The sequence below is a fragment of the Cololabis saira genome, chromosome 19, assembly GCF_033807715.1.
Source record: "Cololabis saira isolate AMF1-May2022 chromosome 19, fColSai1.1, whole genome shotgun sequence".
Lineage (NCBI taxonomy): Eukaryota > Metazoa > Chordata > Actinopteri > Beloniformes > Belonidae > Cololabis > Cololabis saira.
The window spans coordinates 6,354,303-6,417,549 of NC_084605.1; the positions used below are offsets into that span (position 1 = coordinate 6,354,303).

Here is a 63,247-nt window from a genome sequence, read left to right on the forward strand (position 1 = left end):
ATAATGTTTGGTAGGCAGGGATCCAGCCGGCCAGCAAGGATCTTCAGCTTTATATCAGCATTACGCAAGCTGACAGACCTCCAACTGCTGCATACTTCCGGGTCTTTATTTTTCTTTGGGATGAGAGAGATTAAAGCTTGATTTAAAGACATTGGGAGAATGCCACACCCTAGAGAGTCATTAAACATGTCCAGCATCAAGGGCCTTACCATTTGCATTAATTTAAGACTTGCTGTAACCTCTTCTAAACGAAGTGAAGCATCCAAATTATTTTTAGTTGTTTCGTTAATTACAGGAAAACCTAAATCATCTAAAAATGTATCCATTACAGTGTTGTCAGATGGAGCTTCCGATTTATACAGATTGGAATAATATGAGGCAAAAACATTATTTATCTCGTTTGGATCTGTAATTAAGGTTTGAGGGTCTTTCCGAATTTGTGCGATTGATCTGGAGGCAGACTGATGCTTCAATTGCCTTGCTAACAGTCGGCTAGCCTTGTCGCCATACTCATAATAGGTTCCTTTTGTTCTCCTTAAAAGTAGTTCTGCCTTGTTTGTAGAAATTAAATCAAATTCAGTTTAAAGTTTAAGTCTTTCCATCTGAAGAGTGGGATTAAGAGGTGATGAATGTTGTCTATCAATATGCAAAATTGCTTCCATCAATTCTTGTTGTCTCTGTTTCCTCTGCTTATCTGCTCTGGCACTGTAAGATATAATCTCTCCTCTTATTATTGCTTTTAAAGTTTCCCATAGAAGCGAAGGAGAGATTAAATCAGATTTATTATATTGTATGAAAAATGAAATCTTTTCTGAAATAAATCTACAAAATTTATCAGACGATAATAAACCAGTATTAAATCTCCGATTTAAGCGCTTTTCACATTTTGGAAACAACTGCAGATCTAATAGAAGAGGAGCGTGGTCTGAAATTACTATTGCTGAGTATTCACATGATTTTACTGAGGATATAAGTATTTTGTCTAAAAAAAAAATCAATGCGGGAATATGTCTGATAAACATGCTGTCAGGGTTTGACACTTCCCCCCAGTTTGAGTTTCAGTTCTGTACCTCCTGTGTCCCATTGGCCCTGATTGTCTGCACCTGTGTCTCGTCGTGTCTCATTATCCCCTCAGTATATCTGGTCTTGTCATTCCCGTGTTCCTGGTTGGTCCGTATTGTTTCTACCTCCATGTCTCCTCGTAGTTTTTGTCCTTCACGATCCTGGTTTTTTGTTAATCCTGCCAAGCAGCGCTTTGTTTTTGCCTTTTTGTAAATAAACCTTTTTTGTTGTGAACTCCTGGCTCCTGCTCTCCTGCGTTTGGGTCCTTAACTAAACCGAATCATAACACATGCGAATAAAATGAAAACTCTTTTGTTGTAGGGTGATGAAAACGCCACACATCCACACTACCAATTTGATCCATAAGTATAGTAAGCGTCCTAGCCATATTGGAAGGGGTTAGATTTTTGGGGTTTGATTTATCAAGAATAGGATTAACAGTTAAATTAAGGTCTCCCCCAAAAATAAGATGATGCGAGTTCAGGCATGGGATTGATGAGAATAAGGAAGTCATAAAATTAGGACAGTCAAAGTTAGAGGCGTATGCACAAACCAGAATAACAGGAGTTTGGAATAATAGACCTACCACTATAATGTAACGCCCGTTTGGGTCTGATATAATTTGTACCACAGAGAATTGTAATCGTTTATGTAGTAGTATGGCGGTACCTCTCGAACGATTATTAAAATTAAGGTGAAAGTTTGTCCAACCCAGGGTTTTTTCAGCCTTGTATAATCACATTCGCATATGGGTTTCCTGCAGAAAAGCGATGTCTGTTTTTATATTCTTAAGATGTGAAAATACTCTCTCTCTTTTGATGGGCCCACCCAAACCCTTGACATTCCAGCTTACAAACCTGATGGCTCCTAGCACACCTACCTGAACCATATTAATCGTAAATTGTAAATCAGAATAACAGCCTTTGGAATAATATAATGCACCTGTGTATTAACCAGATTTTTATTGTTGTTGTTTTTTTTGTTAGTTGATGGTTCTATCTTTAATGTAGGTGCCATCAAGATTTATTTGGGGTGTCGCGTTAACCATCTGTTTCACACCTGTATGTAAATAAATTCTGATTGATTTTTAATGAGAAGTTGTATGTGTCGTTTTGCACAAATCCCGGTCACAATGGCTGTTTGACAGAGCTAGTGCCGATCTAATCGCCTTCAATTGTTATTCTGTAAGTGATAATAGTAAGGTTTGCTACTCTGCAGAATAATCCCTAATCTCTGAGACTGATTTCTGCTGTTAAAAGTTATAATTTTTCCTGGTTAAGGCCCAGGTGGTGCCCCTGCAAATTTAAATCATTTTGATAACTCAATTTGTCTACTTTATTAATTATTAATAATTGTTGAATAAATTATTAATAACCTTTTGATAACTGAACAGCTCGCTACCCTGTGGCACAACAAGACCATACCTGTCAAATTTTGGATTTAAAAAATACAGGAAATTCTCCACTGCTGTCCCACCAGCCCAACCAAGGTCTAGTAGCTTACATTTTAAGACAGATTTAGGAGAAATCTAAAATAACTACCTGTCAATCACTTACAGACCACAATAATGGCCGACCTTTGTTGACACTGAAATGCTGTGGACATTCTTATGTGTGAAATTCCTATAATAGAGCCAAAATGAAATCACAAAGGGTAATTAAAGCACACTTATTTTAAATATTTTCAGTTTATATACACATTGTCTTCAAGTGAAACATTTACATTTTCTTTTAATTTGTCATTTCCACTCATGAGGCTCTGGCCTTCACTGCTGACGGACATCGTTCCTTCTCCCGTGAGAGACACTAAAAACGCAGTTACAAATCTTTCAGAAGTCGTAACTGTTCCCCATCCTGTTCCTCTTTAGGAAAGTAAATTTGGTTTCCCATTTTTAGCAATATTTACACAAAGTCTTTGCTTTTTTGGCAGAAAAATCCTCTCTCTCGTTACATCCATCCATCTCTGATTTGTAGTTCCGAGTTTGTTCCTGTTGTCGCCACTAACCTCGTGGGAACTGCCCCCAAGGATACAGCAGGGGGCAGTTCTCGCGAGGTTAGTGGCAATTCGGTTTGCAGTTTATAAATTATTATATTATAAAACGGGAAATTTATGGGAAAATAGTAATCCGGGAGGGCGGAGGGAAAGAGGGTAAAATTCGGTAGTTTCCCGGCCAAAACGGGAGACTTGACAGGTATGTCTGTGGGTTTACCACGGCTGAAGCAGGAGCTCGAGTTTGACACTTGGACCACTAAAAGACAATGATTCATGTTCAGAATGAGGAAAAAACCCTCCAAACTCTGAGCAGAGAAGCCAGACACATAAACACAAGGAAACCACGTCAGCTGTTTGTTTCTCATTTATTGTCAAGATACAAATATTCACTTCAGACGTCCGCCGAGTGCTGAAACACTTCATTCAGATTACACGTGAGACACGCCTCTGGTTATGGCTCATGCTCAGTTAACAGGCCGGATCTTCATGCTGATGGTCTTCAGGGAGTACTCATGACCCTTCCAGGTTAACCAGTTCACTCCGACCGCAAAGAGGCTGTCATCGGCCCCCCAGTGGTAAATCCCGTTAGGGTTTGTACCGTGACACTTATCATACCAGAACGCCCCCAGGTATTCTCTGGCACAGTTTTTATACCAGTCGTCTTGGTCTTTGTCAAAGGTGGTGAACTTCATCCCATTGTGAAATATCAGGGAATCTCCTGCAAAAACATTTACACCATTCAACTCAAATAATGAGAATAAGATTAGACATGTCTTCAGACGGTGGCAGTCCTCGCCCTCATCAACATCTGTTACAGTAGTTACTCAACGACTCAGAGGTAGAAGAGGAGTTTAAATTCATCACAACCCCACATCAAGGTGAACCACCTCAGATGGTTCACCTCAATCTAGAGAAGCTGCTTCCTCTTGAGTTTCAAGAGGAAGACGGCTGAGCTCGAACACGAACTCCAAGAGAAAGACGGCTCTTCTTAAATACACACAAAAGCAGGGGTTCTGCTTTAACTCACCGGCGCCCCCATTGTGGAATCCAGACACGTTCAATTCGTAACCGTCACGCTCAGCATCCACGCTGAATGCAGAGTAACGAGCAAATGTTTTGTTTCCTTCGAAGTCCTCCATGTCCACCAGAAGCTCGTACTTTTTCTGACGTGTCAGCTGATGGATGTTCTCAAGACCTGCAGGCACCATGAGACAAAGGAAAAAAACACGTTCACTTCTTTTTCTGTCAAATCTGTTCAAACATTCCTGACTTTGAAGACACTGTGGAGGTGTGAAGGCTTTCAACTCCAAAGTCATTTCTGGACTGACTTGTGAGTTAGGCCTGTAAAAGGCTCCGGGGCTGGGTTTCCCTACACTCAAAGTTAACGTTGTTTCCTGAAAACTGTCGTTCCCTCTAAGTTTGAATTCTGTTGCTTTAAGTTGGAACGCTGATGGTTCCAGATGTTTGATCCACTAAAACTCTTAAATAACGTTCTGGTTAAAAATTACAGTTGCGATGGATGATAGGTTCACTTTTTAACCACCATCAACCACCACAACATATCAATAAAATCCATTCTTCCCCCAAGAAATTGATTGATATCAAACAAATACATCACATAAAAAATTACCTGAGAATAGCAGCTGTTAGTACGGAAGAGTATTAGGGCCAAGCAGGAGAAAAATAAAAATAATATTTTAGATGAGGGAGATTTTTTTTTCATTATGCACTTCGAGAAAAAAGTCGAAATATTAAGAAAAAAGTCGAAATGTTGAGAAAAAAGTCACAATTTTGTGAATAAAGTGGAAATGTTGAGAAAAAAGGCGAAACTTCGACTTCATTCTTGAAATTGTATTTCAACATTAATCTCGACATTTCAACTTTTTTCTCGACATTTCGACTTTTTTCTCAAAGTGCACAATAAAAAAAAATCGTCCCCTGTCAAATATTTTTTCTCCTGCATGGCCCTAATACTCTTCCTTACGTTAGCGTAGGAGTTTACACACAAAATACAAACAAGGTTTGGGTTCAGGTCTCACCAAGCCAGTACTCTCCAACAGCGTTCCCGAAGCCCAACTTGTACTGGTCCCAGCCTCTGTAGAAGTTCACAGAGCCGTCCATCCTGTTCTGGAACACCTGGAAACAAAACAGGATGCAGTTGATGATATTTAATCGGCTGCCTTTGAGACCACATCAGTTCCCAGAACATCTGTGAAGTTTTCAACAAGACCATGGACAACCATATCAAACCCAGTAAAATGTATAATAAATACCACCCAGAACTGTTCGTCAATTGAAATGATCAATGCCAGAATGCCTCTTCAGTGTTTTTGAGGAATGATGGCAACATCACAAAGAGGTAAAAGCTTTAAAATGTTGTAACTGTGGGTGAACATCTCACCGTCCAGCGTCCTTCCTCCGACTCCAAGTCACAGTACACCTGGAGACACACAGAGACACTAGTCAGTTAAGGAGATGTAGACTCTATGTGATGCTTATAAATTATTTTTAAGACCACTGAGGGCATCCCACCAGCCTCACAGGAATTTCCAGGATATAACTATAGTGAAGCATCTGCTCCTGTTCAGTCTCTTTGTGTTGTTTGGTTTTCTATTTATAAACTTTGAAGGAAAAAAAGTGTGACTTGATTCAGGTTTCTGGAGAGGTGTTTTAAAGCTAAATGATTTCTAGACTCCTGTTTGGATATCTTGGAGGACTGAAGGGAAAGACACAATTTTCTCACAAGGCTGATGAGACAAGGGTGGAAACAAGAGGCCAAGGTCACAATAAGACAAAGACAGACCTTCAAAGGAAAATAGGAAGTGAAGTTAGCAGAAACTGATGATGACAGAGGCAAGAACACAACACCAAAACACAAGAACACAAGACAAGATTGCAAAACACAAGACAAGACCCATGAACAAAAGACAAGACCCAAGAACAAAAGACAAGACCCATGAACATAATACCTACAAGACCCAAGAACACAAGACAAGACCCTAAAACACAAGGCAAGACCCAAGAACACAAGACAAGACGCAAGAGCACAACACAAGACCCAAGAACACAAGACAAGACTCAAGAACACAAGACAAGACCCAAGAACACAAGACAAAACCATAGAACACAAAACAAGACCCAAGAACACAATACAATATCCTAGAACACAAGACAAAACCCAAGAAAACAAAACAATACCCAAGAACACAAGACAAGAGCCAATAACACCAACATTAAACCCATTTCTAAGGACCGAGGTCTTTAGAAATGGGTTTAATGTTGGTATTATTGACTCTTGTCTTGTGTTTTTGGGTATTGTTTTGTGTTCTATTGCCCTAGTGGTCGGTAGACATACCATCACAGCAGACGTGGATCCATTAGGATAGATGGTGAACACTCCATTGGTCAGATTCTTGTCTTGGTGGTAGATGTCGCTGCAGTCGACCGGTAGGGAGGCTCCTTTGCAGGTCTTCATCCCAGAAGCTAGGAGGATGAGCATGAGGAGGACCCAAGGTGGCTGGAACACAGGACATAGATGGATCACCCTGTTGTTGAATTGTGCTATATGAATAAACTATCCTTACAGGCAAGTTTATTTATTTATTTATTTTGAGGACATCTGTCCGACGGATAAAGATGGTCTGAGGCTTTTAGCTTTAAGTTCTATGTTACTGCATTTGTCTCATAATAAGACCAATGAGATGATTTTATTACGTTTTAAAAGGGATCTGTACGTTTTAATTTAACTATATATTAACAAATTAAATGAAACTGATGGAAATTAAACAACAAGAAGTCCAGCAGCAGCATTGCACTTTAACTGAATCTAGTATTTAGATTTATTTTGTTCCATTGCAACAGAAGAGATTCAGGTGAATAAAGGTAGAAACTCACCATCTCCATCAGAGCGGTGCTGCGGTGCACGAAGAAGATCTGCGGTAAGTCTGGATCCCTGCTGAGGTTGTTGTACCTGCAGGTGATCTCGCATCATGGCAACCATCCAATCAGAAACCCTCAATCAAAATACTGCCTGGAAGTCCGCAGTTTCCTTGTTCCTTATTGTTAACAAACAACCTATCTTGGAAAGAGGCTGTATCTGATAACATACCATTCATACCAGCAACTGGCACGCTGCTAACGTCTGGTCATTCTGCGGCCAAATTGGTCTTAAATAGCAACACTAAAGACTGTTGAGGGACGAAGTAATGTTGTGCTTTTATAGTTTTTTCCTCTTTAAGTAAAAACATCCTCGGGTTCACAAAGTAAGTCCCTCCAGTTATGCACTTAAAAATGTTTATTAAGTTCTGAATTTATAAAATAGGGATGATGCAGTCACAGCTTCATGCAGCCAATAGAAGATTATACGCAACGATGAAGCATAATGAACAAATGTCGATCCATCCATCCATCCATCCTTAGCACAGGGATGCCCAGACTTCCTTCACCCCAGACAGGAGTCCGAGGCGTTCCCAGGCCAGCCGAGAGGCATAGTCTCTCCAGCATGTGCTGGGTCTTCCCCAGGTCTCCTCCCAGTGGGACATGCCTGGAACACCTCCCTAGGGAGGAGGGACATGCCTGGAACACCTCCCTAGGGAGGAGGGACATGCCTGGAACACCTCCCTAGGGAGACATCTATCCGATACAAATGCCCAAACCAACTCAATGTAAAGGAGCATCGACTCTGAGCTCCTCCCGGGTGACCGAACTCCTCACCCTATCTGTAAGGGAACGTCCAGCCACCCTGTGGAGGAAACTCATCTTGGCCGCTTGTATCCGCGATCTTATCCTTTCGGTCTCTACCCAAAGTTCATGACCATAGGTGAGGGTAGGCGCGTAAATTGGCCGGTAAATCGAGAGCTTCGCCTTTTGACTCAGCTCCTTCTTCACCATGAAGGTCCGGTACATCGACTGCATAACTGTGGACACTGCACCGATCCATCTGTCAATCTCACGCTCCATCTTTCCCTCACTCGTGAACAAGACCCCAAGACACTTGAACTTGTACACCTGAGGCAGGACTTCTCCACCCACCCGGAGAAAGCACGCCACCCTTTCCCGGTGGAGAACCATGGCCTCGGTTTTGGAAGTGCTGATACTCATCCCTGCTGCATTGCACTCGGCCTCAAACCGCCCCTGAAGGTCACGGTCCGATGAAGCCAACAGGACAACGTCATCTGCAAAAAGCAGAGATGAAATCCTGTGGTTCCCAAACCGGATCCCCTCCAGCCCCTGGCTATGCCTAGAAATCCTGTTCATAAAAATTATGAACAGAACCGGCGACAAGGGGCAGCCCTTCCGGAGTCCAACAGGCACCGGGAACAAGTCTGACTTACTGCCGGCAATGCGAACCAGACTCCTGCTCCGATCATACAGAGACCGGACAGCCCTTAGCAGAGGGCCCCGGACTCCATACTCACTGAGCTCCCCCCACAGAATGGCACGAGGGACACGGTCAAATGCCTTCTCCAGATCCACAAAGCACATGTGAACTGGGTGGCCAAATTCCCATGAACCCTCAAGCATCCTGTGGAGGGTATAGAGCTGGTCCAGTGTTCCACGACCGGGACCAAAACCAAAACCAAATGTGTTCATTGATAATGAAGCGTTTCTACAATATTTATTGAACCTTTAGCAGCAGCTATTAAACAAAATCAAAATATTAAAAGGTATACAATGCAAAATATTAGAGCACAAAATAAGTCTTTATGCAGATGACGTACTTCTCTTCCTCCAGAATTCACAAACTTCACTATCACAGACAATTGCACTTATACGTCGAGGGATTTTCATCTCTGTCTGACTATTCTATTAATTGGTCAAAATCCACAGTTTTGTGCTGATAAACTGCAATTTTAGGAATATTACAATCAGGGGACATTAGATATTTAGTCATAAACATCTCCCCTAGTCAGTGTTAATAAAATTAAATTATTTTCAGCTTTTAAAGAAAATAGAAGATGATCTTTCCAGATGGAACTCTCTTCCCATTTCACTCATGGGAAGAATTGCCATCATTAAAATGATGGTTTTACCAAAAGTAAAATTTTTTTTCTCAATGATACCATCCAAACCCCCTCTTTCCTGGTTTAAATCATTGGACTCATATGTATCAAAATTTCTGTGGAAGAATAAAACACCACGTATTAATTTAAAGACATTGCAAAAATCCAAAGAATGTGGAGGTTTAGAGTTACCTAACTTCCAGTATTACTTCATAGTCAATAAATTACAGTATATTGTAAAATGGTCGAAAAATCATCCTTTAGATAGTCAATGGCTGGACTCAGAGCAAGTGTTTTGCAATGAGCTAGAAATCTCAGAGTTACCATTTATTAGTCAAAGCATTAAACATCATAAATGATCCAGAAGCATTAATATTAGCACAACTCTGACAGCCTGGTGGGAATTTCTTAAAGTAGCTAAAATTTCACTTTTTCCATGTGACCGTACACCCATATGGAACAACCCAGACATCCTGAAAAAATTATAAAAAGATGGTAAACTTTGCTCAATGGAGGGATCAAGGAATACATATCTACAGCATGTAATCATAGGATTGGATGTCCAGAAATTTCCTGCTTCTAAATTCAGATAAAACAGAGGTTATCATTCTTGGTCCAGAGCATCTTAGGAAGGGATTAGATGGTGTTGCGATGGCTTCCAGTGCAACTGTGAGAAATCTTGGTGTTATTTTCGATCAGGATTTGTCGTTTAAACCATATGTCAATCAGGTTTGTAAAATAGCCTTTTTCCATCTCCGTAATATTGCAAAGATTAGGAAAATCCTCTCACAGAGTGATGCAGAAAAACTAGTTCATGCGTTTGTATCTTCTAGATTAGATTACTGTAATGTGTTGTTAGCAGGATGTCCAAGTAATTTGCTGAATAGGCTCCAGCTGATCCAAAATGCAGCAGCACGAGTACTGACAGGAATTAGCAGGAGAGACCACGTCTCTCCAGTGTTAGCGTCGCTCCATTGGTTACCCGTAAAATTCAGAATCCAATTTAAAATTTTATTACTTGCGTATAAAGCCCAAAACGGCTTAGCTCCGCATTATTTGCAAGACCTGATAGTGCCTTATGTTCCTGTCAGAGCTCTCCGTTCTCAGAGTGCAGGTTTACTCATAGTTCCTAGAGTATCTAAATGTAGATTTGGAGGGCGGGCGTTCTGCTATCAGGCACCACTACTATGGAACCAACTTCCAATCTGGGTTAAGGGGGCTGACACCACCTCCACCTTTAAAACTAAACTTAAAACATTTCTGTTTAGTAAAGCCTATAGTTAGTGTTTAGTAAACCTCTAGCTGGTGTTGGTAAATCTCTAGGTAGTGTAAACTTTAGTGTGTCAGAGTCGCTCCTGTGGTTTCTTGTGCTGGCCCCCCCTTCTCCTCCCTTTTCTCTCTTTTGTCCATGTTGCAGCATCCTTTGCCGGACACCGGAACCTGCAGGTGGTCGTGGGTGGCTTGTAGCTTGCATTACGGAGCACAAGTCTTTCCCCGACCCTGCACCCCAACCTGGGACTTGCTGATTGGGCCGGAGCTTCGGGAGCTGCGTGCTGGCCTGCGGTCCCCACCCCTGGTCATCCCGTTGCTGGCCCCCCCTTCTCCTCCCTTTTCTCTCTTTTGTCCTGCAGGTGGTCGTGGGTGGCTTGTAGCTTGCATTACGGAGCACAAGTCTTTTCCTGACCCTGCACCCCAACCTGGGACTTGCTGATTGGGCCGGAGCTTCGGGAGCTGCGTGCTGGCCTGCGGTCCCCACCCCCGGTCATCCCGTTGCTGCTTCCACCTGCCTGCTGTGCTGTTGCCGTCCCTGACCCACCAGTCTGGCCCTCGGCAGGAGGGTCCCCCCTGATGAGCCTGGTCCTGCTCAAGGTTTCTTCCCTCCTAAAGGGGAGTTTTTCCTTGCCACTGTTTGGCTTAAGGTTTTTCTCCCACTAGGGGAGTTTTTACCTGCCATTGTTTATGTAATAACTGCTCGGGGGTCATGTTCTGGGTATGGGTCTCTGTAAAGCGTCTAGAGACAACTCTGTTGTATTAGACGCTATATAAATAAAATTGAATTGAATTGAATTGAATCATAGGAGGACAGTTTGTACCTTTCAATACACTTATTGTTCAATATGGAATTAGCAATAATACATTTTTAGAATACCAACAACTTAAGGCCATAATAAATAAAACATATAAAATTAACCAATTAGACTTACAACTTCCCGCCAGGATAATAGAATTATTGAACCTAAGCACTTTAAAGTTGTTATCAAAACTTTATAGGTTAGTGTCTAAATTAGATAATTCAGTCTCTCTACCGATCTCAAACTGGGAGGCGGATCTCTCTCTTAACACCGACCAGATTTCTTGGTAACAAATATGTTTAAATACTTTTACTATGACTATGAACTCAAACTTACAACTTATACAGTACAAAGTTCTTCATAGAATACACTATACTGGACAAAGGATGTTCCAGATGGGCTTTGTCACCTCTAACATCTGTTCACAGTGCACAGAGAACACCCCGGATAATTATATGCATGCTTTATGGTTTTGTACACCGGTACAGAGGTTCTGGAAGGAGATTTGTGAGGATTTATCCACATGGATCAACTACAGAATTCCAGTGTGCCCCACGATATGTATATTAGGTCACCTGGGAGATATTCAAATGGAACCTAACTGGACACACCTGGCTCTCACTGCCTTATGTATCGCAAAGAAAACCATTCTAGTGAATTGGAAACAAATAGCTCTGGTGGCCCCTGTGGGGCAGTGGGTGGTGCCGTGGGGCCCTGTCCCTGGCAGGTGGGGGCCTTAGGGGCCTATGGGGGGGTTACCTCATGGCAGTGGGGGGGGGGGGTTGTGGCTGGCGGGGACTCGGGCGGGGGGCTGTGGCTAGGGCGTCTCCGGTTTTCCTGGGGGTGGCTGGGCTGTGGGCGTGGGGGTCCCGCTCGAAGGGCCCAGCCCTGCCTGGGTGGGGGGTGGCCGTCTGCGCTGGGGGGGGGGGGGGCATTGCTGCCTTGGTCCTCCGTCGCTGGGCGGGGCCGCGTGCCCCTGCGTCTGTGGGGACTCCGTGACCTTTGGGGTGTCCGCCGGGGTAGCCCCGGCAGGGGGTGGGGCCGGCTCCGGGGATCGGGCCTCCCCTGGCCGGGGGGTGCACGGGCGGGCGCGGCGGTGGGGTAGAGCCATTCTCAGGTGTCTATGTCTTATGTTATCAGTATGAATGGAGGAATGCTGGACCATTTCCCCCTCCGCCTGGGGGCTCCGGCGGCGACGGGGGGCGCCCGTGGAGGTACGGTGGGGCCCTGACTCGGCTCGGAGGGCCGGCCCCCGTCAACTGGATGGCCAGTGGGGGAGCGTGGGTGTCCTTCCAGGGCCGGCTCTGCTGGTCCTGCTTCTTGGCTTCGGCCTCCGCTCCCCCTCCTCCCCCCCCTTACACGACTCATACGCACATAGGCAGGGGCGGGGGGTCCGGGTCGTGGGGGTCATTGTTCTGTGTGGCCCGGTACTCCCCGCCTCACGGTTTTAATAACACTGTAGACACTGCACATTCAACATTTAATAAATACATTTAACAAGGATACTTAGTTCTGGAGGGGGGGATCATTGTCAGCATGACACCCTGACCTCCCCCTCCATGTTTTTATGGCACTAATCGCATGCACTCAACACCAGGGTCGGGAGGGGGGCCCACATCACCCGCGTTCCCTCGCCGGCCTGGGATAAGTGGGTCGGGGTGCCCATGCCTGGCGGGGCTCGCCGTGCAGCCTGGGGTGCCTTCTGGCAGTGCTGGATCCCCCCAGGGAGGGGGAAACGGTGCGTGATTGTGCGTCTTTGTCGGTGAGAATGTGGTATGAAAGGGTCCTGCCATGGAGGATTTGAGCCTCCATTGGCAGGACATCAAAACTTAATAATTTATCAATATTATATTATACAAAGATGGTTATTATTATTATTATTAGTAGTATTATTATTAGTAGTAGTAGTAGTATTATTATTATGTATAGTATATCATATTATTATTAGTAAAGGTATCGGATAGGTGAATGGATGAATGAATGGGATGCCTGGGTCTGGGGCCCTCCGTTGTCGGGCCTGCACGGGTGTCGCCTTGTTGGGGGGTTCCCTCTCTCCGGGCCCGTCTCCGGTCCCCCCCACTGCCTCTGCGGCGGGGCGCCCCTCTGGTCTTGGAGGGCCACTTTCGTGGGGGACGGGTGCGCCTGCCCGCGTCGGCGGCCGGGGCGGCTCTGTCTCTCCGGGCAGGCTGGCCCCCTGCCGGGTGGGGGTCGTTGGACTGAAGGGTGAGGGCCTCCTGGCCGCGTGTCCGGCCCGGACCGGGTGGCCGGGGATTGCCTGGGTCGCGGTCCGCCGCCGCGGGATCCCTGGCTGCTTCTTCCCGCGCCGTGGGGGCCCCGCCCGCGGGCCCCCTCGGCCGCCGCCGGGGGAGGGGGGGGCCTCGCTGGTGGTGGGTTGCCTCCCTCCTACTTCGCCCCTCTGTGGGGTTGCCGGTGGCCTGGGTTCCGGGCTCTTCCGTGTCGGCCTCTGGTCTTGCGGGTGGCGGGGTTGCTCCCCCCCCTCCCCCACTATAGATACACTTGAGGTGGAGCTTTGTTTGGTTTATTACACACACACACACACACACACACACACACACACACACACACACACACACACACACACACACACACACACACACACACACACACACACACACACACACACACACACATAGTCACTTAGTCACATGCACATGCATATATACACACACACACACACACACACACACACACACACACACACACACACACACACACACACACACACACACACACACACACACGCACGCATGATCATATACATACACACACACACACATAGACATACACACTGGCTTGTTCACCTGCAAAGCTGTTATTGTTTTGGTTGGCTCCGTGCCGGTTTCGTGCTTTGTTTTGTGGTTTTTTGTTGCAGATTTCTAGTGCTTGACGTGTGTCTCCGTGTGTTCCTGCTTCCTGGATTGGCAGTGGATGTCGTCACCCCTGGGTGACGACATCCAAAAAACACTGGGTTTGTATGTGTATATTTATGTATGTGTACGCATATGTGTGCGTATATATATGTATATATATTAAATATAGTAATAATGCACATATATTTACTTTTGGTTTCTACCGTCATGGTATCAATCATTAATATGTGTGCAGACAAGGTTAAAAAAAAAAAAAAAAAAAAAAAAAAAAGAAACACTTTTTTCTCCATGAAAACACGTGGTTTATTTATTATCACAAATAAAAAAATGAATGTGCCTCCTGTGGCAACCTTTTGCTGAATAATACTCGATTTAACATTCAAATAAAACCCAGCAACTGCATAAAATCCGTGTTTGACATCATTCAGTGCGTCCCGAGTGGATGGGAACCGTATGTGCCTGCCCATCCTGCGTAACAGAGCGTTGAGGACAGTGGACAGCACACCTGAAAAACTGCTTTGGGAGAGCCCAGCAGAAATGGCTACAGTGCGCTGGAATGACCCTGATGCGAGGAAATGAAGAGTTGAGAGCAGTTTCGGCAAGGCAGATATGACGTTACTCCTGCTTGTGTTCGGCTCCAAATCAGCCCTTAACTCATTCAACAGCTCCAAGATGGAATCGCTAGATAGTCGATATGTTTCAACTATCTGGTTTTCATTCATTCCAAACAAATTTACACGAGTCCGAAAGACTCTCTCTCTGCGTATTCTTTGATTTTTGGCGATGTCGCCTCCTTGCCACAATAACAGCAGCCATCGGTGTGTAATGCTGGGCAGATTAGCACCTTCCTTTCGAACGTATTAAATACAGACGTAATCACAATCCCCGCAATTACTTTCAGGTTTCGTAAATCTCATTGCGTGTGGTAAATGGACCTATTTGCATTTTTCCCTCCCAGTATTTAGCGCTTTCTGGCGGGTACGCCCCATATTGATTATTCATCAGGGCAAAAGTACTAAATGAACAGCGTTGGCTATTTTGCTCATTTGAGAGGCGCAGTCCTCTTTGCACGCTGTTAGTAGATCAGCTTGCACATTGGTTTGCGGGTGATGTCAAGTTTGCACACATTTTTACGCACGCAAACCTTTAGTAAATCAGGCCCATTGTCTTCAAGTGAAACATTTACATTTTCTTTTAATTTGTCATTTCCACTCATGAGGCTCTGGCCTTCACTGCTGACGGACATGGTTCCTTCCCCCGTGAGAGACACTAAAAACGCAGTTACAAATCTTTCAGAAGTCGTAACTGTTCCCCATCCTGTTCCTCTTTAGGAAAGTAAATTTGGTTTCCCATTTTTAGAAATATTTACACGAAGTCTTTGTTTTTTTGGCAGAAAAATCCTCTCTCTCGTTACATCCATCCATCTCTGATTTGTAGTTCCGAGTTTGTTCCCGTTGTTGCCACTAACCTCGTGAGAACTGCCCACAAGGATACAGCAGGGTGCAGTTCTCGCGATGGTTAGTGGCAATTCGGTTTGCAGTTTAAAAATTATTATATTATAAAACTGGAAATTTACAGGAGTTTCCCGGCCGAAACGGGAGACTTCACAGGTATGTTGGAGACGTCTGTCTGTGGGTTTACCACGGCAGAAGCAGGAGCTCAAGTCTGACACTTTGACCACTGAAAGACAATGATTCATGTTCAGAATGAGGAAAGAACCCTCCAAACCTCTGAGCAGAGAAGCCAGACACAAAAACACAAGGAGACCACGTCAGCTGTTTGTTTCTCATTTATTGTCAGGACACAAATATTCACTTCAAATCTCCACCCAGTGCTGAAACACTTCATTCAGATTACACGTGAGACACACCTCTGGTTATGGGTCATGCTCATGTAACAGGCCGGATCTTCATGATGATGGTCTTCAGGGAGTACTCATGACCCTTCCAGGTTAACCAGTTCACTCCAACCGCAAAGCGGCTGTCATCGGCCCCCCAGTGGTAAATCCCGTTAGGGTTTGTACCGTGACACTTATCATACCAGAACGCCCCCAAGAATACTCTGGCACAGTTTTTATACCAGTCGTCTTGGTCTTTGTCAAAGGTGGTGAACTTCCTCCCGTTGTGAAATATCAGGGAATCTCCTGCAAAAACATTTACACCATTCAACTCAATTAATGAGAATAAGATTAGATATGTCTTCAGACGGTGGCAGTCCTCGCCCTCATCAACATCTGTTACAGTAGTTACTTAACGACTCAGAGGTAGAAGAGGAGTTTAAATTCATCACCCCCACATCAAGGTGAACCACCTCAGCTGGTTCACCTTGATCTAGAGAAGCTGCTTCCTCTTGAGTTTCAAGAGGAAGACGGCTGAGCTCCAACACGAACTCCATGAGAAAGACGGCTCTTCTTAAATACACACAAAAGCAGGGGTTCTGCTTTAACTCACCGGCGCCCCCATTGTGGAATCCAGACACGTGCAATTCGTAACCGTCACGCTCATCATCCACGCTGAATGCAGAGTAACGAGCAAACGTTTTGTTTCCTTCGAAGTCCTCCATGTCCACCAGAAGCTCGTACTTTTTCTGACGTATCAGCTGATGGATGTTCTCAAGACCTGCAGGCACAATGAGACAAAGGAAAAAAACATGTTCACTTCTTTTTCTTTTTCGAGAAAAAAGTCGAAATGTCGAGAAAAAAGTTGAAATGTTGAGAAAAAAGTCTAAATTTCGTGAATAAAGTTGAAATGTTGAAGGAAAAAAGGCGAAATTTCAACGTTATTCTTGAAATTGTATTTCAACATTAATCTTGACATTTGGACTTTTTTCTCGACATTTCAACTTTTTTCTCAAAGTGCACAATAAAAAAAAATCTTCCCCTCTCAAATATTTTTTCTCCTGCATGGCCCTAATACTCTTCCATACGTTAGCGTAGGAGTTTACACACAAAATACAAACAAGGTTTGGGTTCAGGTCTCACCAAGCCAGTACTCTCCAAAAGCGTTCCCGAAGCCCAACTTGTACTGGTCCCAGCCTCTGTAGAAGTTCACAGAGCCGTCCATCCTCTTCTGGAACACCTGGAAACAAAACAGGATGCAGTTGATGATATTTAATCGGCTGCCTTTGAGACCACATCAGTTCCCAGAACATCTGTGAAGTTTTCAAAAAGACCATGGACAACCATATCAAACCCAGTAAAATGTATAATAAATACCACCCGGAACTGTTCGTCAATTGAGATGATCAATGCCAGAATGCCTCTTCAGTGTTTTTGAGGAATGATGGCAACATCACAAAGAGGTAAAAGCTTTAAAATGTTGTCACTGTGGGTGAACAACTCACCGTCCAGCGTCCTCCCTCCGACTCCAAGTCACAGTACACCTGGAGACACACAGAGAGACTCGTCAGTTAAGTAGATGTAGATCTATGTGATGCTTATAAATGATTTTTAAGACCACTGAGGGCATCCCACCAGCCTCACAGGAATTTCCAGGATATAACTATAGTGAAGCATCTGCTCCTGTTCAGTCTCTTTGTCTTGTTTGGTTTTCTATTTAGAAACTTTGAAGGAAAAAAAGTGTGATTTGATTCAGGTTTCTGGAGAGATGTTTTAAAGCTAAATGATTTCTAGACTCCTGTTTGGATATCTTGGAGGACTGAAGGGAAAGACAAAATTTTCTCACAAGGCTGATGAGACAAGGGTGGAATCAAGAGGCCAAGGTCACAATAAGACAAAGTCAGACCTTCAAAGTAAAATAGGAAGTGAAGTTAGCAGAAACCAATGAGGACAGAGGCAAGAACACAAGACAAGATTGTAAAACACAAGACAAGACCCAAGAACAAAAGACAAAGCCCTAAAACACAAGACAGGACCCAAGAACACAAGTCAAGACCCAAGAACAAAAGACAAGGCCCATGAACATAATACCTACAAGACCCAAGAACACAACACAAGACCCAAGAACACAAGACAAGACCCAAGAACACAACACAAGACCCAAGAACACAACACAAGACCCAAGAACACAAGACAAGACCCAAGAACACAACACAAGACCCTTAAACACAAGACAACCTCCTAAAACACAAGACGAGACCCAAGAACACAAGACAAGAACCAAGAACACAAGACAAAACCCAAGAACACAAGACAAGACCCAAGAACACAACACAAGACCCTTAAACACAAGACAACCTCCTAAAACACAAGACGAGACCCAAGAACACAAGACAAGAACCAAGAACACAAGACAAGACCCATGAACATAATACCTACAAGACCCCAGAACACAAGACAAGACCCTAAAACACAAGGCAAGACCTAAGAACACAAGACAAGCCCCGTGAACATAATACCTACAAGACCAAAGAACAATAGACAAAACCATAGAACACAAAACAAGACCCAAGAACACAAGACAATATCCTAGAACACAAGACAAGACCCAAGAACAATAGACAAAACCATAGAACACAAAACAAGACCCAAGAACACAAAACAATACCCAAGAACACAAGACAAGAGCCAATAACACCAACATTAAACCCATTTCTAAAGAGCCTAGTGGTCGGTAGAGGGGCTGCAGGTCTGGAACTTCTCCACGGGCAACCCTTCAGCTTTATGTGCCCTGTCGAGGATGACCAATGGTTACAGCCCACAGACCTGGATCCCTGGGGTGGTAGTGGTTTTCACTCGTGTTAGACCACTACCAACACCTCACCTCTTGAACACAGTCCCCAACAGGATGAGACGTACCTGCACAGCAGAAGTGGATCCAGCAGGATAGATGGTGAACACTCCATTGGACAGATTATTGTCTTGGTGGTGGATGTCACTGCAGTCGACCGGTAGGGAGGCTCCTTTGCAGGTCTTCATCCCAGAAGCTAGGAGGATGAGCATGAGGAGGACCCAAGGTGGCTGGAACATAGGACATACAGTAGATGGATCACCTTGTTGTTGAATTGTGCTATATGAATAAACTAGCCTTACAGGCAAGTTTATTTATTTATGTATTTATTTATTTATTTTGAAGACATCTGTCCGACGGATAAAGACGGTCCGAGGCTTTTAGCTTTAAGTTCTATGTTACTGCATTTGTCTCATAATAAGACCAATGAGATTATTTTATTACATTTTAAATGGGATCTGTACATTTTAATTCAACTATATATTAACAAATTAAATGAAACTGGTGGAAATTAAACAACAAGAAGTCCAGCAGCAGCATTGCACTTTAACTGAATCTAGTATTAAGTCTTTTATGTTTTAAAGGGGATATTTTTGTTCCATTGCAACAGAAGAGATTCAGGTGAATAAAGGTAGAAACTCACCATCTCCATCAGAGCGGTTCTGCGGTGCACGAAGAAGAACTGAGGTCAGTCTGGATCCCTACTGAGGTTATTGTACCTGCAGGTGGTCTCGCATCATGGCAACCATCCAATCAGAAACCCTCAATCAAAATACTGCCTGGAAGGTCCACAGTTTCCTTGTTCCTTATTGTTAACAAACAACCTATCTTGGAAAGAGGCTGTATCTGATAACATACCATTCATACCAGCGACTGGCACGCTGATAACGGCTGGTCATTCTGCGGCCAAATTGGTCTTAAACAGCAACACTAAAGACTGTTGAGGGGCGAAGTAATGTTGTGCTTTTATAGTTTTTTCCTCTTCAAGTAAAAACATCCTCGGGTTCACAAAGTAAGTCCCCCCAGTTATGCACTTAAAAATGTTTATGAAGTTCTGAATTTATAAAATAGGGATGATGCAGTCACAGCTTCATGCAGCCAATAGAAGATTATACGTAACGATGAAGCATAATGAACAAATCGATCCATCCATCCATACATACATACATACATCCTTAGCAGGGATGCCCAGACTTCCTTCACCCCAGACACTTCCTCCAGCTCTTCCAGGGGAGACCGAGGCTTTCCCAGGCCAGCCAAGAGACATAGGGCCCGATTTACTAAGATCCTAAATAAAGAGTACTAAATTGCGTGTGCACTGAAAAAGTTTGCGCCTGCTGTTGTTGTGTGTTTTGCGGGTGATCAACTAAGATTGCGTGCGCAATTGATAACAGGTGCAAACAGCAGTATTTAAATGAGGTGTTGCGCGTCTTACGGTTTGCGGCGCAAACTTTGCGCCATGGAGAGTTTGGTTGGAAAGCAGGATATAGTCGCAAGCGCAAAATGAAATTTGACGAGTTGGAGTTAGAGATATTAGTGGAAGAGGCAAATTGTTGTGCCGTATTCAGCACCCCTGCCGTGAAAAGCACCCCCTCGTATATTCAATGATAAGTAGACCAAGAAAAAAAACAACACACTGACACTTCAATATATTTATATATACACACTCACACAAACACATACTTAGGAGTTTATATTATATATATTTACAAACATTATGGAAGACAACACAGTAAGCAGGCTATTAATTAATGACGTCAATAACCATTTACCCGATTTTTGTTATCTGTGACTGTGATTGTGGGAAAGTATGACTATTGTGGAATCCATGAGCGCATTTAAACATGAATCATTAACACAAAACTGGACGCTAAACAGAACATGACACGGAATGAGAATATCATTTTTGTCAGACGAGGGGGTGCTTTTCACGGCAGGGGTGCTGAATACGGCACAACACCGGGGTATGACAACTGCAGAACAGGCACACAATAAGAAACACTTTTTTCTCCATGAAAACACGTGATTTATTTATTATCACAAATAAAAAAATGAATGTGCCTCCTGTGGCAACCTTTTGCTGAATAATACTCGATTTAACATTCAAATAAAATATTTCTCCTTTTGAATGTGGAAATTAGCACCTTCCTTTCGAACATATTAAATACAGACGCAATCACAATCCCCGCAATTACTTTCTGGCTTGGTAAATCTCATTGCGCGTGGTAAATGGACCAATTTGCATTTTCCCCTCCCAGTATTTAGCGATTTCTGGCGGGTACGCCCCATATTGATTATTCATCAGGGCAAAAGTACTAAATGAATTGTGTGTGCTATTTTGCGCATTTGAGAGGCGCAGTCCTCTTTGCACGCTGTTAGTAGATCAGCTGGCACTTTGGTTTGCGGGTGCTGTCAAGATTGCACACGTTTTTACACACGCAAACCTTTAGTAAATCAGGCCCATAGTCTCTCCAGCATGTCCTGGGTCTTCCCCGGGTCTCCTCCCAGTTGGACATGCCTGGAACACCTCCCTAGGGAGACATCTATCCGAAACGGATGCCCAAACCAACTCAATGTAAAGGAGCATTCTCCCGGGTGACCGAACTCCTCACCCTATCTCTAAGGGAGCGTCCAGCCACCCTGTGGAGGAAACTCATCTCGGCCGCTTGTATCCGCGATCTTGTCCTTTCGGTCACTACCCAAAGTTCATGACCATAGGTGAGGGTAGGTGCGTAGATTGACCGGTAAATCGGGAGCTTCGCCTTTCGACTCAGCTCCTTCACCATGACGGTCCGGTACATCGACTGCATAACTGCGGACGCTGCACCGATCCATCTGTCAATCTCACGCTCCATCTTTCCCTCACTCGTGAACAAGACCCCAAGATACGTGAACTTGTACACCTGAGGCAGGACTTCTCCACCCACCCGGAGAAGGCACGCCACCCTTTCCCGGTGGAGAACCATGGCCTCGGTTTTGGAAGTGCTGATTCTCATCCCCACTGCGTTGCACTCGGCCTCAAACCGCCCCTGAAGGTCACAGTCCGATGAAGCCAACAGGACAAGGTCATCTGCAAAAAGCAGAGATGAAATCCTGTGGTTCCCAAACCGGATCCCCTCCAGCCCCTGGCTATGCCTAGAAATCCTGTTCATAAAAATTATGAACAGAACCGGCGACAAGGGGCAGCCCTTCCGGAGTCCAACAGGCACCGGGAACAAGTCTGACTTACTGCCGGCAATGCGAACCAGACTCTTGCTCCGATCATACAGAGACCGGACAGCCCTTAGCAGAGGGCCCCGGACTCCATACTCACTGAGCTCCCCCCACAGAATGGCACGAGGGACACGGTCAAATGCCTTCTCCAGATCCACAAAGCACATGTGGACTGGGTGGCCAAATTCCCATGAACCCTCAAGCATCCTGCGGAGGGTATAGAGCTGGTCCAGTGTTCCACGACCGGGACCAAAACCAAAACCAAATGTGTTCATTGATAATGAAGCGTTTCTACAATATTTATTGAACCTTTAGCAGCAGCTATTAAACAAAATCAAAATATTAAAGGTATACAATGCAAAATATTAGAGCACAAAATAAGTCTTTATGCGGATGACGTACTTCTCTTCCTCCAGAATTCACAAACTTCACTATCACAGACAATTGCACTTATACGTCGAGGGATTTTCATCTCTGTCTGACTATTCTATTAATTGGTCAAAATCCACAGTTTTGTGCTGATAAACTGCAATTTTGGGTATAGCCAATACTAAATTACAATCAGGGGACATTAGATATTTAGGCATAAACATCTCCCCTAGTCAGTGTTAATAAAATTAAATTATTTTCAGCTTTTAAAGAAAATAGAAGATGATCTTTCCAGATGGAACTCTCTTCCCATTTCACTCATGGGAAGAATTGCCATCATTAAAATTCTTTTTCTCAATGATACCATCCAAACCCCCTCTTTCCTGGTTTAAATCATTGGACTCATATGTATCAAAATTTCTGTGGAAGAATAAAACACCACGTATTAATTTAAAGACATTGCAAAAATCCAAAGAATGTGGAGGTTTAGAGTTACCTAACTTCCAGTATTACTTCATAGTCAATAAATTACAGTATATTGTAAAATGGTCGAAAAATCATCCTTTAGATAGTCAATGGCTGGACTCAGAGCAAGTGTTTTGCAATGAGCTAGAAATCTCAGAGTTACCATTTATTAGTCAAAGCATTAAACATCATAAATGATCCAGAAGCATTAATATTAGCACAACTCTGACAGCCTGGTGGGAATTTCTTAAAGTAGCTAAAATTTCACTTTTTCCATGTGACCGTACACCCATATGGAACAACCCAGACATCCTGAAAAAATTATAAAAAGATGGTAAACTTTGCTCAATGGAGGGATCAAGGAATACATATCTACAGCATGTAATCATAGGAGGACAGTTTGTACCTTTCAATACACTTATTGTTCAATATGGAATTAGCAATAATACATTTTTAGAATACCAACAACTTAAGGCCACGCCCGTGGAGGTACGGTGGGGCCCTGACTCGGCTCGGAGGGCCGGCCCCCGTCAACTGGATGGCCAGTGGGGGAGCGTGGGTGTCCTTCCAGGGCCAGCTCTGCTGGTCCTGCTTCTTGGCTTCGGCCTCCGCTCCCCCTCCTCCCCCCCCTTACACGACTCATACGCACATAGGCAGGGGCGGGGGGTCCGGGTCGTGGGGGTCATTGTTCTGTGTGGCCCGGTACTCCCCGCCTCACGGTTTTAATAACACTGTAGACACTGCACATTCAACATTTAATAAATACATTTAACAAGGATACTTAGTTCTGGAGGGGGGGGATCATTGTCAGCATGACACCCTGACCTCCCCCTCCATGTTTTTATGGCACTAATCGCATGCACTCAACACCAGGGTCGGGAGGGGGGCCCACATCACCCGCGTTCCCTCGCCGGCCTGGGATAGGTGGGTCGGGGTGCCCATGCCTGGCGGGGCTCGCCGTGCAGCCTGGGGTGCCTTCTGGCAGTGCTGGATCCCCCCAGGGAGGGGGAAACGGTGCGTGATTGTGCGTCTTTGTCGGTGAGAATGTGGTATGAAAGGGTCCTGCCATGGAGGATTTGAGCCTCCATTGGCAGGACATCAAAACTTAATAATTTATCAATATTATATTATACAAAGATGGTTATTATTATTATTATTATTAGTATTATTATTATTATTAGTAGTAGTATTATTATTATGTATAGTATATCATATTATTATTAGTATAGGTATCGGATAGGTGAATGGATGAATGAATGGGATGCCTGGGTCTGGGGCCCTCCGTTGTCGGGCCTGCACGGGTGTCGCCTTGTTGGGGGGTTCCCTCTCTCCGGGCCCATCTCCGGTCCCCCCCGCTGCCTCTGCGGCGGGGCGCCCCTCTGGTCTTGGAGGGCCACTTTCGTGGGGGACGGGTGCGCCTGCCCGCGTCGGCGGCCGGGGCGGCTCTGTCTCTCCGGGCAGGCTGGCCCCCTGCCGGGTGGGGGTCGTTGGCCTGAAGGGTGAGGGCCTCCTGGCCGCGTGTCCGGCCCGGACCGGGTGGCCGGGGATTGCCTGGGTCGCGGTCCGCCGCCGCGGGATCCCTGGCTGCTTCTTCCCGCGCCGCCGGGGGAGGGGGGGGCCTCGCAGGCGGTGGGTTGCCTCCCTCCTACTTCTCCCCTCTGTGGGGTTGCCGGTGGCCTGGGTTCCGGGCTCTTCCGTGTCGGCCTCTGGTCTCGCGGGTGGTGGGGTTGCTCCCCCCCCTCCCCCACTATAGATACACTTCAGGTGGAGCTTTGTTTGGTTTATTACACACACACACACACACACACACACACACACACACACACACACACACACACACACACACACACACACACACATAGTCACTTAGTCACATGCACATGCATATACACACATACACACACACACACACACACACACACACACACACACACACACACACGCACGCATGATCATATACATACACACACACACATAGACATACACACTAGCTTGTTCACCTGCATGCTGGCTCTCTAGTTTTTGGGTTTAGGTAGCGGTAGCGATAGCTTAGCTCAGACTGCGATCAGATCTCAAGATTTAGGTCGATTGCTGTTATTGTTTTGGTTGGCTCCGTGCCGGTTTCGTGCTTTGTTTTGTGGTTTTTTGTTGCAGATTTCTAGTGCTTGACGTGTGTCTCCGTGTGTTCCTGCTTCCTGGATTGGCAGTGGATGTCGTCACCCCCCCCCAAAAAAAAACAAAAAACACTGGGTTTGTATGTGTATATTTATGTATGTGTACGCATATGTGTGCGTATATATATGTATATATATTAAATATAGTAATAATGCACATATATTTACTTTTTGGTTTCTACCGTCATGGTATCAATCATTAATATGTGTGCAGACAAGGTTAAAAAAAAAAAAAAAGAAACAGTTTTTTCTCCATGAAAACACGTGGTTTATTTATTATCACGAATAAAAAAATGAATTTGCCTCCTGTGGCAACCTTTTGCTGAATAATACTCGATTTAACATTCAAATAAAACCCAGCAACTGCATAAAATCCGTGTTTGACATCATTCAGTGCGTCCCGAGTGGATGGGAACCGTATGTGCCTGCCCATCCTGCGTAACAGAGCGTTGAGGACAGTGGACAGCACACCTGAAAAACTGCTTTGGGAGAGCCCAGCAGAAATGGCTACAGTGCGCTGGAATGACCCTGATGCGAGGAAATGAAGAGTTGAGAGCAGTTTCGGCAAGGCAGATATGGCGTTACTCCTGCTTGTGACCGGCTCCAAATCAGCCCTTAACTCATTCAACAGCTCCAAGATGGAAGCGCTAGATAGTCGATATGTTTCAACTATCTGGTTTTCATTCATTCCAAACAAATTTACACGAGTCCGAAAGACTCTCTCTCTGCGTATTCTTTGATTTTTGGCGATGTCGCCTCCTTGCCACAATAACAGCAGCCATCGGTGTGTCATGCTGGGCAGATTAGCACCTTCCTTTCGAACGTATTAAATACAGACGCAATCACAATCCCCGCAATTACTTTCAGGTTTCGTAAATCTCATTGCGTGTGGTAAATGGACCTATTTGCATTTTCCCCTCCCAGTATTTAGCGCTTTCTGGCGGGTACGCCCCATATTGATTATTCATCAGGGCAAAAGTACTAAATGAACAGCGTTGGCTATTTTGCTCATTTGAGAGGCGCAGTCCTCTTTGCACGCTGTTAGTAGATCAGCTTGCACATTGGTTTGCGGGTGATGTCAAGTTTGCACACATTTTTACGCACGCAAACCTTAAGTAAATCAGGCCCATTGTCTTCAAGTGAAACATTTACATTTTCTTTTAATTTGTCATTTCCACTCATGAGGCTCTGGCCTTCACTGCTGACGGACATGGTTCCTTCCCCCGTGAGAGACACTAAAAACGCAGTTACAAATCTTTCGGAAGTCGTAACTGTTCCCCATCCTGTTCCTCTTTAGGAAAGTAAATTTGGTTTCCCATTTTTAGAAATATTTACACAAAGTCTTTGTTTTTTTGGCATAAAAATCCTCTCTCTCGTTACATCCATCCATCTCTGATTTGTAGTTCCGAGTTTGTCCCCGTTGTCGCCACTAACCTCGTGAGAACTGCCCCCAAGGATACAGCAGGGGGCAGTGCTCGTCAGGTTAGTTAAAAATTATTATATTTTGGGCCGCTCGCTGGCGCAGTGGGTTAAGCAGCGGCTCATATACCGAGGCTACAGTCCTCCTGCAGCGTTCGCAGGTTCGAATCCCGGCCTGCGCACCTTTGCTGCATGTCATCCCCGATCTCACTCTCTACCCCTTTCATATCTGCAGCTTGAATAAAAGGCCACTAGAGCCCAAAAAAATCTTTAAAAAAGAAAAATTATTATATTTTAAAACTGGAAATTTACGGGAAAATACTAATCCGGGAGGACGGAGGGAAAGAGGGTAAAATACGGTAGTTTCCCGGCCAAAATGGGAGACTTGACAGGTATGTCTGTGGGTTTACCACGGCAGAAGCAGGAGCTCAAGTTTGACACTTGGGCCACTAAAAGACAATGATTCATGTTCAGAATGAGTAAAAAACCCTCCAAACCTCTGAGCAGAGAAGCCAGACACAAAAACACAAGAAGACCACGTCAGCTGTTTGTTTCTCATTTATTGTCAAGATACAAATATTCAATTCAAACCTCTACCGAGTGCTGAAACCCTTCATTCAGATGACACGTGACGTGAGACACGCCTCTGGTTATGGCTCATGCTCAGTTAACAGGCCGGATCTTCATGCTGATGGTCTTCAGGGAGTACTTAGGACCCTTCCATTTGTGCCAGACCACTCCAACCGCAAAGATGCTGTCATCGCCCCAGGAGTAAATCCCGTTAGGGTTTGAATCGTGACACTTATCATACCAGTACGCCCCCAGGTAGGATCTGGCACAGTTTTTATACCAGACGTCTTGGTCTTTGTCAAAGGTGGTGAACTTCCTCCCGTTGTGAACGCTCAGGGAATCTCCTGAAAAAACATTTACACCATTCAACTCAAATGAGAATAAGATTAGGCATGTCTTCAGACGGTGGCAATCCTCGCCCTCATCAACATCTGTTATAGTAGTTACTCAACGGCTCAGAGGTAGAAGAGGAGTTTAAATTCATCACAACCACATCAAGGTGAACCACCTCAGATGGTTCACCTTGATCTAGAGAAGCTGCTTCCTCTTGAGTTTCAAGAGGAAGACGGCTGAGCTCCAACACGAACTCCAAGAGAAAGACGGCTCTTCTTAAATATAAACACCAGCAGGGGTTCTGCTTTAACTCACCGGCGCCCCCGTTGAGGAATCCAGACACGTGCAATGCGTAACCGTCACACTCATTATCCACGCTGAATGCAGTGTAACGAGCAAACACTTTGTTTCCCTCAAAGTCCTCCATGTCCACCAGAAGCTCGTGCTTTTTCGGACGTGTCAGCTGATGGATGTTCTCAAGACCTGCAGGCACAATGAGACAAAGGAAAAAAACACGTTCACTTCTTTTTCTGTCAAATCTGTTCAAACATTCCTGACTTTGAAGACACTGTGGAGGTGTGAAGGCTTTCAACTCCAAAGTCATTTCTGGACTGACTTGTGAGTTAGCCCTGTAAAAGGCTCCGGGGCTGGATTTCCCTACACTCAAAGTTAACGTTTCCTGAAAACTGTCGTTCCCTCTAAGTTTGAATTCTGTTGCTTTAAGTTGGAACGCTGATGGTTCCAGATGTTTGATCCACTAAAACTCTTAAATAATGTTCTGGTTAAATATTACAGTTGCGACGGATGATAGGTTCACTTTTTAACCACCATCAACCACCACAACTTTATCAATAAAATCCATTCCTCCCCCAAAAAATTGATTGATATCAAACAAATACCTCACATAAAAAATTACCTGAGAATAGTAGCCATTAGTACAGAAGAGTATTAGGGCCAAGCAGGAGAAAAATAAAAATAATATTTTGGATGAGGGAGATTTTTTTTCATTATGCACTTCGAGAAAAAAGTCGACATTTCGAGAAAAAAGTCGAAATGTTGAGAAAAAGTCAAAATTTGGTGAATAAAGTTGAAATGTTGAGGGAAAAAAGGCTTAATTTCGACTTTATTCTTGAAATTGTATTTCAACATTAATCTTGACATTTGGACTTTTTTCTCGACATTTCAACTTTTTTCTCAAAGTGCACAATAAAAAAAAATCTTCGCCTCTCAAATATTTTTTCTCCTGCATGGCCCTAATACTCTTCCGTACGTTAGCGTAGGAGTTTACACACAAAATACAAACAAGGTTCGGGTTCAGGTCTCACCAAGCCAGTACTCTCCATTAGCGTTCCCGAAGCCCAACTTGTACTGGTCCCAGCCTCTGTAGAAGTTCACAGAGCCGTCCATCCTCTTCTGGAACACCTGGAAACAAAACAGGATGCAGTTGATGATATTTAATCTGCTGCCTTTGAGACCACATCAGTTCCCAGAACATCTGTGAAGTTTTCAAGAAGACCTTGGACAACCATATCAAACCCAGTAAAATGTATAATAAATACCACCCAGAACTGTTCGTCAATTGAGATGATCAATGCCAGAATGCCTCTTCAGTGTTTTTGAGGAATGATGGCAACATCACAAAGAGGTAAAAGCTTTAAAATGTTGTAACTGTGGGTGAACAACTCACCGTCCAGCGTCCTCCTTCCGACTCCAAGTCACAGTACACCTGGAGACACACAGAGACACTCGTCAGTTAAGTAGATGTAGACTCTATGTGATGCTTATAAATGATTTTTAAGACCACTGAGGGCATCCCACCAGCCTCACAGGAATTTCCAGGATATAACTATAGTGAAGCATCTGCTCCTGTTCAGTCTCTTTGTGTTGTTTGGTTTTCTATTTATAAACTGTGTGATTTGATTCAGGTTTCTGGAGAGGTGTTTTAAAGCTAAATGATTTCTAGACTCCTGTTTGGCTATCTTGGAGGACCGAAGGGAAAGACAAATTTTCTCACAAGGCTGATGAGACAAGGGTGGAATCAAGAGGCCAAGGTTACAATAAGACAAAGACAGACCTTCAAAGTAAAATAGGAAGTGAAGTTAGCAGAAACCAATGAGGACAGAGGCAAGAACACAACACCAAAACCCAAGAACACAAGACAAGAATGTAAAACACAAGACAAGACCCAATAACAAAAGACAAGACCCAGGAACACAAGACAATATCCTAGAACACAAGACAAGAGCAAAGAACACAAGACAAGACCCAAGAAAACAAGACAAAACCCTAAAACACAAGACAGGACCCAAGAACACAAGTCAAGACCCAAGAACAAAAGACAAGGCCCATGAACATAATACCTACAAGACCCAAGAACACAACACAAGACCCAAGAACACAACACAAGACCCTTAAACACAAGACAACCTCCTAAAACACAAGATGAGACCCAAGAACACAAGACAAGAACCAAGAACACAAGACAAGATCCATGAACATAAAACCTACAAGACCCCAGAACACAAGACAAGACCCTAAAACACAAGGCAAGACCTAAGAACACAAGACAAGACTCAAGAACACAAGACAATATCCTAAAACACAAGACAAGACTCAAGAACACAAGACAAGCCCCATGAACATAATACCTACAAGACCCAAGAACAATAGACAAAACCATAGAACACAAAACAAGACCCAAGAACACAAAACAAGACCCAAGAACACAAAACAATACCCAAGAACACAAGACAAGAGCCAATAACACCAACATTAAACCCATTTCTAAAGACCCTAGTGGTCGGTAGAGGAACCGCAGGTCTGGAACTTCTCCACTGGCTACTGTTCAGCTTTATGTGCCCAGTCGAGGATGACCAATGGTTACAGCCCACAGACCTGGATCCCTGGGGTGGTCGTGGTTTTCACTCGTGTTAGACCACTACCAACATCTCACCTCTTGAACACAGTCCCCAACAGGATGAGACGTACCTGCACAGCAGAAGTGGATCCAGCAGGATAGATGGTGAACACTCCATTGGTCAGATTCTTGTCTTGGTGGTGGATGTCGCTGCAGTCGACCGGTAGGGAGGCTCCTTTGCAGGTCTCCATCCCAGAAGCTAGGAGGATGAGCATGAGGAGGACCCAAGGTGGCTGGAACATAGGACATACAGTAGATAGATCACCTTGTTGTTGAATTGTGCTATATGAATAAACTAGCCTTACAGGCAAGTTTATTTATTTATGTATTTATTTATTTATTTTGAAGACATCTGTCCAACGGATAGAGACGGTCCGAGGCTTTTAGCTTTAAGTTCTATGTTACTGCATTTGTCTCATAATAAGACCAATGAGATTTAAATTAAATGAAACTGGTGGAAATTAAACAACAAGAAGTTCAGCAGCAGCATTGCACTTTAACTGAATCTAGTATTTAGTCTTTTATGTTTTAAAGGGGATATTTTTGTTCCATTGCAACAGAAGAGATTCAGGTGAATAAAGGTAGAAACTCACCATCTCCATCAGAGCGGTGCTGCGGTGCACGAAGAAGAACTGAGGTCAGTCTGGATCCCTGCTGAGGTTATTGTACCTGCAGGTGGTCTCGCATCATGGCAACCATCCAATCAGAAACCCTCAATCAAAATACTGGCTGGAAGTCCGCAGTTTCCTTGTTCCTTATTGTTAACAAACAACCTATCTTGGAAAGAGGCTGTATCTGATAACATACCATTCATACCAGCAACTGGCACGCTGATAACGGCTGGTCATTCTGCGGCCAAATTGGTCTTAAACAGCAACACTAAAGACTGTTGAGGGGCAAAGTAATGTTGTGCTTTTATAGTTTTTTCCTCTTCAAGTAAAAACATCCTCGGGTTCACAAAGTAAGTCCCCCCCAGTTATGCACTTAAAAATGTTTATTAAGTTCTGAATTTATAAAATAGGGATGAATGCAGTCACAGCTTCATGCAGCCAATAGAAGATTATACGTAACGATGAAGCATAATGAACAAATGTCGATCCATCCATCCATCCATACATACATCCTTAGCAGAGATGCCCAGACTTCCTTCACCCAAGACACTTCCTCCAGCTCTTCCAGGGGAGTCCGAGGCGTTCCCAGGCCAGCCAAGAGACATAGGGCCCGATTTACTAAGATCCTAAATAAAGTGTACTAAATTGCGTGTGCACTGAAAAAGTTTGCGTGTGCTGTTGTTGTGTGTTTTGCGGGTGATCAACTAAGATTGCGTGCGCAATTGATAACAGGTGCAAACAGCAGTATTTAAATGAGGTGTTGCGCGTCTTACGGTTTGCGGCGCAAACTTTGCGCCATGGAGAGTCTGGTTGGAAAGCAGGATATAGTCGCAAGCGCAAAATGAAATTTGACGAGTTGGAGTTAGAGATATTAGTGGAAGAGGCAAATTGTTGTGCCGTATTCAGCACCCCTGCCGTGAAAAGCACCCCCTCGTATATTCAATGATAAGTAGACCAAGAAAAAAAACAACACACTGACACTTCAATATATTTATATATACACACTCACACAAACACATACTTACAATCCATGAGCGCATTTAAACATGAATCATTAACACAAAACTGGACGCTAAACAGAACATGACACGGAATGAGAATATCATTTTTGTCAGACGAGGGGGTGCTTTTCACGGCAGGGGTGCTGAATACGGCACAACACCGGGGTATGACAACTGCAGAACAGGCGCACAATAAGAAACACTTTTTTCTCCATGAAAACACGTGATTTATTTATTATCACAAATAAAAAAATGAATGTGCCTCCTGTGGCAACCTTTTGCTGAATAATACTCGATTTAACATTCAAATAAAATATTTCTCCTTTTGAATGTGGAAATTAGCACCTTCCTTTCGAACATATTAAATACAGACGCAATCACAATCCCCGCAATTACTTTCTGGCTTGGTAAATCTCATTGCGCGTGGTAAATGGACCAATTTGCATCTTCCCCTCCCAGTATTTAGCGATTTCTGGCGGGTACGCCCCATATTGATTATTCATCAGGGCAAAAGTACTAAATGAATTGCGTGTGCTATTTTGCGCATTTGAGAGGCGCAGTCCTCTTTGCACGCTGTTAGTAGATCAGCTGGCACTTTGGTTTGCGGGTGCTGTCAAGTTTGCACACGTTTTTACACACGCAAACCTTTAGTAAATCAGGCCCATAGTCTCTCCAGCATGTCCTGGTTCTTCCCCGGGTCTCCTCCCAGTTGGACATGCCTGGAACACCTCCCTAGGGAGACATCTATCCGAAACGGATGCCCAAACCAACTCAATGTAAGGGAGCATTCTCCCGGGTGACCGAACTCCTCACCCTATCTCTAAGGGAGCATCTAGCCACCCTGTGGAGGAAACTCATCTCGGCCGCTTGTATCCGCGATCTTGTCCTTTCGGTCACTACCCAAAGTTCATGACCATAGGTGAGGGTAGGTGCGTAGATTGACCGGTAAATCGGGAGCTTCGCCTTTCGACTCAGCTCCTTCTTGACCATGACGGTCCGGTACATCGACTGCATAACTGCGGACGCTGCACCGATCCGTCTGTCAATCTCACGCTCCATCTTTCCCTCACTCGTGAACAAGACCCCAAGATACGTGAACTTGTACACCTGAGGCAGGACTTCTCCACCCACCCGGAGAAGGCACGCCACCCTTTCCCGGTGGAGAACCATGGCCTCGGTTTTGGAAGTGCTGATTCTCATCCCCACTGCGTTGCACTCGGCCTCAAACCGCCCCTGAAGGTCACAGTCCGATGAAGCCAACAGGACAACGTCATCTGCAAAAAGCAGAGATGAAATCCTGTGGTTCCCAAACCGGATCCCCTCCAGCCCCTGGCTATGCCTAGAAATCCTGTTCATAAAAAATTATGAACAGAACTGGCGACAAGGGGCAGCCCTGCTGGAGTCCAACATGCACCGGGAACAAGTCTGACCTACTGCCGGCAATGTGAACCAGACTCCTGCTCCGATCATACAGAGACCGGACAGCCCTTAGCAGGGGGCCCCGGACTCCATACTCACTGAGCGCCCCCCACAGAATGGCACGAGGGACACGGTCAAATGCCTTCTCCAGATCCACAAAGCACATGTGGACTGCGTGGCCAAATTCCCATGAAAACTCAAGCATCCTGCGGAGGGTATAGAGCTGGAGCTCAAAATATTAAAGGTATACAATGCAAAATATTAGAGCACAAAATAAGTCTTTATGCGGATGACGTACTTCTCTTCCTCCAGAATTCACAAACTAAATCCACAGTTTTGTGAGTTAACGGCAATTTTAGGAATATAGCCAATACTAAATTACAATCAGGGGACATTAGATATTTAGGCATAAACATCTCACCTAGTCAGAGTTAATAGAATAAAATTATGTTCAGCTTTTAAAGAAAATAGAATATGATCTTTCCAGATGGAACTCTCTTCCCATTTCACTCATGGGAAGAATTGCCATCATTAAAATGATGGTTTTACCAAAAGTAAGTTTTTTAATGATACCATCCAAACCCCCTCTTTCCTGGTTTAAATCATTGGACTCATATGTATCAAAAATCATCCTGTAGATAGTCAATGGCTGGACTCAGAGCAAGTGTTTTGCAATGCGCTAGAAATCTCAGAGGTACCATTTATTAGTCAAAGCATTAAACATCATAAATGATCCAAAAGCATTAATATTAGCACAACTCTGACAGCCTGGTGGGAATTTCTTAAAGTAGCTAAAAATTCACTTTTTCCATGTGACCATACACCCATATGGAACAACCCAGACATCCTGAAAAATGATAAAAAAGATGGTAAACTGCTCAATGGAGGGATCAAGGAATACGTATCTAGCTGGGGGGGACTCTGGTGGGGGGCTGTGGCTAGGGCGTCTCCGGTCTTCCTGGGGGTGGCTGGGCTGTGGGCGTGGGGGTCCCGCTCGAAGGGCCCGGCCCTGCCTGGGTGGGGGGGTGGCTGTCTGCGCTGGGGGGGGCATTGCTGCCTTGGTCCTCCGTCGCTGGGCGGGGGCCACATGCCCCTGTGTCTGTGGGGATTCCGTGACCTTTGGGGTGTCCGCCGGGGTGGTCCCGGCAGGGGGTGGGGCCGGCTCCGTGGATCGGGCCTCCCCTTGGGGGGGGCACGGCGGCGGGGTGGAGCCATTCTCAGGTGTCTATGTCTTATGTTGTCAGTATGAAGTATGAATGGAGGAATGCTGGACCATTTCCCCCTCCGCCTGGGGGGCTCCGGCGGCGACGGGGGCGCCCGTGGAGGTACGGTGGGACCCTGGCCTGGCTCGGAGGGCCGGCCCCCATCAACTGGATGGCCGGTGGGGGAAGCTGGGCGTCCTTCCAGGGCCGGCTCCGCTGGTCTTGCCTCCTGGCTTCGGCCTCCGCTCCCCCTCCTTCCCCCCCTTACACGACTCATACGGACATAGGCAGGGGCGGGGGGTCCGGGGCATGGGGGTCATTGTTCTGCGTGACCCGGCACTCCCCGCCTCACGGTTTTAATGACACTGTAGACACTGCACATTCAACATTTAATAAATACATTCAACAAGGATACTTAGTTCTGGAGGGGGGGGGGGGGGGTCATTGTCAGCATGATACCCTGACCTCCCCCTCCATGTTTTTATGGCATTAATCGCATGCACTCAACACCAGGTCACCCGCGTTCCCTCGTCGGCCTGGGATAGGTGGGTCGGGATACCCGGGCCCGGCGGGGCTCGTCGTGCGGCCTGGGGTGCCTTCTGGCAGTGCTGGATTCCCCCGGGGAGGGGGAAACGGTGCATGATTGTGCGTCTTTGTCGGTGAGAATGTGGTATGAAAGGGTCCTGCCATGGAGGATTTGGGCCTCCATTGGCAGGACAACAAAATTTAATCATTTATTGATATTATTACATACAAAGATGGTTATTAATATTATTATTATATTATAATCATTATTATTGTTATCATCATTATTGTGGTTAGTATATTATATTATTATTATTATTATTATTATTATTATTATTATTATTATTATTATTATTATTATTATTATTATTATAGATACTGGATAGATGAATGGATGATTGAATGGGATGCCTGGGTCTGGGGCCCTCCGTTGTCGGGCACGCGCGGGTGTCGCCCTGTTGGGGGGTTCCCTCTCTCCGGGCCCGTCTCCGGTCCCCCCCGCTGCCTCCGTGGCGGGGCGCCCCTCTGGTCCTGGAGGGCCACTTTCGTGGGGGCGGGTGCACCTGCCTGCGTCGGCGGCCGGGGCGGCTCTGTCTCTCCGGGCAGGCTGGCCCCTCGCCGGGTGGGGGTCGTTGGCCTGGAGGGTGAGGGCCTCCTGGCCACGTGTCCGGACCAGGTGGCCGGGGATTGCCTGGGTCGCGGTCTGCCGCTCCGGGATCCCTGGCTGCTTCTTCCCGTGTCGTGAGGGCCCTCGCTGGCGGTGGGTTGCCTCCCGCCCTCTTCTTGCCCTCTGTGGGGTTGCTGGTGGCCTGGGTTCCGGGTTCTTCCTTGTCGGCCTCTGGTCTCGCAGATGGCGGGGTTGCCTCCCCCCCTCCCCCACTATAGATACAGTTCAGGTGGAGCTTTGATAGGATTATTACACACACACACACACACACACACACACACACACACACACACACACACACACACACACACACACACACACACACTCGCGCACACATACACATATATATATATTCATACATGCACACATACACACACGTAGCCACACATATGCATACACATACACACAGACACACTTAGCCACACATACATATACACGCTCACACACACTTAGACTGTGATCGGATCTCGAGATTTGGGTCGATTGCTGCTCGTGTTTTGGTCGGCTCCGTGTTGGTTTTGTGTTTCGTTTGTGGCTTTTGTTGCAGATTTCCAGTGCTTGACGTGTGCCTCCTTGTGTTCCTGCTTCCTGGATTGGCAGTGGATGTCACCCCCCGCCCCCCAAAATATAAATATATATATTTATATATATGTATATATATTAAATATAGTAATAATGCACATATATATGCCTTAGGTTTTTACCGGCTTGGTATCAATCATTAATATGTGTGCAGACAAGGTGGAAAAAAGAAAAAAAAAGATAATGAAGCGTTTCAAGCTATAAGTGTGTTTTGTTGGTTTCTTGATCACCCCTTTACTAAAAGTACTGGCATGAAATATTGGGGGCGGCAGTAGCTCAGGTGGTAGAGCAGGTCGTCCAATGATCGGAAGGTTGGCGGTTTGAATCTCGCTCCGTCCCAGTTGCTGTTGTAGTGTCCTTGGGCAAGACACCTTACCCACCTTGCCCCTGCGTGAATGTGTATGAATGTTTGGTCGTGGTCGGAGGGACCGTTTCCTGCAGAATGGCAGCCACGCCCCAGGGCAGCTGTGGCTACAAAACGTAGCTTACCACCACTTGAGAGAATGTGTATGAATGAATAATGGTCTAAGTGTAGCACTTTGAGATTCAATGAATGTAAAGTGCGTTACAAGTTAAATTCATTATCATTATTATTAAAATAAAGGATCTGTCCCAGAGAGGCGTCATCTTCTCTAGAGGAATGAGGTCCTACCTGCTCAGCTTATCAGTTGTCATGATGGGGAAACCTGCAGGCAGGAAACGTGAGTGGTAAAAAGGGGGCAGGGCTGCCTCATGTTCATAGCTGCTGCAGAAGAACCTGTTAAACTGCCACTACTGCTTTTATCCCAACAGACTTACATCTGAGAGAACAACACAAGCAAGAAATCACGTAGGAGGGTCAGCTGGATCAGTGCTGCTGGGAGTCCAGTCCACCACAACCACCTTTATTCAGCAAAACTAGGCGTTAAACTCTTTTTCTTTTTAAGATTTTGTGGTGCCAGTGGCCTTTATTGAAAGTAGGTGGGCAGGAAATGTGTAGAGAGGCACGCAGCAAAGAGAAACAGGCCCCTGACAAACTGGGTCTTAAAGACACCATCCTATGATCATCTCGTCATAAGTGCATCTTTCTCAGTGCTGAGTCATGCAGAGAGCTGGAAAAGTGCTCTAACTCAGTCCTGATGAGTGGAGAACTTAAACTAGAAGCAGAAATGCTCTCGAAGGTCGGCAGGAGCTGGTCGAGTTTGAACTTGATGCTGGGACCTGTCTCGGCAGGACGTTGGAGGTGAACATTCAGCAGAGACACACCTGCAAATCATCAAACAGCCTCCATAAAAGACCAGTTCCTAACTACTAACTCAGGTTCAGCAGCCAGCGGTTTCAAGTAAACTTGTTTTTCCAGGCAGTATTTTGATTGAGGGTTTCTGATTGGCCGGTTGCCATGACGCAGACCTTCTTCATTATCGTAAGGTGTGCTTATACAGCGTGAGAGACTCCTTAGCATCGGAGAACAGGCACAGAGTCGCCCAAAAAACATTTCTGCTGGATTTGAAAAATTAATGTTTATTGATTGTTGTAATGATTGACAGGAGAGTTCGCCGCTGGTTGGATGAGCCGACATGCCGATGTTAGTGTTTAAGATGTTAGCTGCTGTGAACACTCCTGTCCTCGTCTTCTCCAGGGTGCGCTGCCGAAATGTCCCCAGGGCCTGAAGGTTATTTAAGGTTCGTCATTTTGGGTTTAATTGATGGTTTGAGGGGTTTTAAGGGTATTGAAAGGTGGTTCTGGCAGATCGTGCAGGTTTAAACCTGTGAGCTGAGTGGGTCTTAGTTCTCTCAGGTTCTCTGTTTTGAGTCACTCTTTCCTCTTTTCATCTTTTCAACAGCACCCCCAGCATTTCCTGAATCCAAGACCGCCTGATCTCCCACCAAGGACCTGCCGTGGCTTTTCAGCACGAGCCGGACTGCGAAACTCTTCAGGTAAGCTGAAGGAAAGACTGTGAGAACAGCAGAGTGATCGGAAAGTGATCAATATGAATCAATAATGCAGAAATTGACCTTTAGTAATGAGAATCAGCGTCTCCTAACCTGAGACCTCGGTCCTCAGTCAGTGTTTCAGGGTCGTGGTCTTGAGATCTACAGGAGGACCAGCGTCTACATTCAGTCCTCCGGGAGAGACTCAGAGTCGTTTGCACGAAAACACAGCAGCAGGTCTACATCACAAAGTTTTAGAGGGACTTGGCCCAAAGTCCAGACCTGAACCTGGTTCCCAGTCCATGGTGGGACATTCAGGGAGCAGCGTTGTCCTCGTGAGGCTCCATCGAGGCCTGGAGACACGTGTCTCAGACGTCTCACGTGGTGCAGCACACATGTGCTGCAGGAGAAAAAGATAGAAAACACATGAGAGGAGGGGGGCCAGAGGTGGAGGTGGAGAAAGAGGAGGTGGAGAAAGAGGAGGGGGTGGAGAAAGAGGAGGAGGTGCGGCCGAGCAGAGACCTCCAGAGGAACAGCTGATACAGACAGGATCGTTAGAAGAGAGAAGAACCTCCTGCAGGTGCTGGTGGAGACCAGACCGGGAGATTATTGGAAAAGTCTTCCCGTAGCTCATTCATGAAGATTGAGGTCTGTGTTTGTGGAAGTCTGAAGTCTGATCAGTTTCTTTGATAAGAAACCATTTCGAAAAGTGATTCTTCTTGGCAGTTTAGGTCCCACCTGCAAGTCCAGAACCTGAAAAGGAAGTTTGCTGCGACCAATCAGCCAGCGATGCTGCTAACAGCCGAGAGACTGCTAGTCCTGGTTCCAGCACTACTAGTCCTGCTTTCACCTCTACTAGTCCTGCTTTCACCTCTACTAGTCCTGGTTTCAGGTCTACTAGTCCTGGTTTCAGCTCTACTAGTCCTGCTTTCACCTCTACTAGTCCTGGTTTCAGCTCTACTAGTCCTGGTTTCAGTTCTACTAGTCTTGGTTTTAGTTCTACTAGTCCTGGTTTCACCTCTACTAGTCCTGCTTTCAGTTCTACTAGTCCTGGTTTCAGTTCTACTAGTCCTGGTTTCAGTTCTACTAGTCCTGGTTTCACCTCTACTAGTCCTGCTTTCACCTCTACTAGTCCTGCTTTCACCTCTACTAGTCCTGGTTTCAGTTCTACTAGTCCTGGTTCCAGGTCTACTAGTCCTGCTTTCACCTCTACTAGTCCTGCTTTCACCTCTGCTAGTCCTGGTTTCAGGTCTACTAGTCTTGGTTTCAGCTTTACTAGTCCTGGTTTTAGTTCTACTAGTCCTGGTTTCAGGTCTACTAGTCCTGGTTTCAGTTTCTACTAGTCCTGGTTTCAGTTTCTACTAGTCCTGGTTTCAGGTCTAGTAGTCCTGGTTTCAGTTCTACTAGTCCTGGTTTTAGTTCTACTAGTCCTGGTTTCAGGTCTACTGGTCCTGGTTTCAGGTCTACTAGTCCTGGTTTCAGTTCTACTAGTCCTGGTTTCAGGTCTACTAGTCCTGGTTTCAGGTCTACTAGTCCTGGTTTCAGTTCTACTAGTCCTGGTTTCAGATCTACTAGTCCTGGTTTCAGCTCTACTAGTCCTGGTTTCAGTTCTACTAGTTCTGGTTTTAGTTCTACTAGTCCTGGTTTCAGCTCTACTAGTCCTGGTTTCAGATCTACTAGTCCTGGTTTCAGATCTACTAGTCCTGGTTTCAGTTCTACTAGTCCTGGTTTCAGATCTACTAGTCCTGGTTTCAGCTCTACTAGTCCTGGTTTCAGTTCTACTAGTCCTGGGTTCAGCACTACTAGTCCTGGTTTCAGCTCTACTAGTCCTGGTTTCAGTTCTACTAGTCCTGGTTTCAGCTCTACTAGTCCTGGTTTCAGCTCTACTAGTCCTGGTTTCAGTTCTACTAGTCCTGGTTTCAGTTCTACTAGTCCTGGTTTGAGTTTTACTAGTCCTGGTTCCAGTTCTACTAGTCCTGGTTTCACCTCTACTAGTCCTGGTTCCAGTTCTACTAGTCCTGGTTTCAGCTCTACTAGTCCTGGTTTCAGTTTTACTAGTCCTTGTTTCACCTCTACTAGTCCTGGTTTCAGTTTTACTAGTCCTTGTTTCACCTCTACTAGTCCTGGTTCCAGTTCTACTAGTCCTGGTTTCAGTTCTACTAGTCCTGGTTTCATCTCTACTAGTCCTGGTTTCAGTTCTACTAGTCCTGCTTTCACCTCTACTAGTCCTGGTTTCAGCTCTACTAGTCCTGTTTTCACCTCTACTAGTCCTGCTTTCACCTCTACTAGTCCTGTTTTCACCTCTACTAGTCCTGCTTTCACCTCTACTAGTCCTGGTTTCAGCTCTACTAGTCCTGGTTTCAGTTTTACTAGTCCTGGTTTCACCTCTACTAGTCCTGGTTTCAGGTCTACTAGTCCTGGTTTCAGTTCTACTAGTCCTGGTTTCAGCTCTACTAGTCCTGGTTTCAGTTCTACTAGTCCTGCTTTCACCTCTACTAGTCCTGGTTTCAGTTCTACTAGTCCTGGTTTCAGCTCTACTAGTCCTGGTTTTAGTTCTACTAGTCCTGGTTTCAGTTCTACTAGTCCTGGTTTCAGTTCTACTAGTCCTGGTTTCAGTTCTACTAGTCCTGGTTCCAGTTCTACTAGTTCTGGTTCCAGCTCTGTTGGTCCTGGTTTCACAGTACAGTTATAGTACAGTAGTAATGGCTGTGATCCAGGACCCTGACAAGAAACCGGACCTGAGAGACCTGACAGGCTCTGAAGACCGGGACCACAATCTTCAGGTCAGGCTGATCAGTTCCAGCGCCGTCTACACTGATGGGTCCTGATCCTATCCAGACCCATCTGGCCCCCGTCCCGATCGGCTCCGCGGCGGCCAGACCGCGATCCTCCTACAGCTGCATCGTGTTGTTGAACGCAGCCTTCGGGACAAACAGATGGGCAGGAAGTGGGACGGTCCGGCGGGTCCAACGGGTCCGGCGGGTCTGGGGGGTCTGGGCTGGTTAATGAACGACGTCAGCAGGTCACTTATTGACTGGATCTGCTTTAAACTCTGATTCAGGCAGCAGGACTCAACAGGACTCTGCAGGACTCTGCTGGACTCTGATTTATCATTTTATTTTATGTTTATTTATGGACATAGCAATTACATTGGACAAACCAGATTCATTGTTTAAGTGTTTTAGCACAGGTGCTAATTCGCAACACTTGTCCATAGGCAGCTTTTGAAAAAAATAGAGAGCAATAATATCTTAAAGGAGCTGTATGTAAGAGCAATAATAAAATGAATCATAAAATGACCCCGATATGTCAACAGACATTTAAAAATCATGTTCATTTCAAATACTTATGTCACTGACAACAGCACTCAAGCCAGGATATTCCAGTTTAAAAAGAGGAGTTGCAGCCCTCAACTGATGTTTATGTTGTCATTTTTTGTTTTGGTTTGAAGCTCCACCCTCCACCTATCTCCCAATCACCAAGTCAGTATTGTTTCTGAAGCTCCACCCTCCACCTATCTCCCAATCACCAAGTCAGTATTGTTTCTGAAGCTCCACCCTCCACCTATCTCCCAATCACCAAGTCAGTATTGTTTCTAAAGCTCCACCCTCCACCTATCTCCCAATCACCAAGTCAGTATTGTTTCTGAAGCTCCACCCTCCACCTATCTCCCAATCACCAAGTCAGTATTGTTTCTGAAGCTCCACCCTCCACCTATCTCCCAATCACCAAGTCAGTATTGTTTCGGCATCCGGGTTGCCAGCTCGGCTCTAATTATCGCAGCAGCCGCTACGAAAGTGTTGGATGAAAAAATGTCTAGCTTTCCAAAAACTACATTATTACTTCGCAAAAGATCTTTCATAAAGCATTAAATACAGAAAATAGACTTACTGTGTAGGACTCGTCGCTTGCCATGGCAGCCTACGTTCCTGCTGCATTCTGCAGCTTACCTGGCAACCTCTGGTCGGGGGGAGGAGGGGGAGGGTACACGCCGCTCAACAATATTTGGAAAGTGACTGCAGTACCAGTTTTGGCCATTTCTTACAGACGGCTCCTTTAAGATAACAAGAATGGGAAAAAAATAAATAAAAATAAAATAAATAAATTAAAAAAAAACAAAGAAACAACAAAACGATTGGAAAGGAAATCAAAGAAATACAAACCATTTTCAATTAGAAACATAAAAAGACAACAAAGCAAGCTGTCAGCAAGTTAAGAACTATTCATGTGTACACTGCTGATTAGATTTTAACCACTGTTTGAGTCCTTTGTTAAAAGCTTTTGTATTGGTCTCTAATTTTAACTCAGTGGGTAGAGAGTTCCAAAGTTTTGCCCCCTTTACAGAGAGAGCAGACTGGCAGAAAGAAGTGTTGCATTGTGGGATGAGACAGTCACCACTAGTGGATGGTCGTGTGGTCGCTCTGTGAGAGCTGTGTTGACACATGATTATTTAAACATTTAATGAAAAATTTAAAAATACTGAGGTTAATAAAATTTTCAAAAGTGAGGAGGTTGTGTTTCCTTAATATGCGGCAGTGATGCCATTTCATTGGTTTTGGGTCCATGATTTTTATTGCTTGCTTGTATATAGAGACTATAGGTTTCATAGTGGTTGTGGAAGCCTGTGACCATGATGTGATGCAGTATGAAAAATTAGAAAGAATCACAGTATAGTTTAGCAGCTTGATGAGACAGGTTCCTTCTGATAAAACGAAGTTAAGATTTGGTTTGACCTTGTTACAGATGTACTTAAAATCCAAATCCGACAGCACTCACTGTAAGTATAAAACTTTGAATGCATCGTTAAATCACTGCACAGCAGCAGAGAATCGGACGCGTTTCAGCTTACAGCCGTCCTCAGGCTGTAAGCTGAAACGCGTCCGATTCTTACAGTGAGTGCTGTCGGATTTGGATTTTTTGACATGTTTTTTGGACTGGCACCCGTTTGGTTTTTTTGAGAGAGCACGCCAAGTCTGCCGATTACAGATGTACTTGATTTCCTCCTTAATCCTGACCTGAAATACTTCATGATCAGGCCTGTTACGTATGGAGAGACAGATGGACACCGTTTTTTTTACATTAAGAGTTAGGTGGGATAACTCAAGCCGAGATGTTTGTTAAAGCCCGCGTCAAGTGCTCGCCAGCCAGGCTGGGTGTTTTAGTGGACACATAGATGATGGTGTCATCAGCATACATCTGGCAGCTGACACTTGGACAGCAGTTCGGCAGGTCATTAATGTACATAGTGAACAGCAGTGGACCAAACACGGATCCTTGTGGTACACCCATGCTGTTTGCCAACATACTGGACTTCACCCCATTGACCCTAACACCAGTACTGGAGTTGAGGGGGGATGAGGGGGGATGAGGGGGGATGGCATCCCCCCTGAAATAAAAATGGTCCAAATCATCCCCCCTGTAAAACTGCCATCCCTCCTTTCCATCCCTTATGTCATTTCATCAATGAATGTGGTTTTACTGCTATTTCAACATTTAGAGTCATCACCAGAAAAATAACACCAGAAAAATAACTTATTTGACAATTTTCACCTGTTTCAAGTAAATTTTCACTTAAAATAAGTATAAAAATCTGCCACTGGGACAAGATTTATGTTCTTATTACAAGCAAAAAAATATTGTTCCACTGGCAGATTTTCTACTTATTTTAAGTGAAAATCTACTTGAAACAGGTGACAATTGTTGTTTTTTCCAGTGATGAGTCTTGTTTTAAGTGTAATGAGATTTCTTTTACTAAAATGAGACATTTTAACTAGAAATAAGAATATAAATAAGAAATAACTAGAATATTCTTGTTAAGATTTTGAGTTTTTGCAGTGATCCATGTTACTTATCCTGTGAAGGACAGAGTCATATTGATAAATTCAGATTTTTATTGTTGTGTTTTGATGTATTTGATGTAAGCCAAGTGGATATTTAAAGCTTACAGAAGGCTGCATTTAACTGCTGCTATGTCATTCCTGCAGTATTTCTGCAGCTGTTTTGGTCACTGCTATTATTTGTAATATATTATATTATTTGTAATCAGCACAAATTATCTGTCCCCATATGATAAAATCCACCATCCCCCCTGATTTTTTTTTACAACTCGAGTACTGCCTAACACACTGCTGTCTACCCTCCAGATATGATTTAAGCCATTTAAGAGCTTCCGGTGACAATTTAAATTGCTTAACTTTATTGAGTAGGACACTGTGGTTAACAGTGTCAAAGGCCTTTTTTAAATCCAAAAACACTGCCCCTACAACATTTCCTTTATCCAGGGAAGTTTGGATTTTCTCCAGCAGATAACACTTAGCTGATTCTGTGGAGTATTTTTGTCTAAAACCAAACTGCTGTGGATAATTCAGTTGGTTAGACTCTAGGTGCTCAATTAATTGTTCAGCTACAATTTTCTCTAGAACTTTTGAGACTACTGGGAGGATGGCGATAGGCCTGTAGTTACCTGCTAAGTCCCTTTCTCCTGTTTTATAAACTGGAGTAATTATTGCAGTTTTCCAGCTTTCTGGGAACCTGTTTGTTCGTATTGATAAGTTTACTAAGTAAGTGATTGGCTCTAACAGACAACTCTGATGTTTCTTAAAGGGATTGTGACATGAAAAACAAATTTTTCTTGATTTTTTTGTGTTTTGTTGGGTGTCTTGACATCAATTACACCCAAAAAACAACGAACTTTTAACATTCAGTGTATTGTGTGCTTTCTGGGATTTTCCGCATAACTGTGCAAAAACGGCGCACCTGGTTTGGTGGCGGATCGTTACGTAACGATCCGCTAAATCACCGCCCCCTCCACCCAGCTCCCTGCCTCCTCTCCAGCGCACCATAAAGGCTGATTTATGGTTCCGCGTTACACCGACGCAGATCCTACGGCGTAGGGTTACGCGGCGACGCGCACCGTACGCTGAACCCTACGGCGTAGTTCTGCGTCGATTTAACGCGGAACCATAAATGAGGCTTAACACGGAGCTGTTTAGAGCCTCTTTTGTTCTAATCACCGGAGGAAAACTGCTAAGAAGACCCGCGGCCACTGACTGGACTTAAGATAAGGGGACAGTGCTGCTTGCATGCCTTTATTTTTATGATTGTTTGCTGTGGTTCTCCCTGCTGCTCTTCCGTGCATGCTTCGCCTGTCGCTCCGACGCCGCTGTGAGCGTATGGTTGGGCTGGAGGAGGTTGGGAGGAGGAGCGGAGCAATGATTGACAGGAAAGGGGGGAAAGGAAGCATTTTTCACGGCGCAAAAAAAAAATGTAATAAAAAGCCAGGAAAAGAGTACTAAGAGTGAAGTTTTTCTTGTTACACTCTTTTAGACACATTTGAGGGATGTTGGCCAAGACTTTTAATAGTGTTAAAAGCATGTTAAAAATGATGTCACAATACCTTTAAGAAATGCAGTATTTGAGTTATGGTTATCCTTTGCCATGGAGTTACTTATGTTTGCAATAACTTTTTTCACTTTATCCTGGGTTACTTCTTTTATATAGAAGGAGTTTGTGTGATCATGTTCAAATTCATCACAAAGTGGCTCAGTAAAATTAAAATGATAAGCCAATTCTTTCACAGACTCAATAAAAAAATTATTAAAACCATTTGCAATTGACTCATTACTAGTAGTGAGTTCATCACGTACATTAAGGCAATTTATCTTTGGGAGCTTTTGTTTACTTGAATTGGTTAGACTGTTTATGTGTTGCCACAATTTAAAACTGTTGCCATTGGCCTCTTCACTGAGTTTATAAAAATGCCTAGTCTTTGCTTTCTTCAGCTCAGACACTACTTTGTTCCTTAAACTAGTGTAAATAAAATGGTCAGTATTGGTTCTAGTCATTAAAGACCTTTTAAGAGCAAGATCTCTCTCTTTGATGAGCAGAAGGATGTCACTATTAAACCATGGAAGAGATTTTTTCTTAGGTTTGCTTTTCCAGGTTTTTGTGTGCTTGCTAGTTCTGTCATACAGGATAGAGGCAAAAGTGTTAGCACTGCGATCTATATCTGGCTCTTTAGTTGCCCTCTCCCAGTTGACTTTCTTCAGATCATATTCCAAGTCAACCATTTTAGACTTAGGAATTCCAGTTGTTAAAGTGTGATTTTCCGTTTTGGTATGATTGACTAGGCGCTTTTTAGTTAACTTTCTTATAATCAGTGTTATGATCTGAGAGACCAGTGATAAGATTGCAAGTTTGTATTACTCTCTCTGGCCTATTTGTAAAAATCAGATCTATAAGGGTTTCACTCTTTCTAGTAACTCGTGTAGGTCTATCAATCATCTGTTTGTATTTAAATGTACCCATAGTCGACTTAAGTTTTGTCTTTCCCCTTTCGTCTATCCAATTAATGTTAAAGTCCCCAAACAACATACATTCACAAGAATTATTGAGAGCAGATAGAAGACTTTCCAGTTCATGGTAGAATTGTACATCATGAGATGGAGGATTATAGAGCAACTATACTACATTTCATGTTTGGTGAGAGAATTACATTCAGTCCTAAACTCTCCAAATCTACATTAAATTCAAGCTCTAAGACCTTAAACTGTTCCCTAATATAAATTAAAACACCCCCTCCCCTTCCCTTGGGCCTGTCTTTCCTGTAACAAGTGTATCCTGATATGTTAATTAGGTCAGTAGGAACGTTGCTAGTCAACCAAGTCTCAGACATAGACAAAAAATCTAAGTTAGACTCTTTAAGTAAGTTTTGTATCTGATCTATTTTGGTAGTATGCTTCTGACATTTATATGCCCTCCCCAAATTCCATTGGGTTTTGTGTCCTGGTTCCAAATGATTTGGGCATGATTCACAGTTTGAAAAAGTCTTGACTGTCTCTGTTTCAAAGTTGCGCGATTTGCTAAATGACATCTTTGTTGACATTCGTCAGCTGTTACAGTCAGTTCACCGTGGGGATGATAATCCATGGCCGGTGGGATGTTATGTGGGTCTGTGCGGGCCATCGACCCGGTGTCGTACCAAAAAGGTATTGTCTGCCAGAATCTAATTTCTCCCCTGAAAATGGGTCTTTTTACCTGCCAAAAATTGATTGAAGGCCAAATACAGTTAATGAAAGGTTGTTCCTAACTAAATATGATTTGGTCTCATTCTTCAGCTTCATAATATAAACACTAGAGCTCACAGGATTGCTTTTAACTCTTTTAAAGGACCATTACAACACAAAATAGGCATTTTCACCTGCCCAAAATTGATTGAAGGCCAAATACAGTTAATGAAAAGTTTTTCCTGCCTAAATATGACTTAATCTCATTCTTGAGCTTCATAATCTGAAAATCTTACGTTTTAGCGATATCGCTCAACGGGCTGCTGTGCGGGCTCCGGCGGCCACAAATCAGATTCTGGCAGGCAATCACTTTTTGGCATGACACCGGTACTGACAGATTTTCAGATTATGAAGCTCAAGAATGAGATCAAGTCATATTTAGGCATTCTTGAGCTTCATAATCTGAAAATCTTACCTTTTAGCGCTATCGCTCAACGGGCTGCTGTCCGCGCTTCCGCAGCCACAAATCAGATTCTGGCAGGTAATCACTTTTTGGCATGACAGGCCTCCCGCCCGATTGTGGCTTTTTATACAGGCGTGAAGACCTGAGCCCGACCCTGCTTGAGAATCCGTGTGAAAACTGTGACATAACCAAATCCTAACAAATTCAGTTGTGTTTTTTCTGTTAAAATGCCCAGCGGATCAGCGGTAATATTGTGAGGATGATGCGCCTTTGCTTTGAGAGACTCCGGTGTTCTGCCAATCCTTGCTACCTGCCGAGAAATGCTACTTTGTGGTTCTGCGCATGCGCACAGTGGATTTTCAAAGTTTGATTGGCACGTCCATCATTTATTTCACTATGTAAAATTGATAATATGGGATGTTAAGTATTTGATCCTTCAAAATACACTACCCATGACATGAATTGCTATACACTTTGTGAACATTATACGATAAAGAGGAAAAAAAAACATCGCTTTACTTGATATTCATTCAGTCATTGGCCTTTATTTAACCAGGCAGGTCATTAAGAACATTCTTATTTACAATGACGGCCTGGCAAGATACAAGGACCACTTGGGGGGAAAGGCAGTGGTTTAGGGAGTAAAACACAGTAAAAGTGTAGCTCTGCAAAGGTAGAAAACCATTAGGGAGCATTTTTTGGCAAAGCAGCAGAAATTGGCAGAACACCAGCGCGTTGTAGATAAAAAACATTGGCAACAGTAGGCTTAATAAAACATTACTGTGTCGTTTGATTGTCCAACGCAGGGGCTTGCTAAACATCCAGACAAGAGTCTTAAAAAATAGGTAGAGGAGATTATGAACGGCGATGTTGGAACTGTTCTGCTCATGAGTACAGCCTGCCAAACCACTCACAGACTCTGCCCCCATCTTGATGGGACTCTACTGGACTCTGCTGGAACTCTGCTGGACTCTGCAGGACTCTACTGGACTGCACACTGCACAAATAAACTCTGAACCTACACGTGTTTCAGGTGTCCTGAAGCATCATTCAGAAACTCCATAACTCCTCCGGACCAGAACTGAGACCAGAACCGAGACCAGGACCGAGACCTGGGGGTCCTGCGGCTACAGCAATGGTTGCTGGGAGGCAGAGAGTCGGGGCGTCGCCTCCAGATGGAGGCTGGGGATGGATGGTGGTCGCTAGCTGCTTCATGGTGACGGTCTGCACACGTGCAGTGACCAGGTAACGCACGCACGCACGCACGCACGCACGCACGCACGCACGCACGCACGCACGCACGCACGCACGCACGCACGCACGCACGCACGCACGCACGCACGCACGCACGCACGCACGCACGCACACACACACACACACGTGCAGTGACCAGGTAACACACACACACACACCCATGTGTACACGCACGCACACGCACACACAGTTACACAAGTGAACTAGCTAATACAGCAGAGAAGGTTCTGGATCAGACTCCTGGTTCTGGTCCAGAGTTCAAGTTCAAGTTTAGTTTATTCATACATGGCCATTAAAATAAACGTATACAATTGAGACCAATCAGACATCTATAATGGTCCTTTGGCATGTATGAATGGGTCCCCAAAAGTAAGCTATTGAAAGCTTTTGGGAGGGGGCCCAAAGTTCATCAAGGAAAAATGAAATTTACCGTGCAATGTGGTACCTTTGGGAATATGAAAACAGTTGACATTACAATACAGACAATCAAACATACAAATACATACAATCATTCATACAGTCATCCCAAAATCTCCAGACTCCTGATTCTGGTCCAGACTCCTTGTTCCGGTTCAAACATTGAAAATGAACTGCAACTCACTCAAAAGTCCTCATCAGTCCAGGACTGTGTGAGGTCCAATCTTATGGTCTTGGATCACTGCTGGTCAGTGGAGGTACTACAGGTCTGGATCTGGGCCCTAGTGGTTTGTAGAGGTACTGCAGGTCTAGATCCAGACCCCTGAGTTTTCTATTGGTTGTCTTTTGAGAGTCCAGTTCACATCTCTCAGTGTCCCTGATGCCAGCCGTCCTCCCTTCGTCTCTGCAGGTGCCTCTCCATCTTCTTCGTGGAGTTCCAGGTCTCCTTCGGGGCGGACTACTCCGCCACCGCCTGGATCCACAGCCTGGTGGACTGCACCACCATGCTCTGCGGTCGGTACTCGTACCCCGGCAGGAAGGTCCGGTCCCGCGACCGCAGCTGAAGTTCTCTCTTTGTTTAGCTCCGGTCGGCAGCCTGGTGGAGAGCCGCTGGTCCAGCAGGGGGGTGGTGATGCTGGGTGGAGTCCTGTCGTCCTGCGGCCTCCTGCTCGGCTCCTTCTCCACCAGTCTGGAGCTGCTCTACCTCAGCATAGGGCTCCTCACAGGTCAGGATCCGACCGGTCCTCAGGGTCCAGCGCCGTTCCTCTCGTGTACTGAACCTCTCTGGACTCTGGTGCAGGTCTGGGATTTGCCCTCTGCTACAGCCCGGCCATCGCCCTGGTGGGGTGCTACTTCCGGCGCAGGAAGGCGCTGGCGTACGGCGTGGCCATGTCGGGGAGCGGCATCGGCACGTTTGTGCTGGCCCCGGCGCTGCAGGTGCTGATCCAGATGTACTCGTGGAGGGGGGCGCTGCTGATCCTCAGCGCCTTCGTCGCCAATCTCTGCGTCTGTGGGGCCCTGCTGCGGCCAATCACGGTGCAGGAAGAGGAGCCAGAGGGGGAGGACGGTACGTGCAAACTCTGAGCAACAATTATAAATCACTCTCACTCATCTTCTTCCGCTTATCCGTTCCCGGGTCGCGGGGGCAGCAGCCTCAGCAGGGATGCCCAGACTTCCTTCACCCCAGACATACTTATACTTCCCAAGGGCTGCATGTAGAAACTGAACGAGATTGGCCCAGCACTGAACCCTGTGGAACACCATAGCAAAACCTGTCTGTCCCAAAGAAACTTTGTGTACATGAAAAAACTGGAATATGTCAGATAGATGTGATTTATACTAACCTAGAGCTGTCCCCTTGATCCCAATAACAATGTCCTTAAGATATGGCTAATTTAGCTAACAGTTCTGTTTCTTCATAGACAAATACAGCTGTGTATTTTGTGCTTTTTCTGCTCTTTTTCTTTTTCTATCCTTATTCTTTTTATGGCACCGGACTTTCTATTTCATTTTTATTTTATTTATTTATTTTTTATTTTATTGTGAATTTTCTTATATTTTTATCTTTATGTGGGTGTTTGGCTTTTGGGGTGTTTGGTTTGTAAATGACAGTGTTGTGTGTGTGAGATGGAGATGTCAATTTCCCCAAGGGAACCTCCCAAAGGGATGAATAAAGTAATCTGAGTCTGAATCTGAATATCATCAGCATAGAGGTGAACATTGATGCCGTGATTCTGGATTATATTTCCCAAGGGCTGCATGTAGAAACTGAACCAGATTGGCCCTAGCACTGAGCCCTGCAGGACACCTTAGCAAACCCTGTTCTGAAGAACCAGTATGGACACTAATCCCTTACCTGAGGTCCAGTAGAACCAGTATGGACACTAATCCCTTACCTGAGGTCCAGTAGAACCAGTATGGAGATCTATGTCAGAACACTCAGTCTACATGTAGCACCTGAACAAACCAACCTTTTTCACCTTCATCCATTCTTTCTAATCCAGGCGAAGTCTCATCACAAGATGCCGAACTTGCCATAAACATCTCCAAAGAATCCAAGAACGTCCTGCCATCAGAAAAGCTGCCATCTTTACTACCCCCGCCCCTGAGAAACAACCCCGCTGCAATGAGAAGGAGGTGGTGCTTCAGCTCCTGCTTCCTTTCCAGGAATGAGTGCAGCTTCCTGCGCCGGCCGGACTTCCTGGGTCTGGCGGTGTCCTTCCTGTTCCTGGCCGCCGGATGCAGCCTGCCTTTCGTCTACCTCGTACCATACGCTCTGAGCACCGGTGTCAGCCACCATCACGCCGCCTTCCTTATGTCCATCCTTGGAGTCATCGACATCGTGGGGAACATCACCTTCGGCTGGCTGACAGACAGAAGGTAAGGGAGTCGTTCACCTGCGTGAAGGGTCCAGGTAGAATACCAGACCTAGAAAACTATCCTTTGTTGAGGCATGCCCAGGTAAACCAAGAGATATAATCTCTCCAGTGTCCCACATTTTCCCACGAACCCTAACCTCCCCAGGGAAAACTCATCAACCAGATACCCGAACCACTTCAGCTCTGCCTTGAAGAGCCACCTTGTTGTGCTGGAGGTTCAGGCATGTTAAATGATCCCAGGCTCTGTGTTGTTGGGGGATATTTACCTATGCAAATGCACCTTTTTGGGTTGAAGTAGGGCCACTTTCAACAGAAACCGTGCTCCTGTGGGCCCCCATACTTGCAAGGTAAGTATGGGCCACATGTAGGCCCCATAGGACCAAAGAAAACAGTTGTCAGTTCTTAGAGATCAGAGATCTTAGAGATAACCGTAATCTTAAACTGCAGGAGCGTGTATGTAGGTTTTCCTTGGGGAGGCCAGTCTGGGGGTTCCCACATGAAACCCACACAGGAGCTCAAAATACCAGAATCGTAGTTTGGAAGAATCCAGATGGATCTTACCTGTGTTGATTACTGAGTGGCCCAACAGTGGGTTTACACTGACACCCATAAACCCACTGGGGGCTGGGTGGAAGGGTCTCCCAACACGAAGTGGCCCTGCAGGATGAGCAAGATTTATGGTGCTTTTATACTAGTTCCTACTCAGCGCGACTCGACTCGCCACGCCTCGTCTCGCCTCCACTCGCCTTGTCCTCGTTTGTTTTTAGACACCCAGATGAGAAGGGGGCGGGTTAGAGCGAAGCTGCTGTGACGTGTTTGCTGTGTGCCAGCAGCTGATAGGTGACAGAGCGCCTGGTAGATAGATCCCTTTTTAATTTTCTCCTCAGCCACCAGGTTTATGAAAATCTGCACCTCAGAGTTGGATCATCAAACAGACATTTGCTGCCATTGTTGGTCGAATAAAATGAAGAAGCAGCAAGCAGCTCTTGCGCTGATTTCTGCCTACTGACTCAGACGTCTGACTCCAACCCCCCGACCAATCGGTGGCCTGTAGTGTGATGACGTCAGATCCAGGGCCGACTCAGCCGCTTAGAACCTCGGCAGAATGGCTACAGAAAAAGTATCAACTTGGCACGGGTCCACCCCCCTCGACCCCTAGTGGAGAAGCGCATTACCGGGGCGTGGCGAATCGAGTCGCGCTGAGTAGATACTAGTGTAAAAGCGCCATAAGAGCGAAAGAATCCTATATTCATATGCTTCTGGGCCATTTCCTGCCTTATAGACTAGTTCCTGATGACAGTCTGGATTATCCTTTTCCTCTCTGGTCCTGAGCTCACAGAGAACATTTCTTCTAGGAAACATCTGAAATACTGATTGGGAACATAAGTCAGAGTGTCATCTGCATACAACTGACATTTGTATGAATTAGCACCAGATGATGCTCAGTGTTATCACGTAGACGTAAACAAGCAGAGGTCCTCATACAGAGCCTTGTGGTACTCCTCACTTACCACAGTCCACCATGGTGATGGTCCATCTCAGATCCCACAGAGTCCAGAGGCGTCTCCTCCAGACAATGTCAATGGGCCCGATTTACTAAGATCCTAAATAAAAGAGTACTAAATTGCGTGTGCACTGAAAAAGTTTGCGCGTGCTGTTGTTGTGTGTTTTGCGGGTGATCAACTAAGATTGCGTGCGCAATTGATAACAGTTGCAAACCTCAGTATTTAAATGAGGTGTTGCGTGTCTTAAGGTTTGCGGCGCAAACTTTGCGCCATGGAGAGTCTGGATGGAAAGCAGGATAAAGTCGCAAGCGCAAAATGAAATTTGACGAGTTGGAGTTAGAGATATTAGTGGAAGAGGCAAATTGTTGTGCCGTATTCAGCACCCCTGCCGTGAAAAGCACCCCCTCGTATATTCAATGATAAGTAGACCAAGAAAAAAAACAACACACTGACACTTCAATATATTTATATATACACACTCACACAAACACATACTTAGGAGTTTATATTATATATATTTACAAATATTATGGAAGACAACACAGTAAGCAGGCTATTAATTAATGACATCAATAACCATTTACCTGATTTTTGTTATCTGTGACTGTGGGAAAGTATGACTATTGTGGAATCCATGAGCGCATTTAAACATGAATCATTAACACAAAACTGGACGCTAAACAGAACGTGACACGGAATGAGAATATCATTTTTGTCAGACGAGGGGGTGCTTTTCACGGCAGGGGTGCTGAATACGTATGAGAACTGCAGAACAAGCATAGGCGCACAATGAGAAACACTTTTTTCTCCATGAAAACACGTGATTTATTTATTATCACAAATAAAAAAATGAATGTGCCTCCTGTGGCAACCTTTTACTCGATTTAACATTCAAATAAAATATTTCTCCTTTTGCATGTGGAGATTAGCACCTTCCTTTCGAACGTATTAAATACAGACGCAATCACAATCCCCGCAAAAACTTTCAGGCTTGGTAAATCTCATTGCGCGTGGTAAATGGACCAATTTGCATTTTCCCCTCCCAGTATTTAGCGATTTCTGGCGGGTACGCCCCATATTGATTATTCATCAGGGCAAAAGTACTAAATGAATTGCGTGTGCTATTTTGCGCATTTGAGAGGCGCAGTCCTCTTTGCATGCTGTTAGTAGATCAGCTTGCACTTTGGTTTGCGGGTGATGTCAAGTTTACACACGTTTTTACACACGCAAACCTTTAGTAAATCAGGCCCAATATCGGCTTCTTTTTCCGTAGTAAAGTTTCACGTGTCATTCCTATACCTGTCATGTCTCCCGTTTTGGCCGGGAAACTACCATATTTTACCCCTCTTTCCCTGCCGCCCCCCTGTATTAGTATTTTCTTGTAAATTTCCCATTTAGCAATTCTGCTAAAAAAAGCCAAGACATCATGTAAATATCTCTGAAATAGGAAACCGAAGTTACTTTCCTAAAGAGGAGCAGGACGGAGCTCAGTTACCCGTTCTAAAAAGAAGTGTAACTGAGATTTTAGTGTCTCTCACGGGGGAAGGAACGATGTCCGTCAGCAGCACCAGGACGGCGCCATAGAGCCACATGAGTGAAAATGACAAATTAAAAGAAAATGTCAATGTTTCACTTGAAGACAATCAATGTGTATATAAACTAAAAATATTTAAAATAAATACATGTACTTTAATTCCTTTTTCATTTAGGCTCTATTATGGGAATTACACACAAAGGAAGTACACAGCATTTCAGTGTCAACAAAGGTGGAACTATCAGATTCTGACCACATAATTGTAGTTTGTAAGTGGTTGACAGGTAGTTATTTTAGATTTCTTGGAAATCTGTCTTAAAATGTAACCTTGGTTGTACTGGTGGAAGATTTCCCTTATTTTTAAATACAAAACGTGACAGGTATGGTCCTTACTGAATGTAACTGTATTAAAGTGTTGAGAAAAAGTTTCTATAGTAACCGTTGTCCATGTGGTCCGTGTGTTAGGTGTGTTTTCAGGTCTGAAATGCAAAAATTGTTATAAAAATGAATACATGAAATTAAGTTTCTTGGTTATATATTGTCTGTAAAGTCAAAAAAACGTGTTTCTTTTCACATTAAACAGAATCCTGTAGTCATGGTTTCAGTGCCGTGAATCCCCGACAAAAGAGATGATGCAGAGAAAATCTTAATTTTGGTTTTATAAAGGTTGTCTTTAATAGTTTTCTAATCATTATTAATTTTATCTTCATGATTTTATTTATTTTGTAATTTAAAAAAAACTATATATCCAGAAATGCTTGTAATACAAAGCATCAGACAGAGGGTTAAAGACTGAGAGTAGCTGGTGTTCCAGCAGAGAAAGGCGTGACTGACTTCACTTCTGTCTCAGAGGTGGAACTCAAACCGTTACCACTGTTCTCAGGTTACGAAACCGCTGAAATATGAACAATGAGTTCGTTCACAACCGACAAACCTGTTTCCAAATATGGCAGCAGTTCTGACTGATGTTCACACAAATGGAAAACAACAACAGAGCACTGAGATCCCGAGGGGAGGGTAAATCTGGATTTATGAGGACGGCGCTAACATCATTTACACAGAACAGCATTTTCCTGCAGATTCGTGCAAAAGGTTTTGATATTTATGATCATTTGACAGTGATGTACCAAAATATGACTGAAATCCTAAACTGAATCCCAGCATCCACGTTGCACTGAACCAGGATGGAAGTTTGACTTTTCCTGCTCGATGCATAACAACTTTATTCTGTTAAACAGTTAAACTCTTGGCTTCAGCCTTTCTCCAAAAATGAATCATTTTACAACCTTTTGGTCATCAAAGTACAACTTTAATCTTGTAATATGAAAATATTTTCCTCCCAAGATTATTAGTTGTTTCTTTGTTTGATGACTTTGTTTTATTTAAATACAATTTTTTTTAATTCATGCAAAAATAAATGTCAGATTTTTTTCGTAAAAAGAAAGTTTATTTGAATAATTCTGCAGCTTTGTTTTCCAATACTTGACGTTTTTGTTTCTCCATCTCAAAGTGGCTCTAAAACATGGTCATAGAAACCGGGTCAGATCCAGAACCACCAGCTAAACCGCCAGTTACCTCCTTAAACACAAAAACTTCTTCCATCGCCAGCAGCTCATCGGCTCCCATGCTGATGCCGTGTAACCATCATTTCCTGTTTGTGGCAGGAGTCCAGGCTTCCCGGTCCAGTTTGGAGAAACATGTGGTTCAGAGTTCAGCTTAAAAACTAAAAATGAAACCAGTCAGACCGTAGACGTAGACGTTTCAGGACGGGTTTCTGAAGAACTTGGTGAAGCATATTTTCCTCGTGCTGCACCATTGCCATGGTGGCAATGGTGCGATGGTGGTCATGGTACCATAGTGGCCATGGTACCACGGTACCATGGCCAATATGGCCACCATGGTACCATGGCCACTATGGTATGCTATGACCACCATTGCACCATGGTCACCATTGCATGGCCAAAATGGCCACCATGACCATCATTGCCACCATGGTACTGGCCACCATGGTACCATGATGGCCATTTTGGCCACGGTGCCCATGTCGACCATGGTGGTCATGGTACCATAGTGGCCATGGTACCATGGCCATCATGGTACCATGGCCATCATGGTACCATGGCCATCATGGCACCATGGCCATCATGGCACCATGGCCATCATGGTACCATGATGGCCATTTTGGCCACGGTGCCCATGGTGCCATGATACCATGGCCACCATGGTACCATTGCCAAAATGGTGTTGAGGAATTTATCAAAACCAGTTCAGAAGTCCGCTTGTGAGTAGTGAGTTTTATTCAGCCGGCGGTGAGCACATCTACACAGACCAGAGTCTGGTTGAAATGCTGACCCAGATTGATTTGGCCCCAGGGTTTTTATACAAAAGTTCAATCAACAAAAGACAGGAATAAACAAGCCAAGTGAGAGACAGTCAGGTGTGATCTTTCACTTTGGTACTACCCCTGAGGAGTCAGGAAGTCCATATATGGTGCTCGTCTCTGCAGGGGCTGGAAGTCAAATCCACTTCCACGGTGCCATCTCAGCAGGGATTCAAGACGCCGGAACTTGCGTAACAATGTGTCTCGGGCACTGTATGACACTGGAGCCGCCTGCAAGTCCTCGTCCTTGCAGGGGTCCTCAGGAAGCTGGATCTTGCTCAAGCAGGGGTGCAGGGGTATGAGTCGTCTTCCCTGCAGGGGGTAGGAAGCTGGAACTTGATTGACAATGGGTCAAGCGGGGGTATGAGGCTGGGGCAACCTGCAAGCCATCGTTGTCCCTGCAGGGGGCCACGTGCTGTCACAATGCTTCATCAATGGCCACCGTGGTACCACAGTGGCCATGGTACCATGGCCACCATGGTACCATGGCCACTATGGTACCATGACCACCATGGCACCATGACCACCATTGCATGGCCAAAATGGCCACCATGACAATCATTGCCACCATGGTACTGGCCACCATGGTACCACGATGGCCATTTTGGCCACGGTGCCCATGGTGCCATGGTACCATGGCCACCATGGTGCCATGGTGGCCATTTTGGCCATAGTGCCACGGTGGCCATGAGTGCCCCGTTAAGTCCTCACACGGTAGACATTATGGGATGGTATGACAGATAAACTGCACATTATACATAAACAAAGCGACTTTAGCGGATTAAAGGCAGTAATCAAAAGGCTTTACAACCTCCCTTCAGAGGAACTCGCCAAAGGCGTCGCATCTTCAGTTTACTTCAGTTTCTGTATAAAAGTGACTTCCTGTCTGTCCCAGGTGCCTGAGGTCACGCCGCCTGGTCTGCTACATCGTCTCCGTGGCGATGGAGGGTGTCTGCTGCCTTTTTGCACCGCTGCTGCGAAGCTTCGAGCTCCTGGTGCCGTTCGCCGTCCTCTACGGCTACTTCGACGGCGCCTACGTGGCTCTGATCCCCGTGGTGATGTCAGACATGGTTGGTGTTCGGTGCCTGTCCTCCGCGCTGGGCGTGGTCTACTTCCTACACGGCTTTCCCTACCTGATCAGCCCACCGATTGGAGGTGAGCGAAACACAAACCCTGCATTTCTCCTCCTCAACTTTATTCTCGTCAGATTATGAGTTTCGAGGTAGGTTGTTAAAACCGTCTTTTTCCTCATTGGCCACGGTTACATGATGTTTTTTAATTCGGAATTAATTATTCCGAATTAAACTATTTTCCTTTGAGTTTACATGGAAATAGTGATTCCCAATTGAGGTTTACATGGAAAACACGTTTGATCGGCTTTATCCAATTCCGCTTAAAGTTACGTCTACCGGAAGTTACGTCTACCGGAAGAAAAACAAACTTTAATGGCTTGGTTTTACATAGCGCCCTTCAAGGCACCCAGAGCGCTTTACAGAGATCATTATTCATTCATACACATTCACACCGGCGGTGGTAAGCTACGTTTTGTAGTCACAGCTGCCCTGCAGGCCCCTCCGACCACCACCAAACATTCATACACATTCACACGGGGCAAGGTGGGTAAGGTGTCTTGCGATCATTCGTCCAATGATTCCTTCGATCATTGGACGACCCGCTCTACCACCTGAACTACTGCGTGCCGCCCCCACTTAGCCGCTACAACTCTGAAAAGCTCACAATTTTTATGTTTCCTGCCATTTGTTCTCTTAATTATTTCCAGGTCCTCCAAGCTATTTATTAAATAAATGGTCTCTGCTCTTGACCAGCGTTTACTGCGTGCTGCCATCTTGAAACTTTGTTTGGAAAACGAGCCCAGCGCGGAATATAAGCGTCATGGAGACAGACGGGCGAGGGAACGAGCAGAAAGAAAGACCGGAATTATTTTAAGGCGAATCAGAATCAGTGTATACATGATCGCAGAATTATTCTATTGGGATTTAAAATCGGAATAAACCAGCCACCTACTTCGGAATTAAATCTAATTCGGAATGGCTATTTTCATTCAGAATTGGGTGTTTACATGCTAATTTTTAATCATTTTAAATCGGATTTAATTTTAATTCTGAATTAATGAGGAATTAAACTTCCCATGTAAACGCACTGATTGATACCTGATGACATCACCGTGACATCACTCTGCCCGTCCTCAGGCTGGTTGGTGGACATGACAGGAAGCTACTCGGCCACCTTCCTCCTCAGCGGCGCCGCCCTGCTGGCCAGTGCGCTCGTCCTCTCTGCCGTCGCCGGGATTCGCCGCTGCTGCCGTCAACTTGATGCTCACAAGCCCCTCCCCGTCAGCCCGGACGACCAATCAGGCTGTCCCAACAAGGAAACCATCAAAGGGGGCGTGGCCTTGTCGGCGGAGAGAAGCTGAAACGTCACTGTGACACGACGGACATCTGGACAAACCTTCGACGGCAAACGGGACGCCAGCCAACCAACGAGGACGAGTTCGGAGAAACGGCGAGCTAGCCCCTGAACGAAGACGTCTGCGTGACGTATTCAAAGTCCTGCCATCCCGACAAAAAAAATCAGACTGTAAATATGTTTATTTTAACATGAAGGTTGGTGGAGATTTACTTGCTGTTTGACCCGGACCCTGGTGGTCAGTAAAGGTACTGCAGGTCTGGATCAAGACCCAGGGGCCTCATCTACAAAGAGTGTGTGTATTTCATTGTGAATTCTTGCGTACACAAAAAAACGTGGACGCGGGAGCAAAACTAGTAGATCCATTTGAATATGATAATGAGGATAAATATCCATTAAAAACCGCTCATCCTAACAAGCAACTTGCAAAAACAAGTGAAACAAATAAATATAAAACATCGGCCGTGAGCTGGAGACACTCCTGTCAGAAGTTGAGGCTGGAAAAATAATTTATTTGGCGACATTTCCTCCGATTTGAAAAAGAAAATTGAGTAGCGCGCAGTAGTTGTGTGGACCGCATTGCATTATGGGTATCGTAGTTCTTTGCTTTTTGTTGCGTTCCGTGAAGAGTTGTGGGTTTATTATGTTCGTAAGGGGTTGTGAATGTTAATATTCCGTGTTAGTGAATCATTACACTCTTTTATTTTGTTTTTATTTTAAGAACGGACACCAGAACTTAAGTTTTTTTTTTTTTTACCTAGTCTGCACACATATTAATAGTTGATACCATGCCGGTAAAAACCTGAGGCATATATATGTGCATTATTACTGTATTTAGTATATATACATATACATACATACGCATAGACATACATATATATATACACATACAAACCCAGTGATTTTTTTTTTTGGGGGGCGGGGGGGTGGTGACATCCACTGCCAATCCAGGAAGCAGGAACACACGGAGGCACACGTCAAGCACTGGAAATCTGCAACAAAAAACACAAACAAAACACAAAACCGACACGGAGCCAACCAAAACACGAGCAGCGATCGACCAAAATCTCAAGATCCGAACACGGTCTGAGCTAAACTACCGCTAACTAACCCCAAAAACTACAGAGCAAGCATGCAGGTGAACAAGCCAGTGTATATATCTTTGTGTGTGTATGCGTGTATGTGTGTGATCATGTGTGTGTGTGTGTATGTACATGTCTGTGTGGCTATTTGTGTATGTATTTGTGTGTGTGTGTGTATGTACCGGTATATGTTTGTGTGGCTGTGTATGTGTGGCTATGTGTGTGTGTGGCTATGTGTGTATATGAATATGACTTAAGTGGCTGTGTGTGTGTGTGTGTGTGTGTGTGTGTGTGTGTGTGTGTGTGTGTGTGTGTGTGTGTGTGTGTGTGTGTGTGTGTGTACACGTGTGTATGTGTGTGTATGTGTAGCTATGTGTGCATGTGTACATGTATACATATATATATGTGTACGTGTGCTTGAGTGTGTGTGTATATGTCTGTGGCTATTTGTATGTGTATGTGTGTATCTGTATGTGTGTGTGTGTGTGTGTGTGTGTGTGTGTGTGTGTGTGTGTGTGTGTGTGTGTGTGTACACGTGTGTACACGTGTGTATGTGTGTGTATGTGTAGCTATGTGTGCGTATGTGTACATGTATACATATATATATGTGTACGTGTGCTTGAGTGTGTGTGTATATGTCTGTGGCTATTTGTATGTGTATGTGTGTATCTGTATGTGTATGTGTATGTGTGTGTGTGTGTATGTGTGTGTGTGTGTGTGTGTGTGTGTAATAAACCAAACAAAGCTAGACCTGAAGTGTATCTATAGTGGGGAGGGGGGGGAGCAACCCCGCCACCCGCGAGACCAGGGGCCGACAAGGAAGAACCCGGAACCCAGGCCACCAGCAACCCCACAGAGGGGAGAGGTAGGAAGGAGGCAACCCACCACCAGCGAGGCCCCCGCACGGCGGGGCCCCCACGACACGGGAAGAAGCAGCCAGAGATCCCGCAGAACTTAAGTTGGTGGATGAAAAAACGGCTCCTTGTTCCGATTTACAGTCACGTGACGTAATAACAGATTAAACCCCACATACGTGTCTAAGATCACCTCTCATAGCTATAACCACAAACTTATATTTAATAAAGTTATATATAATAGTTATAAAGTTAATATCGCTGAGTCACATCAGTAAAAAAGACAACTTTAGAGAATGTTCGTCTGTTCAGACAGTTATGGGATGTTTTACTGGCTTTTATCCCGAGTAGTCATCCCATGCGGTCGTCACGGCAACAGATGACGGAACCGGACCTGGAGCTTGTCAAGAGGAACTATTGTTTTTTGTTCTTTTCAAGGTCTTAAATATGTGAACAAGTGAAACTTTACATTCTCCCACCGGAAGGGCGTCGTGCACGTATCATCATCTATGAAGTTACGGAAGAGTATTGGAGCCATGGAGGAGAAAAAATATTTGAGAGGGGAAGATTTTTTTTTTTTTTATTGTGCACGAGAAAAAAGTCGAAATGTCGAGAAAAAAGTTGAAGTACAATTTCGAGAAAAAGTGAAAAGAAAAAGAGAAAAAGTTTCAACTTTATTCACGAAATTTCGACTTTTTTCTCGAAATTTTACTTCAACAATATTCTCAACATTTCGACTTTTTTCTCAAAGTGCACAATAAAAACAAAAAAAAATCTTCCCTTCTAAAATATTTTTCTCCTGCATGGCCCAAATACTCTTCCGTGATGAAGTAGCTCGGATGTAATAAAGTTAGTTTATTCAACAGTGACACCTCTCTGAGCAGCAGTACCACCTCTGACCACATGGGGGCAGGATGCATCACAGAGAGTTCACGTGGCAACATGCAGGTAGAGGATCTAGGTCCTGGTCCAGGTTTTCCACCTGGTTATGTAATAATAGATGGTGGGGGGGGGGGGGTTGTGTTCTGGGGCCTCATTTATAAAGCTTGCTTGCGCTCAAAACAGGTCTTCAAAGATGCGCACACCACGTTCTACGCAAACGTTGGGATTTAAAAAGAAAAAAATAACCGAAACATGTGTGTATCTTTACGCCAACCCTGACCCTCGCGCACAAACATTTTGAAGATATGGGGAACTGGCGACGCAGGCGGTGAGGTGGTGAAATGAAGCCAGATTCATGTCATACTTTTAATGTCATCACATATCAGACTTATAGATCCATGTACACCCAAGCCGGTGTTCTGCCGAGGTACAACACCTCGGCACCCCACCAGAAAATACTACCGTACCATCCCTGTTTCTTTTTTTTCAAAGGCTTTTTCATGCAAACAGACGATTTAACTGCAGGAAGTCAGAATATGCTTCACATAGATCTATGTGTACGAGGCTTTGGCGGAAGAAAAAAACCCGTCAGATCACGCTTCCACATAGATAAATGTTGATGTCTATGTGGAAGCGTGATATGACGGAGTATTTTCATCTGTCTAATCATCCTACCTGCATTTATCTATGTGTAAGCGTGATCTGACGGGGTATTTTCATCTTGGCGTGTCCGCGGTGCAGGAAACACTGTGCCGGTGTCGTGCCAAAAAGAGATTGCCTGCCAGAATCTGATTTCTCCCCTGAAATTCTTGAGCTTCATAATCTGAAAATCTGATTAGATTAGGGTACGCTCTTATGATTGGCTGGAACAAAGGAAGACATTGATTGGTTGCAGATCCTTCCGTGTTAAAAAAAAAAAAACGTATTTGTGGATCGAGTCACGTCAGGGGAGTCTCAAAAGTCACACGCAAATCCAGCGCAG

The 63,247-nt window shown here is 44.9% G+C and overlaps 4 protein-coding genes across 4 annotated transcripts; 1 reads left to right on the plus strand and 3 right to left on the minus strand.

The window, feature by feature from the left end:
• Nucleotides 1-3,400: 3,400 nt before the first annotated feature.
• On the minus strand, nt 3,401-7,055 carry LOC133419517 (microfibril-associated glycoprotein 4-like). Its single transcript, XM_061708724.1, has 6 exons — nt 6,949-7,055; nt 6,410-6,571; nt 5,456-5,494; nt 5,094-5,190; nt 4,082-4,249; nt 3,401-3,772 (listed from the first exon to the last, which is right to left on the minus strand). Exons 1-6 carry the CDS (start codon nt 6,955-6,957, stop codon nt 3,519-3,521), a joined length of 729 nt encoding a protein of 242 aa, XP_061564708.1. The 5' UTR covers nt 6,958-7,055; the 3' UTR covers nt 3,401-3,518.
• Nucleotides 7,056-15,790: 8,735 nt separating this feature from the next.
• On the minus strand, nt 15,791-19,478 carry LOC133419515 (microfibril-associated glycoprotein 4-like). Its single transcript, XM_061708722.1, has 6 exons — nt 19,351-19,478; nt 18,776-18,937; nt 17,362-17,400; nt 17,000-17,096; nt 16,470-16,637; nt 15,791-16,162 (listed from the first exon to the last, which is right to left on the minus strand). The coding sequence occupies exons 1-6, from the start codon at nt 19,357-19,359 to the stop codon at nt 15,909-15,911; spliced, it is 729 nt and encodes a 242-aa protein (XP_061564706.1). The 5' UTR covers nt 19,360-19,478; the 3' UTR covers nt 15,791-15,908.
• Nucleotides 19,479-27,010: 7,532 nt separating this feature from the next.
• On the minus strand, nt 27,011-30,909 carry LOC133419519 (microfibril-associated glycoprotein 4-like). The gene is made up of 6 exons (XM_061708727.1): nt 30,761-30,909; nt 30,239-30,400; nt 28,938-28,976; nt 28,576-28,672; nt 27,566-27,733; nt 27,011-27,261 (listed from the first exon to the last, which is right to left on the minus strand). The coding sequence occupies exons 1-6, from the start codon at nt 30,767-30,769 to the stop codon at nt 27,011-27,013; spliced, it is 726 nt and encodes a 241-aa protein (XP_061564711.1). The 5' UTR covers nt 30,770-30,909.
• A 7,709-nt stretch (nt 30,910-38,618) lies between these two features.
• Nucleotides 38,619-59,648, plus strand: slc16a12b (solute carrier family 16 member 12b). The gene is given in 8 exon segments (XM_061708521.1): nt 38,619-38,732; nt 48,586-48,797; nt 49,633-49,736; nt 49,805-49,948; nt 50,023-50,306; nt 51,304-51,602; nt 57,916-58,175; nt 59,231-59,648. Coding segments are annotated over 7 exon segments (1,425 nt in total). The 5' UTR covers nt 38,619-38,732; nt 48,586-48,687; the 3' UTR covers nt 59,455-59,648.
• The last annotated feature ends 3,599 nt before the right edge of the window (nt 59,649-63,247 follow it).

Coding starts and splice junctions, on each gene's coding strand:
- LOC133419515 (XM_061708722.1), bottom strand. Junction 17,401..18,775: donor GATCCACTTCTGCTGTGCAG/GTACGTCTCATC, acceptor GTGTGTCTCCAG/GTGTACTGTGACTTGGAGTC. Junction 17,097..17,361: donor CGGAGGGAGGACGCTGGACG/GTGAGTTGTTCA, acceptor TTTTGTTTCCAG/GTGTTCCAGAAGAGGATGGA.
- LOC133419517 (XM_061708724.1), bottom strand. Junction 5,495..6,409: donor GATCCACGTCTGCTGTGATG/GTATGTCTACCG, acceptor GTGTGTCTCCAG/GTGTACTGTGACTTGGAGTC. Junction 5,191..5,455: donor CGGAGGAAGGACGCTGGACG/GTGAGATGTTCA, acceptor TTTTGTTTCCAG/GTGTTCCAGAACAGGATGGA.
- LOC133419519 (XM_061708727.1), bottom strand. Junction 28,673..28,937: donor CGGAAGGAGGACGCTGGACG/GTGAGTTGTTCA, acceptor TTTTGTTTCCAG/GTGTTCCAGAAGAGGATGGA. Junction 27,734..28,575: donor TAATGGAGAGTACTGGCTTG/GTGAGACCTGAA, acceptor TTGTGCCTGCAG/GTCTTGAGAACATCCATCAG.